This window comes from Nicotiana tabacum, chromosome 3 (assembly GCF_000715075.1).
Source record: "Nicotiana tabacum cultivar K326 chromosome 3, ASM71507v2, whole genome shotgun sequence".
Taxonomy (NCBI): domain Eukaryota; kingdom Viridiplantae; phylum Streptophyta; class Magnoliopsida; order Solanales; family Solanaceae; genus Nicotiana; species Nicotiana tabacum.
This window is the reverse complement of record NC_134082.1, coordinates 43,477,605-43,549,693: the sequence shown is the minus strand read 5'-3', so window position 1 is coordinate 43,549,693 and position 72,089 is coordinate 43,477,605. Positions and strand designations below refer to the sequence as shown.

Sequence of the window (72,089 nt, the reverse complement as noted above, 5' to 3'; positions counted from 1 at the left end):
CCTTTTTTTCTTCTTTTTTTTTTCTTCTCTTTTTCTTCTCTTTTCTTTCTTTTGCTTTAATTTTTTTTTCATTTTTCTATTTCTCTTTTCTCTTTTTTATTTATTTATATCTTCTGTATCTATATTTCTAAACTCTGCTTCTGATCCCAAAAGAGGGGTATGAAAGAAAATAAATAAGGCTCAAAAGGGGTAACAAAGGATAAAGTGTTTAGATAGCAGAATAAAATGTTTTCGTCATTTCAATCTTCAAAACGTGCCAAGTACAAACGACACAATTAGACAAACCAAAGAAATCATACATAATATCTTTTGACTGTGTCAGAATTGATAGTCATATCTACACATTTGCCTTCTATATCTGTTAAATACAAAGCACCATTGGACAGCACTCTTGTTACAATGAACGACCCCTACCAATTTGGGGCGAACTTGCCTTTAGCTTCAGCTTGGTCTGGAAGGATGTGTTTCAACACTTGTTGACCCACTTCAAATTTTTGGGGCCGTACCTTCTTGTTGTATGCTCTTGCCATCCTATTTTGGTACAATTTAACATGACATACTGACGCCAATCTTTTCTCATCGATCAGACTTAACTGCTCCAAACAGATTTTGACCCACTTATCATCATCAATTTCTGCTTCAGCACCAATTCGAAGGGATGGAATTTCAACTTCCGGGTATAACTACTTCAGTACCATATACCAACAAATAAGGAGTTGCACATACTGAAGTGCGAACAGTAGTACGGTAACCCAGCAAAGCAAAAGGCAACTTTTCATGCCATTTCCTAGAACCTTGCACCATCTTTCGAAGTATCTTCTTTATGTTCTTGTTAGCCGCCTCAACAGCTCCATTTGCCTTGGGGCAATACAGAGCGGAATTTCGATGCATAATCTTGAACTGTTGGCATACTTCTTTCATCAAAAGGCTATTAAGATTAGCACCATTGTCCGTGATGATTACCTTGGGAATTCCAAACCGGCAAATGATGTTTGAATGAACAAAATAGACCACTGCCTTCTTGGTCATAGATTTGAAACTCATAGCTTCAACCCACTTAGTAAAATAGTCGATGGCAACCAGAATAAACTTGTGCCCATTTGATGTTGCTGGCTCAATCGGTCCAATGACATCCATGCCCCAAGCAACAAAAGGCCAAGGTGCGGACATTGTATGCAACTCAGACGACGGAGAATGAATCAAATCACCGTGTACCTGGCATTGATGACACTTGCACACAAAGTTGATGCAATATCGTTCCATGGTGAGCCAATAATACCCTACTTGAAGAATTTTCTTTGCCAAAACATACCCACTCATATGCATTCCACAAACTCTGGAATGCACTTCGGTCATGATAGTCGTGGCTTGTTTAGCATCTATGCACCTCAGCAGTTCAAGATCTGGAGTTCTTTTGTACAAAATTCTCCCGCTCAAAAAAATTCCACTAGCCAAACGTCGAATTGCTCTCTTTTGATCACCTGTGGCCACTATCGGATACACCCCTATCTTGATGTATTACCGGATATCATGGAACCACAGTTCACCATCAAGTTCCTCCTCAACCACATTACAGTAGGCATGCTGATCACGAACTTAAATATGCAAAGGGTCAACATAAGCCTTATCCGGATGGTGTAACATTAATGCCAAGGTGGCCAAGGCATCACCAACCTCATTATGGATCCTAGGAATATGCATGAACTCTACTGACTTGAACCGTTGACAAAGATCATGCAAACATTGTCGATACGATATGGGCTTTAAATCCTGAGTCTCTCATTCTCCCTGAATCTGGTGCACCGACAAATTTGAATCTCCCAAGACCAAGACTTCCTAGACTCCCATATCTATAGCTAACCTTAAACCCAGAATGCATGCCTCGTATTCAGCCATGTTGTTAGTACAATAGAAATGAAGCTGGGCCGTAACATGGTAGTGATGCCCTGTTTCAGAAATGTGCACAGCCCCTATTCCGACACCTTTCATGTAAGCGGCTCCATCAAAGAAAATTTTCCAACCTGACTTTTCATCCTGCTCCACCTCGTCAATATGTATCACCTCTTCATCAGGAAAATAAGTCCTCAATGGCTCAGACTCTTTATTCACCGGGTTCTCGGCCAAATGGTTGGCCAATGCTTGGGCTTTTATCGCAGTTCGGGTCACATAGACGATGTCAAACTTTGTGAGCAAAATCTGCCACTTTGCAAGTCTTCCTATGGGCATAGGCTTCTGAAATATATTCTTTAGAGGATCCAGGCGAGAAATGAGGTAAGTAATGTAGGACGACAGATAATGCTTCAACTTTTGTGCCACCCAAGTCATGACGCAACATGTCCTTTCAAGGGGAGTATACTTAACCTCATAGGATGTGAACTTCTTGCTGAGATAATAGATGGCTTGCTCCTTCCTGCCAGTGATGTCATGTTGACCCAACACACAACCGAATGAATTATCAAGTACTGTCAAATAGAGAATTAAAGGTCTCCCGGGTTTCGGCAGGACCAACACAAGTGGGTTTGACAAGTACCCCTTGATCTTATCAAATGCCTCATGGCACTCATCAGTCCATTTGACCACAACATCCCTTTTTAGCAACTTTAAGATGGGCTCACAGATTGTCGTGAGTTGAGCGATAAACCTGCTGATGTAGTTTAAATGCTCGAGCAAACTCATCACCTCAGTTTTATTCCTTGGTAGTGGTAATTCTTGGATAGCTTTGATCTTTGACGGATCCAACTCAATGCCTCACCGACTGACTATGAACCCCAACAGTTTCCCAGACAGAACACCAAATGCACATTTTGTAGGATTGAGCTTAAGATTGTACCTATTGAGCCTCTAGAAAAATTTCCTCAAGTCTCCGACATGGTCGGACTGATGCTTTGAGTTTATGATCATATCATCTACATAAACCTTAATTTCCTTGTGTATCTGTCATGAAATACTGTAGTCATTTCCCTCATGTAAGTTGCCCCACTGTTTTTCAAACCAAATGGCATTACCCGGTAGCAATATGTTCCCCATGGCGTGATGAACACTATCTTTTCTGCATCTTCATCATCCATCAAGATCTGGTGGTACCCCGCATAGCAATCCACAAAAGACCCGATCTCATGCTTGGCACAATTGTCAATCAAAATGTGGCAATGAAAAATTATCCTTTGGACTTACTTTGTTGAGATCGCAGTAATCAACGCACACCCTGGTCTTACCATCCTTCTTTGGCACTGGCACAACATTCGCTAACCAAGTAGGGTATCACGTGACTTGAATGACCTTTGCATCTAACTGTTTTGTGATTTCTTCCTTGATCTTCGCACTCATGTCAGTCTTGAACTTGCTTAACTTCTGCTTGACGGGAGGGAATGCCGGATCAGTTGGCAATTTGTGAACAACTACCAAGTCAGTACTCAAACCTGGCATGTCGTCATATGACCATACAAAAATATCTTTATATTCAAACAGCGCTTTGATTATTTCTTCCTTGATTTGCGGTTCCAAGTGTACACTTATCTTAGTTTCCCTGATATTATCTGGATCCCCTAAATTGATTGGTTCAGTTTCATTCAAGTTAGGCTTGGATTTCTCTTTGAAATGATTTATCCCCAGTTTGGCCATACATTTTCCCAAAATAAATTTGAAATTTATTTTCAAAACCCATGTTTGGCCATAAATTTTGCCCACATTTTGGCCAAAATCCAAATCCCATATTTCAAATCCCAAAATCAGCTAATAAGCTGATTTTGGGCCAAAATATGATCGTTATATTTTTTTAAATTCTCAATATTACCCCAAACTTTTGTATTTTATAAAAGATCCCACATTTATTAAGCCCAACTAAACCATATCTGCTCACTATTGGGTATTTTTTATAGTTTTTAGAACTTGTGGATATAAGTTAATGTTTCATGTTTTTTCAAATAAAAAGTGAAATATGTTCTGAAAAAACATGTCGAAACACGTTTTCATCTTCAAACCAAACTTCACCCAAATCAGATTTTTCAAAATAAATTTGGGATATATGGCCAAACGCTAGCTAAATATTATCTTTTTGGACTCAAAATACCTCTTTTTCATCATATTCTGTTTCATCATCACACTCTATTTCTTGGATTATTATTTCAGAGTTAGATTGGCTTTTAAGACTTGGCCGAAGATTCCTCATGCATGTCATGTCATTGAAACCAGCATAAAAAGAACTATACAAAGAAAGATAAAAATGACACTATCAAGAGTAATGGAAAAAGGGAAATTGTATTTCATTGAAAATAAAGGATATGAGGGTTTGTACATCAAAACAAGCGAAAATAAAAATTTGTATTACAATCCTGGAATAATCCAGATAACATAAAGGAAAACAAAGAAAACTACCAAGACTCCTTCCAAGTAAGGAGATGAGTAGCATTCCAATTGTTAAGCTTTATTTTCGGCCCATAAACTGCACATCCGCTTTGCTGGAACCTTCCCCAATCTCTACCATGTTCCCCTCATCAAATAGACTTTGGAACCTTTCAATCAACTCCTCATCAAAGTCGACCACAGGCTTTGGAACTGCTGACACCGGACTCACGACCCCTGACTTGACGAAAGACCTAGAGAGGCGTGGGATAGGCTTAGGGAGCGACCATGCCTTCTTTTTCAAATTTTTATCCTTCTTCACATCATCCCCTATGGGCTTGAACCCTAGACCAAATGTACCTAGATTTTCACGTAGAGACACAAGCTGCATGATACCTTGCAAAGATGCGCCCAGACCCTTGCCCGGCACAAAACCATTCTTCAACATTTCATTTGCTACCATGACAGTTGCAGAAGCTAGCTTTGGAGCTGGAATATATTCCCCTTCCAGAATTTTCTCAACTGATACTGTTTCGGAAACTTGGTACACCCAAGGCCCTTTATCATCTTTAACCTTAATAAACAGGATAGATGTATCATTGTAAGCACATAAGTTCTCATCACCATGCACAACGATTTCATGTTTGTCCCACTCGAACTTTACCATTTGGTGCAAAGAAGGCAGGACTACTTTGGTAATATGTATCCAGGGCCTACCGAGCAGCAAATTGTAGGAGACGGCCACATCCAGTACCTGGAACTCCATGATAAATTCAACTGGTCCTATTGTCAGTTCGAGCATGATATTGCCATCAGAATCTTTTCCCCTCCGTCAAAACCTCGGACACATATATTGTTCTTGTGGATCCTCTCAACATCAATTTTTAGCTTGTACAGAGTGGAGAGAGGGCAAATATTTGCACTGGAACCATTGTCAACTAACACCCTTGTGACCACAAAATCTTCGCATTTCACTGTGAGATAAAGAGTTCGATTGTGTTCCGTACCCTCCAAAGGCAACTCATCATCCGAGAAGGTGATCCTATTTAACTCAAATATCTTATTAGCAATCTTCTCCAAATGGTTCACTGTGATCTTTTTAGGGATATGAGCTTCATTGAGAATCTTCATGAGGGCTCGGCGGTGCTCGTCCCAATGTATCAACAATGATAGAAGAGAAATCTGAGTGGGGGTCTTTCTCAATTGTTCCACTATGGAGTAATCCTGCACCTTCATTTTTCTTAAAAATTCTTCCGTTTCCTCTTCGATGACTGGTTTCTTCACTAGAATTGGACTATCTTTCAGCGGCTTAGCTTTCCTTAATTCTTCTAGGGCAAAGCATCTCCCCGAACGAGTCAAAACCTGGGTTTCATTAACTTCCTCTTCCACTTCTTTGCCTTTATAAGTTACTATCACTCACTTGTAATTCCATGGAACAACCTTGGTGTTATCTATCGGCAACTGGATCATAGTTTTAATAATAACATGGGCAATGCGAGCCCCTTCCACAACAATTACAGGCTTACTTGCTACCCCTGGCACGACCACTTTCGGCTTTCCTTGCTTTGTTTCAATATCATCTGGGAACCCCTTCGTGACTACTACATGCGGCTTATCATTGGGCATGCTCAGCTTGTTTGTCAGCCCTTCAGCTATCGAAGATTTTGCCTTTGTAACATTTAGAGTTTTGACTGGCTTACTTTCACTGGCATGGATCTTCATAATAGACTTTGAAGGCTTCTTGGTCTCCCCATCCTTATGCACTATCTCAATCACGTGCGTTTCGGCATGGGCTGGCAATGGATTTTGATTGATGTTCGGAGTTTTCGGACTCTAGACCACAATTTGGTTTGTATCGATGAGCTCCTGGATGGCGTTCTTCAAATGCCAACATTTTTCTGTGTCATGCCCCGGAGCATCAGAACAATATGCACATCCGAGGGAATAGTCCAGGTTATTTGGAAGGGGGTTTGGTAATTTTGACTCAATTGGCCTCCGAACATCTAACTGCCTCAACCTCTGAAATAAGCTAGTATAAGACTCTCCAAGCGGGGTGAAGTTTTCTTTCGCTGCAGCCTTTCAATTCTATACTCTGGCCTGGATCGAAAGCTTGGACCATTAGGGTTTCGGTATGTTTGTGGAGGTGGGTAAGGGTTTTGTGGAGCTGGGGCATGCCATTGCGGGTAAGGAGTGGGTTGCATATATGACTGTGCGTGATGGACATAGTATTGGGGTGGCTTGATTGAATACTGATGTTCTGGTGGTGGGAAAGAGTGTTGGGGTGGATTATATGAAGTTTGGGTGTAGGTTTGAGGCTGGGGTCAAGGCTGGGTGTAATGGTAAGGGGCTCCCCTTGGGCCATCCCACGATCCTGAGACGACCATAGCAACATCTTCTTTTTTCTTTTTCCCTGACACACCCCCGGTGCCATTTTGGATCGCTTGTGTAGTTTCTTTGATGGCAGAGTAACTCATGATCTTGCACGACTTGAGTCATTCCTCTACCATTCCTCCCATCTTCACCACTTCATTGAAAGACTTACCTATGACCGAGATCATATGACCAAAGTAAGTAGGCTCCAAGGCTTGAAGAAAATACTCCACCATTTCATCCTCCTCCATGGGAGGGTTGACTCATGCTGCCTGTTATCTCCAACAGAAACCATACTCCATGAAACTCTCACTGGGCTTTTTCTCTATCTTAGTCAAAGACAAACAGTCTGGGACAATCTCTACATTGTACTGGAAATGCCGAGCGAAAGCCTGGGCCAGATCATCCCAAGTGTACCACCTATTGTTGTCCTGGTGCGTGTACCATTCCAATGCTGTACCACTCAGACTTTGGCTAAAATATGCCATCAACAGTTCATCTTTCCCACAGGCTCCCCTCATTTTGCTTCAAAATCCTCTCAAGTGGGCCATGGGGTCTCTATGCCCGTCATACAAGTCAAACTTGGGCATTTTGAATCTGATAGGTAGCTGGACATCAGGAAACAAGCATAGATCTTTATAAGCCACGCTCACTTGGCCCCTAACCCTTGCATATTTCTCTGTGACTGCTCTAAGCTCTTTACCTTCCTAAATATCTCCTCATGCTCTGTGTTTTTAGGTGGTTTATCAGTTTCGACGGGAAGTTCGAAGGGGGGAGTGTAGGAGTAGTGATCTGGGACTTTGAAGGTGGGCTCTGGGGCATAGTACTGGTTATCTTGGGCTTGAAGTACTGGCTCACTAGAAGATCGGTGGAGTGTAGCTGGTGGAGGTGCTACGAAGACAGGGGTAGCTGGTGGAGGGGGGTATGCAGTTGCTTTGGCTGGTGGAGCTTGGATGGTTTGGGAAGTAGTGCTATGATAGTGGTGGTAAGGGGTGAATCTTGGTACATGTTGTAGAGATAAATCAACAGTGGGAGGCTCTTGAGATTGAGCCAGTGGTGGGATGAAAGCAAGGTTGGCACGGTATGATGGTGGAGGATTCCCTTTCATCCATGCCTAGTACATTTCGGTCATTTGGTGCTTCATCTTATGTAACTCACCTTTCAGGCCAGGCTCAGATTCCTCCTCCTCTCTCGGCGGGTCAATAACACTCGTGTCCAATTCTTTGCCAGCCATGATCACCTTGTGTTTAGACCTGGTATTGTATGGGTGGGTTGCTAGAATGCCAAACAAACTAACCACCTTCCTGTGCTCAATGACGCAACACACTTGTTAGTGTTTAAGATTTTAACAGATAGACAACCGCATGTCTGGGATGCAATGCACCTAAATAGTTAAAAGTTTCTACTATGTATTTGAACGGTTACATGTTTCATCCCGGCCATAACCAACTCTTTTCACTTTGCACTTTCTCTTCTCTATTTTTTTATTTTTCACTATTGCCCTTTTCAGTCACTATTGATTTTCCACTCGGTTCGTGTCGCTTCTCGCTTCTTTTGCTCTCGCTTTTTGTTCTCTTGTTTTGCCATTCTTTCTTTCTGCTCAATTTCTTTTCTTTTTATTTTCTCTCTTTTTTTCCTTTTCCTTTTATGTTTATGATCGAATCCTATGGGGATTGCCTACGTATCATGGCACCACATGAATCAGATCATTACGTAGTTCAGGGGATAAGTGCGAAATAAAAGAAAGAAATATTTTTGGGTTTTCAAATTTGTATAAAATAAAACAATGATTTTCCTCTATTACAATGACTCAGCCCTACAGACTTAAACATAAAAAGCTAACAGATTCTAAAAGAAATTGCAATACAGACTCGAAAGTGGACTAACAGACTCCAAAAGAAACTGAAAATACAGACTTGAAAGTGGACTAACAGACTCCAAAAGAAACTAAAAGTACAGACTCAAAAAATAAAATTAGAAATACATAAGTGTCTCAACTACTGCTCTAGGGGCCCGTGGGACATCAGTCGGTCTCGCCGCGGGCCTACATGCCATATCTTCTTGGAGGTGATATATGTCATCCATTATCTGACGGACAAAAAAACATAATTGTAGGGAAGAACATGGACCTGGTCATGTCCTCGCATTCATTGAACTTCATCACAATATAGTCAGCAATCCTTATAATCCTCTCCCTGATGACTCCCTTCTCCTGTAGCAGACATCCAATCTGTTGAGATCTGGCCTCCAAAACCTGTGTGGCCGTATAATTTTGCTCTTGCAATTGTTGCAGGCCCTCTTCTAATTGCGACATCAGGGCGTAGCAGTGTTCCCTTTCTGCTTTGAAGCTCCTTGCCTTCTTGGTCATTTCGCTCTCAAGGGTATTGATCTTTTTCTTCAGACCCATGATTCCTTTATCGTTCTTTTCCTTCAACTGTTGAACAAAATTTGCCCGTTCCTTCGCATTTTTGGCTAAATTTTCTTGCGCCTTTGCTAGTTCACCTTCAGTCTTTTCCAAATTAGATCCATAGTCACATACTTTCTTCCTAAGGATGTTTATATGTTTCTCATATTTTCCACTTCTGGCAGGGTTCTCAGCTGCTATTTTTATCTTTTGGATTTGGGCTTGGAGGGCTTCATTTTCTTGGGCTAACCTTGTCTTTTCACCCTCGTCCGCAGCGACTTGCAAACCACTCTCAAATTGAAGATCTCTGACTTGCTTTTCCAACTTGCTTATGGTGTCCCTATACTCATTTTCTTTGGTCAACCATGCCCATTGTTCTTGCGATGCTTCAACAAATTCCTGGATGTGAGGCCATTTGGTCGGCCTTTCGGGTCCGACCCTTGTAGTGACCTTCTTTCTATACCAAGAAAGATAACCAGGCGAGACTTCGCCTTTGGACAAGTCACGCACTTGGGTGTTTTCTATCAAATACTGGGACTCATTCCAAATATGATGAACTACTTCTTCATGAAATTGGACATCATAGCGGATTTCAACTTCATGAACACTAAGATCCTCATCCGGGGGCACTACCTGGAACTTCCCAACTGTCTCAACACCCGGTATAGGGCATAATGCCGGATGCCTCGAAGGCCCATTATGAGGAAGTAAGGACCAGTGGCAGGCATATACACAATCTCTTCAACAGGAAGCCAACCCAGTGTACACTCTATCCGCCCTGCTATTATAGAACGAAGGCGGATATCCACTCTCCAACCCCTTCTGGCATTTTGAACCCTGAGACCCTTGTACCGAACTCTTCAATACAGCTTTTCCCTGTAGATCCGTAATTCATATATCGAGGATGATGACACAAATTCTCAATCATCCACATTTGTAGTAGCAAATTGTACCTTTCAAAAAAATCTGCTCCGGCTTTGCAGGCTGTGAGAGCTCGAAATATCTCAGATACTATCATAGGGGCGAGGGTTCTCTTGGCATTGGTAATCAAAATATTGACCACTCCAGCTACCTGTAGATCAATATTCCCATCCTTCCGGGGAAACACTAGAAGACCTAAGAAGGCCACCATGAAAGCGAAGCACCTATGCTCTTCCCAATCGGGTCACTTTGCTACAGATCCCACTTTCCGGGTTGTCAAATCCTCTTACATGCCCGTACTGCTGGTATATGAAGTGTAGAGTGGAAAAACCAATCGCCAAATCTGCATACTGGACCTGCCTGCTTATTTCTAGCAAATCAAGAAACTTGTGAGGGGTGACGGCCCTTGGAGAGACCATGTATTTATGTATTAAACCTTCGGTGCTCCCAGCATAACCCGTTATCTCCTCCAAAGTGGGTGTGAGTTCAAAGTTCGAGAAATGCATAACGTTGTGAGTCGGGTCCCAAAATGTCACCAGTGCCTTTATTATGTCTCCCCTAGGCCTTATCTTTAGTAATCCGGTAAGCGCCCTAAGTAAAGGTTGACCATGTCTCGCCCTGGCTTACCCAAATCTTCCCATCACATGTGTAGTTCCAACGGAATCTTGGACATGATCTTCATTGGTAAATTTTAACTCGTGCTCATTCTGCACATTTAGGTTGAGGTGATTGGTTTAAAACAAAGTGAGTTTTTATTCAAAAGCTAATAAAAAAAGGTTCACTTTGCAAAAATTCAAATAAATCATGTGTACTTTTGCAAATACGGCCCTTCAGTACTTCGAAAGGAAAGATTTTAGGGTTGTATTTGCTAAGTGGCTAAAAACTATCAAAGAAGCCGTCGATGGCTGTTCTTGCAAAAGTGGCCATCCGGCGTCCCGATGGGACACTTGGCTATTTAGACAAGAACGACATCATCCGCTTTTATTTATGACAAAAATGACGACACTTCATATTTTTTCAAAATTTTTCAAAAGCGGGGCTGGACCCGATGAGGGTTGCCTACGTATCTCACATCCGGTGAGAATCAAACCCGCGTAGTTCGGCCAGTTTTGACGCGATGAGAAAAACATAAACCATTTTGGACTAACCCCTTTTTTTCTTTTTTTTTTCAAAAAAACTCTTTTTCTCTCTTTTTTTTCAAAATTTTGGCAGAGTTTCGGGATATTTTGAACACTAGATTTTTTCAAAGGCGGATAATTTCCTCTCTCCTACCTCGATCTTGTTTTTTTTTTAATTTTTCTTACCTAATCTAGAATCCGAGCAACATGCAAGCCGAAACAAATAAATGCACAAGTAGCACGTAAAAAATGCATCAGGTTGGTCTTTTTATTTTTGGCTACACCTGTCCTAGACGGACCCAACCCCTGTGTTGAGTCCCCAAAGTCAAATGCACATGATGCAAACAAACGTTCCTCCTTGGAATCCAGCATGAGGCTGTGTTATTCTAAGTTTAAAACCTGGGTGTATTGTTCTAGACCTAACTTGCCCGAGCGGAAAACTCGAGCCGGGGGAGGGGGGCAGCGTACCGGTAACCAAAAGATCATCCGGCTTTGCAACTTGTCTAAACCTCGTTCTAAATTAGGGTATGACACTAACAGAAAAGAATTCACGCCAACATGTACTTCACAAAAGATTAGAAGAGTGGGGTTTCGTAGCAGTTTATATACAGTTCAGATAATATCGAAGCAGTAAAAAGAGGCATATAACACATTAGGCCCAAACATGTCATAAAAATCAGATAATAAATAAAAACCAAATATAACAATAATTCTAAGCTCGAATTCTTGAACCCTGAACCAGAGATTCTAGGTTCTTGTCCCCAATAGAGTCGCCAGAGCTGTCACACCTACTTTTTCTACTCCGGAAAGGGTATTGGGGAGTTTTTTCAATTAAAGTGACAAAACCGAAACGAGATTATTTATTCAAATTCAGAATCGCCACTTGAGATAATTTATGGTATCCCAAGTCACCGATTTAAAATCCCGAATTGAGGAAGTTTGAACTGATTTACAGTTCGCGAAACACAGAAATTCGGGTAGGGAATTCTGTTAACCCGGGAAAAGGTGTTAGGCATTCTCGGTTTCCGTGGTTTTAGCACGGTCGCTCAACAATTGTTATCGGCCTAATTATCTGATTAATTACATATTTTAAACCTATTGTAAATTTTTAACTTTTGACTGCTTTTAATTATTTATGGAATTATTCTGGAACAAGTTACGATTGTCGTACACTTGTTTGTTTGGTACACATGGCGAATCGCGTCACGGGAACCGTACCCACGATCTACCACATGTTTAATTATTAACATTATTAGTTATTTTGGCCGGGTCACATAAATTTACCCCCGGATTTGGGAAATTATGTATCATGACTACGTTACGAGCACCGTACCCGCAACCATGATAATTTATTATGGATGCGCCTAAAGCAAACTACGAATGTTCAAAGTATTTTCTACACTAATTATGAATGTTCCAAGTCTTTTCCACACTTGCTTTGGCATTAATATAAGGGCCATATATTATGGGATTCGTTTGTGAATGGCACGCCTCAACTATTTCAAAAAGATTTGTACTTGACTAAAGCGAACTACAGACGTTTATACTTAAAACTAATTTGAAATTAGGTATCACAACCACGCCACGGGAACCGTACCCGTAGTTGTGATGATTTAATTACGTGCCTAAAGCGAACTACGAGGCTCATTATTCCCTTCTTTGATACTAGTTTATGACCTTTGCCAGAAAACTAAGAATTGAACTCGAGGCACAACGAATTTGCTTGACTGTTATGGATCATTAAATCTATGTTGCTAAATCTCATTGATTCTAAAGTCCATAAGTTCGAACCTGCTGCCCCTAACAAATCGAGAGATGCCATTTGTTTTTAATTAACTTGCTGAACAGTTGTAATAAAATAAAGGCTGGCAAACGTTGGTTCATGTGGATTCACATTGGGTTATACTCCATGGCCCATGTTCTGAAGTGTCCAGACTCATATGCACAACCCTATTTGGGTTTTTTCCAAGTATGTCCCAATTTACCTTCTTAGGCACAACTTAATACAAATTCCACAATATACAACATATAAAGATTTAAAATACAGCATTGGACATAAAGTCAAATTAACAGATGACCACATGATAACATAAAGAAAACATTAGCATCCAAATCATGTTTCTCATTTATGAGATCTAAATGATATGAACGATATTAGTACATGATTTCATGCAGATACAGGGTGAACTACCAAACTGGACCCTAGGCCAAACAGGTGGGGGGTCATTGGGCCTAAATACGGCCCCTCAGTATTTGATCTAATTCCTATTAAGGTGGACTTTTCATGTTTCCAGACCCACAACATGGAATACAATACAGTGGATACGTTGTTACACATTCAATCGCTACTAAAAGGTAATTAAACTAAAATCACACTTTACAAGCATACTTTATACATCAAAATCTGTTTACATTGAAATTCCATGCCCACTTAGCAGTAACAATAGACTATGGATCATCGAATACCAAAACTTGATTGAACAAAAATGAACAAAAAAACTCAGCTGTGGAATGATAAACCAACAAGTTCTAAACTATCAAACGATTACCCTAATAGCTATAAGTGAAATTCCCAGCAATGATCTTTCAGGAGGCTGCCAACTCTTTTATGTACAATGAAAACCAAAACTCTGTTTTAGCTTTGAGATTCATGAATCTGGCCATGTTAAAGATTAGATTCACGAAGGTCAGGGCTACACACATATGACTAGTTGTATTACCATATCAATTCAACCAACAGGTACAAGAACATTGAATAAGACTGACCAAGCAGTGTACACTATTTAAACCAACAGATGACAGCTCATATGATTAACATACACGAGAAAAAAATAACTTTTCATAGCATAACAAGCACTAGATGAACAAAGAATTTCAAGGTCAAGGAAGGGTTAGACATTGTTGCATTTATAAGAATGAATCACATCACAACAACCAGTAATATTAACAGAGACAGAAAAAGACACTTTCATTTATCTTAGATCAGATTTACACATACTTAAGCACAAGATGAAGTGTGTACCTAGCTGCTCAGAAATGGATCCAAACTTTGTTAAATAGAGACAAAGTAATTCAACAGCAAACAAATAGCAGTATCAACCAACATACAGCTTAGGTATCAAGCCATATTTCAGCTTAGAAACCCAGAAATCCCAAGGAAAACCACTCCAAACCTTTAGGTGAAAAGCATAAAACAAAAAGCTGATAGAAAAAGTAAACTAGATTTTCAGAAAAGGTTTTTAGGGTACGAAAAAAATCTCTTCAATTAGTGAGGGGAGGGTTCTATTTATAGATGCTCAATGTGTCATGTGCTGAAAAGGATAATAATTATTCCTTTCAAACCCACCCCCTAAATTTCAGGGAAAAGGAATTTTTCCATAACCAAAATTGGGCAACTGTTAGACAGCTATCCATATTCAGATAATTTCACATATTTTTTTATCAATACTAGACAGCTGATATAATTCTAGAACCTTCCCCTTTAGTCTGGGCCCATTGTCTTGGCCAAATGGCCCAAGTCATGGTCAAATCATGGCCAAATGGCCTCAGACATGCCCAAGTCCAATACCAAACTCGGGCCTAGACTGAACAAACCTTTATTTGGCCAATCAGAATCAAACCCTCAAGAATCCCTATTTTACTTCCTAATTAATTCCCCATTTTTAAAGTTTTGTTTCTACCTCTTTTATCCCCTAAACTTCTAACCGATGCCAAACAGGGTAATTATCCCACTTCAATGCCCTCTTTTAACTCATAGAACCAGTAATTATTAACAAACAACTAATCAAATTGATCAATGCAAGTTAATCACAATCGACAAATAATTGAACTAGTTAATTGACCAAGCTCCAAATAGAACCTAAAATAGGGTGATTATCTAAAAGAAAAGAAAAGCTAAAAACATTTTCCATTACTCCATGCATGCTGTAAAACACACTGATTCTAGAAAAAATAGAAAAAGGGGTAGAAAATCGCCTAATGGATTCAAAACAACCTGGTCAGAACATAAAACTCTGGGGACCCTCAAAGCCTCATGAATTCAGCTGATAAGGCGGACTGATCAAAACTCGACGGCTTCGAAATGAACAACAACCAATGTCAATGTCACGCCCCAACTTCGGGAGTCGCGACCGGCGCTCAACCGAGTAAACCAGACTGAGCAAGCCTATTAGATTTCATTCTACCCAAACCAGTCCATGAATAAGGAGGAGATGGACTCCGTTAATCATACTTTTTACATATATCATTTACGACTTCCATTTCATTTCCATCAACAACTTCATTCACAATTATCAAAATATTACAAAGTTTTATAAATCTTTGCCACATATCAATATTTGTACTTTAATTCCCAATACCAACCACCACCCACAACCTGTCTACGGAGCCTTTAAATATAACTGAAGAATAATATGGAAATGTTGTCAACAAGGCTCCGGCTATACCTCTAAATACAAAGTACATGATAAAAACGGTACAAGACCCCGAAATGAAGTGGGGCTCACCAAATCAGCTGAAAGGAAGATGCGTCACTAGCTGCGATCAACACTGCCTGCTATGGAACCACCTACATCCATTTAAAGATATAGCACCCCCGGCAAAAGGGACGTTAGTGCCATCGAATAGCACTAGTATGTATAACTAAACACCATCTAGTTAGAAAGAACTTTCATACAATAATAAGAAAATCACAAGTGCAACTCAAACACTTTAAATGATCACAACATTATCAAATAAAAGAATCATGCCATTTTCACATAATTTTCCCATAACTTTTAGTTTGGGGGCATTTCATACTGTTCAACATTGTTGACAATACCACTGCTATCATGAGCGGAGTCCGATCTCGACCCGATCGGCTAGGTCGCCTCATTTGAAACATATACTTCAATCACAATCTCATTTTCCCTTTCTCCAGAATTCATTCACAATACCACCGCTATCTTGAGCGGAATCCGATCTCAGCCCGATCGGCTAGGCCGCCTTACCAAGGTATTGTTCCCTTCTCATTAATCATTTCATTTCACATATGTCATTTCATCGGCACTTGGGGCCACAACTCTTCACATCATTCTTAGCACTAGGCCACATTTCATAATTCAATCTCTTCTTTCCCACATTTCACATCATTTTCATATATTTCACATCAATATCAATTTCAACAACAAGCCATTCAGTTCAAGATGTCAAGTACACATGAGAGGAATCATGAATCTTGGGCATATACAATACTTGAGAAATCATACACCTCAAGTTTATTAACAATGGAACTTTAAACACAACGAATTCTCCCAAAAAGGAGGGGACACACCAAACCAGAATAAAAACACACATCAAAGGCATAAACAAGCAATTACACCAATTGTTCCTGAATTACTCTTTTCCAATCACGACAATATACAATTTCAACATCGAAGTATATAATAACTCAGATCACATTGGATGTACTCATAAGGCAAAACATTATCTCGAACAGCCACTTATGGCATAAATTGTGTACAAGCCTTTTGGGCACTTTTTTATTAAAGTCATTTATGGGTAGCAAAGTTGAGGCTCATTTCATAATCTATTTCATATTTTCTCATGTCATAGGCATCACCAGGTACAATTATAATTCAAGTTCTTGGCACATTGGTCACACTCTATTTCCCAAATTCATTTGATTACTTCAGCATATCTATACATAGAGGATTTCACATAGTTTGGCATAATATATGCAGCTCTAATCTCAATTTAAGGTCTTATCATTTCAATACATGATTCATATCCCTTGCACCCTTTTTAAGTTATCAAGAATAGCACATTCATCATATTGGAATGCATCTTTCACAAATATAGGGTCACATCACCAATTCATGTAAAGTATCAATCAAAGCAAGAATCTAAAGTTCAGTCTTACCACATTTACACAACCATCAATAGAGCTCAATTTCTAAAAGACGGGGTTTTAACCATACATACCTGAAATTTGCCCCTTAATGATACTACAATGATCCAATACACTTAAACAACTTCAATCTACAATACAACATTCAATAGAGCTAATATTAGTAATAATTTCCATAACTTATGCCATTTAGGCATATTATCAAACACCTTGTAGGTATAGATCTTTACACCTCATAACTATAGTATTGGTTCATCCAACTATCGCCATTAACCAACAATTCATCCCACCATTATTCTTTAACAATTTATACTCCTAACATAACAAGTGTGATCAACCATTCACACCCAACCAACAAAATTCCATCAAATAATCACCTTTAAATCCCTACCATGGTCATGTATTTAAATTGGGAATTTATGGCTTCCAATCACCATACCATAAGTTGTAATACTTGATTCATACTCATAATTCCATAATAACTCTATATATGTAAGTCTAAGGGTAAAAGTTTACCTCTTGTAGACCAAATCTTGAAAGACTACCTTGGGGTGTTCTTGAGATTTTGAAGAAATCCTATGAAATCCAATCAAAATCATGTTGTAACTAGTGATTGAGAAGTGAAATCACCATGAAAACACACTTAAAAACTCACCTTAGGTATGCAATTGGATGCCTTGGTCAGATTGGGGATGGAGAGGATGCCCTAGTCTTGAAAAATGACTTAAATCCTCTAATTTCTTGTCCTTAGGTGTATTTAGAGGTCTGCTACTAGCGCGGCCGCGCTAAGGAGGCAAAATACTTCGCAATATGTGCGGCCGCGCTAAGGCCGCGCATATGACATATTCCAAGTAAAATGGTCATAACTTTCTGTATACACCTCCAAATGATGTACGATTTGATGAGTTGGAAACTAGACTCAAAGAGCCTTAATTTGATAGGTTTTTCATCACACAAATATAACTGGAGATATGATCGTCCAAAGTGAGGTCTTGTGCGCACTCATTTACAGCTTTAGTCTATTATGAAATTTTCCAACATGGCTTAGACTTAGGCCTTTCCTTAGACCCCAAATCACTTATAAAATGACTTATACGCTTATTAACATATCCAATTGATATCCATTATATCATGAATCCTCATTTGCACACAAAATAAAATAATTAGCCTACCTTGGCACCACGAAATCTTAAATTTCTTGGAAAAATTTTCCGAGGCCTTACAGTTAATTGACTGTTCTTGTCTAGAACACTCAATTGACGTAGGTTCTAGGTCACAACGAATGGCCCTGAGCCAAGAAATCAGAAAAGGTGAAAAGAAACAAATTAGTTTTTTTTCTCTGGATTTTAGATTCGAAATTAAAAGGATTTGGTAGGGATTTAGGGGAAACTAGTGATGGATTTGGAAAGAGGGGGGAATGTTGATTATATGGTGACAGTTTATACCGATTTGGAGTGTCGCCGCCGGCCAGTGGGGTGTGGGAATTTGGGGGCGGCTAGGGTTGAGGGGTGGAGAAGACGATGGATATGAACGGTGGTCTCTAGGGTTAGAATGAAATTCGGACATATATAAGGAGGAAGCTTGTTAGTTCCCAGCCGTTGGATCGTCCAAGATCAACGGTTGGGATTAAACGCCTTAAAACTGCATCGTTTTGGGTAAAGGGGGGAGTTGGTCGGGTCTGGGGAGCTGGGTTGGGTCGGATCAGAGGCAAAAATGGGAGTTGAATTTGAGCTGGATAACAAATAGGCCCAATATATCAAGACCAAGTTTTTTTCAATTCTTCTTTTCTTTGTTCTTTTTTTTCTTTAATTAATTAATAACCTAAATTGAGTCCTAAATTAATCTAATCTATAAAATTAAGCTAATTATCTAATTATAATATTTACAAAATTAGTTAATCCTAAATTTAAGAAAAGAAAATTACTAATCTAAGATTAAAAGCTAAAATATAAAAATGAGCAATATTTTTTGTAATTTTATTTTAATAATGTAATTAATTAACTAATTAATCTGTAAATATGAAAACAAAATCTAAATGTAATGCATGGTAATTTTTGACATTTTTTCATAATTTTAACAAAATTAAACGTGCACAAAAATGGAAACAATTAACAAACAAACAACAACAACAACAACAACAACCCAGTGTAATCCCACAAGTGGGGTCTGGGGAGGGTAATATGTATGCAGACCTTACCTCTACCCCGAGGGGCAGAGAGGCTTTTTCCAGGAGACCCTCGGCTCAAAGAGGAAACAAGAGACAATTAACAAAACTCCTATAAAATTGCAAACAATTTGGGAAAAATCTATTTCTTTAATTTGTAGGAGTATTTCACATAGGGCAAAAATCACGTGCTCCCAAGCAGTACAACAACAACAATAACCATGGGGCTATGCGACCACAGGGTCAAATGGTGCCTTACCAAATGTAACAAGGTTACAACCAGCAAAATCAGCAGCAGGCTTATCGACAACCTCCACAACAATAGAATGTAAGACATGAAGATGAGTTTGGTAAACTTGAAGGAATGATGCAACAAGTGATTGGGTCCACTGGAAAACTAACTGATAGAGTAGACTCACATAAGTCAGCGATAAAGAATATTGAGAACCATTTAGGACAGATTTCCATGGCCCTAAATAATCGTCCTCATAGGACATGACCTGCAGACACCCAAATTAATCCAAAAGAGCAGGGCCTGAAGCAGGTGATGGCAGTGAGTCTCCGAAATGGAAGAGACTTAGATCGGGAGCAAGAAATTGCTTGTGAAAGCAGACTGATTGAGACATTGGTGCTAGCGCCCATTGAGATAGATAATTCAGTAGGGTTAACTGAGGTGACGGTACATCATGCGCAAGAGAACACCAACAAAGAAGAAGAGGTTGTGAAAGAGATTGAGGTTGCACCGGAACCGACAGTAGAAGCAGTTCCTAAACAAGAGAAAAATAAAATCACAGGGAAGAAGTGACCTCCAGCACCATTCCCACACAGATTCAAGTATTAGAAAGATGAGCAGTACAAGAAATTCTTGGAGATGTTGAAGCAAATTTAGGTAAACATTCCATTGATTGATGCTTTAAAGGAGATGCCTGGTTATGCGAAGATGATAAAGGACTTGATATCCTGCAAGTTCGACTTTTAAGACTTGGCCACGGTTATACTGACTCAGACCTGCAGTGCTATTATGATGAGACCCACAGCTAAGAAGCTGTCAAACCTAGGGAGTTTCACAATCCCTTGCACAATAGACAACTTTGCATTTGCTAAGGCACTGTGTGATCTGGGAGCAAACATAAATCTTATGCCCCTGGCTATCTACAAAAGGCTACGCATTGGAAGAGCTAGACCCACATCTATGTTACTATAGCTAGCTGACCAAATAGTGAAGAGGCCTTCTGGGATTCTAGATGATGTATTGGTACAGGTTAGGAAGTTTGTGTTCCCAGCAGATTTTGTCATCCTTGACTGTCGGGTTGATGAGGAAATGCCCATAATTTTGGGAAGACCATTCTTGGCCACTGGGAGAGCTTTAATTGATTGTAAAACTGGAGAGCTCAAGATGAGATTCAATGATGAAGAGATAACATTCAACGTGTAGAAATCTATGCAGAGACCCAGTGAATTTGCTAATTGCTCTCTAATAGATGCGGTGGATGTAGTTTTGGAGGAGGAAGATGAGGCATTGAACATTAAAGACCCTCTAGCAGTCTGTCTCATGAACTTAGATGAAGCTAATGGTGAAGACTTAACAGAGTGGGTACTTGCTCTTGAAGGGCAAGGTTTTTGGAGAACGGAGCTCGAATTTGAGCCCTTGCACTTAGAGGAAAGAAGAACTCCTCTAGCTAAGCTATCAATATAAGAGCCACCAAAGTTGGAACTAAAACCACTGCCATTGAGTCTCAGGTATGCATTCTTAGGACCTAACTCAACTCTACCTGTTATTATCTCATCAAGTTTGTTAGATGTGCAGGTAGAACAGCTTTTTCACGTACTGACTGAGTGCAAGACTGTAATTGGGTGGACCATTGTAGACATAAAGGGGATCAGCCTGGCCTTCTGTATGCATAAGATTTTACTGGAGCATGGGCACAAACCCTCCAGAGAACATCAAAGAAGGTTGAACCCTAACATGAAAGAAGTGGTGAAGAAAGAAGTGATCAAGTGGTTAGATGCGAGAATCATATTCCCCATCTTTTATAGCAACTGGGTTAGCCCAGTTCAGTGTGTACCAAAAAAGGGAGGTATGACGGTAGTGAAAAATGAGAAGAACGAATTGATCTCTACACGAACAGTCACAGGTTGGCGAATCTGTATGGATTATAGGAAGTTGAACTTGGCTACCAAAAAGGACCTATTTTCCCTTGCCATTCATTGATCATATGCTAGATAGATTGGTAGGGAGGTCTCACTTTTCTTTCTGGATGGGTACTCGAGGTATAATCAGATTTCTATTGCCCCGGAGGATAGAGAGAAAACGTCGTGCACTTGCCCTTATGGTATCTATGCCTTTTGGAGAATGTCGTTTGGCCTATGCCGTACCCACCACATTCCAAAGGTGCATGATTGCCATCTTCATAGATATGGTAGAGGATATAATGGAGGTGTTCATGGATGACTTCTCAGTGGTGGGGAATTCATTCGATGATTGCCATGTGAACTTGAGAAGAGTTTTGAAAAGGTGTATCAAGACTAATCTGGTACTCAACTGGGAAAAATGCCATTTCATGGTACAGGAAGGTAGTTTTGGACACCTAGTGTCAAGTAAAGGTATTGAGGTGGATCGTGCAAAGGTTGATGTGATAGAAAAGCTTCCACCACCCACCTTTGTCAAAGCAATCGGAAATTTTCTTGGGCACGCCGGTTTCTATATGAGATTTATAAAAGATTTTTTCAAAATTGCTAACCCCTTGTGTAAATTGTTTGAAAAAGATCACCCTTTTGTGTTTTCTGATGACTGCGGGGTAGCTTTTAAGGAACTAAAAAAGAGACTAGTAATAGCACCTATCATAGTTGCCCCCGACTGGGAGCAACCATTTGAGCTGATGGTGATGCGGGTGACTATGATGCGGGAGCAGTTCTTGGGCAGTGAAAAGATAAAATTATGCATCCAATATACTATGCAGGTAGGACGTTGAGTGAAGCCCAGATAAATTACACTATGACCGAGAAGGAGATGTTAGTAGTGGTGTTCGCATTTGACAAGTTCAGGTCATACCTGATAAGCTTGAAGGTAATTTTTTATAATGACCATGCTACTCTCAGGTAATTAATCAAGAAGAAGGAGTCAAAATTGCGCCTGATTTGATGGGTGCTACTACTGCAAAAAATTGATTTGGAGATCAGTGACTGGAAGGGAACAAAGAACCAAGTAGCTGATCATTTATCTGGGCTGGAAGGAGCTGAAAAGAAGGTTAAGGTAGAAGAGATTCTAGAAACTTTTTCAGATGAACAACTACTAGCCACGAGTCTCAAGGAAGCGCCATGGTATGCAGACATCGCAAACTACCTGGCGAGCGGTATTGTTCCTTATGACATTTCCTCTATTCAAAAGAAAAAGTTCTTTCGTGATTGTCGCATATATTATTAAGATGAGCCTTATCTGTTCAGGATTTGTGTTGATAACACGATTCGTAGATGTATCCCCGAGATAGACCAGTTTTCTATTTTGCAGGCATGTCATGCGTCACTCTATGGTAGGCACTTTGGGGGGTAAGGACATCTGCGAAAGTTTTGGAGTCAGGCTTCTACTGGCTAATACTGTTCAAAGATGCACATCTATGGATAAAGGGGTGTGATGAGTGCCAACGAACTGGGAATATTTTTCGCCGATATGAGATGTCGATGAACCCAATTCAGGAGGTAGAAGTGTTTGATGTATGGAGGATCGACTTCATAGGGCCTTTCGTTAGCTCATATGGCAACAAGTATATACTCGTCGCTGTGGACTACGTGTCCAAATGGGTGGAAGTTGTTGCACTCTCTACAAATGATGCAAAGGGGGTAATTGGCTTTTTGAAAAAGAACATATTCACCAGATTTGGCACCCCAATGGCAATAATCAGTGATGAAGACACTCACTTTTGTAATCGAGCCTCCGCAAAGTTGTTGGAGAAGTATGATGTACACCACAAGGTGGCCACCCCATATCATCCACAAACAAGCGGGCAAGTGGAGGTCTCAAACAAAGAAATAAAGAGCATGTTGACTAAGACTGTGAATGCCACTAGAATAGATTGGGCGAGGAAGTTAGATGATACACTTTGGGCTTATCAAACCGCTTTCAAAACTTTAATCGGCATGTCGCCATACAAGTTGGTATTTGGGAAGGTGTGTCATTTACTAGTAGAGTTGGAGCATAGAGCTTGGTAGGCATTGAGATAGTTGAATCTTGATGTTGAAGCTGTGGGAACAAGTAGAGTAATGGAGCTGCACGAGCTTGATGAGTTCAGATATCACGCTTTTGAGAACACGAGATTATACAAGGAGAGAATGAAGATGATACATTATAGAAATATTATTGAGCGGAATTTTAAACCCGGAGATACGGTATTTCTATACAACTCAAGACTAAGTTTATTTCCGGGCAAATTGAAATCACGATGTTCAAGACCTTTTTGTGTGGTTGAAATTCACCCCACGGGTGTCGTAGAGATTGCTGCGAGTAATGAATCTCTCACGTTCAGAGTCAATGGGCACATATTAAAACATTATGCGAGCATGGATGAAGCAAAGGTAGTGTCATTAACCTATTTGATCGAGCCTCCGAGGTTGAGCGCACTTTAAATGCGCTTATTTGCGTCGTCCCATGACGTTAAATTAGGCGCTTCATGGGAGGCGACCCATTAACCTGTTGTATTCGTCGCGCCACGAAGTTAACTAAGGCTCTTGTTGGGAGGCAACCCAATTCGTAGTTGATTTTTAGTGTAGTTAGAATTTTTCTTTGTATTTTTAGATACTAATAAGTTTGCAGGTGAGTTTGGGCGAGTCGAGCAAGGTTTAAACGTCGTGCGAAGTCAGGAAAACGCCAGAGACAGTCCGGCCTTAAGCTAGCGTCGCCTGGCTAAAGCCAGGGTCAGCCAAGCCTTAGGTTGGCATCGCCTGGATAAAGCCAGGGTCAGACAGGCCTTAGGCTGGCGTCGCTTGGATAAAGCCAGGGTCAGCTAGGCCTTAGGTTGGCGATGCCTGGCTAACACCAGGTAAGTAATTTTTTCCCTCTTTAAGTTATTTCGTCCCATTTTGGTCAACACACATATCAAAAATACGCCCTCACTCACTAAGACACTCTTCAAGCAAACCCTAACCTCACTTCTATCAACACACACCAATCTCCACAGGAAATTTCACAAGCACACTAACACATTGCACAAATTGATTGTTCACCCATACACTATCACCATACACATAGAGGTCAAGCTTCATCTTGCTAGCCCTTCACACTCATCCGAAATTCTAAGTCAATATACTCCTCACAAATCTTCAAAGGTATGATTCTATCTCTTTTCTTGGTAATTTGGAGTTGGGTACATGTGTTGAGTGGTGGGTGTTCTTTATTATTGGTTATGCTTCATTGTTGCTTGTGCTTCATTAAGGGTGGTTGTTCTTTATGGTTTTATGGTGTTTGTGTGCCCCAATCCCATGAACCCCTTTAGGAATGGTATTGAGTTTTTGAAAAATGTGTAGTACGGAAATCCCAAGACGATTTGGGAGGATGAGGCAATCCCTCAAGTCCATAAGAACTCCTATAGCACTAGTGCTCGTCAACTGTTCGGTAAAATGCCTCAATGGCGTTCCTAGTCCCCTTTGGAGCCCGAGCCTCCGGGGTTGGTAATCTAGTGCTTTGTAAATGTGCACCACATTAACATCTTAAGTGTAGGGTGGATCAAGGGTAGCCAAAGTGTTGTTGTTTGATTCTAATATTAAGAAAATGTGAGGTGAAGCCTGAGTAACCTTGGCAAGTTGGGGGAGCTGATGTGTGTATTGTGTAATGTAGCATTATCTGACTATTGCTCGTTTGTGTAGGAACGAAGATGCCGGCCACAAAAGATACAGGCAAAGGGAAGTCTACTTCATCGGCCTAAGCTAAAGCAAATGCGACCTCTGCACCTCCTCCAAAGAAAAGAAAGAAGGGAGAAGTTGCCTCTAGTATGACTGGTGCCCAAGCGGGTACACAACCCCCAGGCCACTGAGAATTTGGCATAAATAGCATACCTTCGCAGACGAGGGATTGGTACAAGTGTTGTAGGCCTAAATATATCCATCCGGAGGGGGCTATACAGGAACGAAGTGTGAAAGCAAAGTACCCGGCTATTTGGAAAGGCATCTAGGATCTGGGGTTGAGCTATATTTTTAAGAACCCTAAGGACATCAACCTCAACTTAGTAAGGGAATTCTATGCGGGGTTTGTCACACCTCCTTTTTCCGCCCCCCGCAAGGGGTGAAGGAGTTTTTCCAATTAAAGGACAATCAAAACGGGATTTGTTTATTTATTTCAGAGTCGCCACTTGGGAGATTTAGGGTGTCCCAAGTCACCGGTTTAATCCCGAATCGAGGAAAAGAATGACTCTGTTTAACAGTCCGCGAACCAGAAATCCGGATAAGGAATTCTGTTAACCCGGGAGAAGGTGTTAGGCATTCCCGAGTTCCGTGGTTCTAGCACGGTCGCTCAACTGTCATATTCGGCTTGATTATCTGATTTAATACATGTTGAACCTATGTGCGAATTTTAACTTTTAACCGCTTTTATCATTATTGTTATTTTTATCAAGAATTGCAACATCGTGGAAATACATCTCGAACCACGTCACATCAATGCACCCGTGGTTGTTGGCACATTTCAACTCTGTTGAGATTTGGATTTGGGTCACATAAATGTGCACCCGAGTTTAAGAAGATAACATTATTAAATACGTGCCTAAAGACTAACGCGTTGTTATTTTAAGAAAAGCCGTAAAGTTCGTTATGCGGCCTGTCTCGAAATCTAAGCATTCGAAATAACTATCCATTGAGGGCCCCGCAATTTTGTATTTTTATTCGGCGAGGCTCATCTCATTCTTATTTTTTTTAAAAAAGGAATTTGCAACGCCATGGACATGCATCTCGAACCACGTCACAATCAATATACCCGTGATTAGAGATACATTTCGACTCCATTGAGATTTGGATTTGGGTCACATAAATGTGCACCCGAGTTCAAGAAATGTAATTTAATTAAATCGCGTCTGAAGAGTCTAACGCGTTATTATCTTTGGAGAAGACAGTGAAATTCACTAAACAGTCCATCCCAAATTCTAAGTATTTATTATGACCAATTATTGAGGGCCCCGCAATTTGCATTTTTATTTGGCGAGGCTCGTCTCATTATTTTTTTAAAAAAAGGATAATCTTAGAACGACTACATTTTTTATTTTTCGTTTTTCTCTAAAATAAATGAAGAAAAGATCCTACTTTATTTACATACTTCGCGTTATTATAGTTAAGTTTCGAAAGTGGGTCGTTTAAAGAGTTTACATGGGCAGCGCATAGAATATTCTACATACAGACAGTAAAAGAAAGAAAAGACTACATTAAACTACAACTTCAAATCTTTCTCATTTTTTGCATTCTTGCTTCGAGTAGATTACAAGATGAATCAGTGTATCAGTTTGTGTACCGTTTATTTGGAAAGCAAGGAAAGAAGATGAAGATTAGTAGAAACAGCAGTAGTGTAAATACACAGCAACAATAGGTTCAGCAACACGACAAAATCAGTAACGACCAGTAGAATAACCCAACAACAGATTGAAAAACCAGCAGTACCGGAATGCAATCGCAGTCAAAGCAGAAGAGATACGGATACAAGAAGCAGCAGTTTACTGATTTTAAATAACACTCAAGGAAAGGCAAACGGAAATTATTCAAGTAAAGTTCAACTTGTTTTTCTCTTTTGCTCTCAAATTCTAATTTCTCAAAATTCAGTCACACTCTCAACTTTCTTTTTTTTTGTTTCTTCTTCTAAAGTCTCTTCTTTTTTTTCTCTCTAAGTCCATGTCCTTCAAGTCCTCCCCAAAATGTTCTCTCCTAAAAAATGTCCTCCTTAAAATGTGTCAAATGACTCTATTTATAACAAGACTTTTGTCTTGAACCCCCAACCCGAAATATTCCCCTAATTGCATGCTTTGTTCCCCATTACCCTATGTCTTCTTTATTTTAAACCCTTGTCTCCCATGCCCACATGTTTTGTCCCCCACTACATTAAATAAATATATCAACCCCACCCCATTATATCTTGTCCCCCATGCTTAACTTAAATAATTACATTATTCCCTCCACTACATTATGTCTTGTCTCCCACTATATTAAACAATTATATCATCTCCCCACTAATTTATGTCTTGTGCCCCACAATGTATTATTTTAATATTGTTAATGCCTAGTGGACAGAGCACTCAGATTAAATAATTGTTCAAATGTTCAATTCCAAAAATACCCCTCCAACCTTACTGAAATTACCATTTTACCCCTGAACGTACTGCAATTTACCAATCTACCCCCGTCAGCTATAACCAATTCACTTAATCAATCCCTACCAAAATACAGCAAATATAACCAATTTCTAAACAAATTTAAATAACAAATCCCATGAACACAGATTGAACAACATCAAATTAATGGGAATAAGTTAACCATATTGGAAACCAATCCTGGTTAACTTAGACACAAATGAACGAGCAAGGAGACAACAATATTAACAATAAAAGTAAACTGAAACAACATGAATCACAATTAACGGAAACGAAAATGCAAACTGAAATCATATGATGAACAACAAAAAACAGGAAACCAAACAATACACAAAACAAAACCATTTGAACCAATACAAGAATAAACACTCATGGGAATAGCCACAGTTTAAACCAAACATTTGAACTTCCTAACTTGAAATATGCAACAATACAAAGAAGAAGAAAAATCAGAATAAACCAAACATTTAATTTTACCCGAACGAGAATTGGACAGAAAATGAACAAAAGCTAACAACAACACAAAAATAGGTCGGAATCCTACCATATTAAAGGGATTGGGTTTGAATTGCAACCTTGACGCGCTGCAACTCGACAACCTCGACTGTGTATGAACTGTTTCGACAACCCCGACCAAAGCTCGAACAAACAAGATGGTTGAGTCTCATTTTTGGACTGGAGGTGACGGAAAAAGGGTGAAGCAGTAGCGATGGGGTTTGTTTAGAATCAAATGCTCGACGAAGCAGCAACAACGCAGCAGAAGCGATGCTGGACGGGGCTAAGGCAGCAGCAACGCAGCAGAAGGTTTGTTGGCGGAGCTGGACGTCGATGAAGGTGGAGCTGGAGCAGCAGTATTGGAGATGTTACTGCTCGTTGGTTTTCGACGAGAATGGGGTCAGCTGGTCTGTTGAAGACGAAGCAAAAGAAGCAGTAGGTGACGGGGTGGAGAAGAAGACGCAGTAGCAGCCATGGGTGTCGAGCTCAAGCTCGACGACGAAGAAGACGAAGCAGTGGCAGCGAGGTCTGTTTGGACGTAGCAAAAGCAACAGTGGTAAAGCAGGGGTGCTGGTTCATATCTGCCATGGATGTCGAGACGGAGCTCGAAGGTGGTCGTTTGGTCGTTCATAGCTTGAGGACGATGATGGAGATGGTGTTGGTTGTTTGTCCGAACTGGGGTCGTGAGGGCGATGAAGAACGACGTGTGTGTGTGTGTGTGTGTTGAGGGTGAGGCATGAGGGGGAAAGCAGCCATGGCTGCTCGTGTTGGAGGGGTGTGGTCTTGGAGAAGAAGAAGAGAGGGTGGCGGATGGGATTAGCTTTAGGTTTAGGGTTTTTATTTTTTTGTTTTTAGGAAATGAAATGAAGATTAGGAGGGGTTAGGTCATTTGGGGTTATGGGGCGGACCGGGTCGACCCGGGTTGAAATGGACCGGGTCATGGGGAAGGTTGGGTATCTTTGGGCCTGTGGTTTGAAATTGAAGAAGAGGCCCAATTCCGATTTTCTTTATATTTTTTTTGCTCTATTTTCTTTTACTTTCTAATTAATAAAACTAAATTCTAAATTAAGTTATAAACTAAATTAACTTATAAAAAATACTAACTAATTCCTAGCAACATTTATCATACATAATTAAGCACCCATTAAAACAAAATTGCACAATTTGACATTGAATGCTAAAAATGCAAATGATGCATATTTTGTAATTTTCATTCTTGTAAAACAAACTTAATTACTCCTAATTGTAGAATTAAATCCTAAATGCAAATGTGATATATTTTTGTATTTTTTATTAATTTAACAAATAAACATGCACATACAAATGCAAACAATACACAAAATTCACAATAATTGCAAACAAAAAAATTGTTTTATATTTTTTTTTTTGGAATTTTTTTGGGAGTAATTCTCATATAGGGCAAAAATCACGTGCTTATAGCTGCCCTTCTTTGCCCGAAGACACGAAGGATTTCCGTGCAAAGATAAAGCGAGCGATTTTTGCCCATCCGAGTACTCCGTGTGAAGCATTTTTTTTTTGATAAAGATTTAACCGAACCTTTGCTTCAAAGGTTTCCTACATATCCCTGGCTAGAAGGGAATCAGGTTAATGTAGTTTGGGAAATTTTGGTAGCTGGGACTACCATGGGACTGCAATGTTACTGCTGTTGCATGTTGTTATTACTGCTTACCGATCTCCTTATTACACCGTGCTTAAAAGAAAAATCAAGAAGCTAGGCTAGACTACGGATTACAAGATCCTATCTATCTTCCATTTGTTCTTGATGCCTTGCTGTCTTGTCGGCATGCGTCTATTCCGGTGCTTCTTTCTTCCGAGAACTGACGAGGATGACACCGACCTTTTGCTACTCTGAATACCAATTCTCACTGTCTAGTTCGGTCCGCTGGGGATATGGCTTCCTTCATTAAGCTTTTCGGTTATTCCTCTGGGGATACGGCTTTCTTCATCAGATTTGTTATGCTGGGCATACTTCAATGCTCACCGGCCGCTTCTTTCAAGATACGTCTTTTCTTCCTTTTGACTCATGCGCTTGAATTTGCGCTGGGATCTCTTGTTGCAACCTTCTGCTTTCCTGTGCTGGGGATTTTTATTGTTTCCTGCTGGGGATTCCTGTTAGATTCTTTTGCTTTACTGACTTGCAATGTATTCCTCTACTATATGGGTGGGCTCCCAACTTCAACCAACAACTTTGAAAATAAATTTGCCATTCCTCTCTTCAGGCAGGCTCCTGACCTCAAACACAACTTTGAAAGTAAATCGCCATTCCTCTCTTCAGGCGGACTCCTGACCTCAACAACTTTTTTGAAAATAAGTTCGCCATTCTTCTCTTCAGACGGGCTCCTGACCTCTACAAAATAGACAAAACAAAGGAAATTTTCTGCCCCAGTTTGCACTAGGAAGATTTGTGAATTGTTAGCAATATTGTAAACCACTTATACTATATGCAATGTGAGAGTAAACCAACGACTAGGCCAGGATGTGCGTCTCCTATGAGTAAAACCTGAAACTTTGACAAGCAAATGCGTTTGCTACAAATAAAACCTGAATGAACCAAACTAGGAAGTGTGTCTCCTACGAGTAAAGCTTGTGTGAACCAAAATCAGGGAGTGTGTCTCCTAGTGGTAAACTCTCATTTTTAGGAAGTGCGTCTCCTAAAGCAAAAATATAACCTGAAAGACCCAGACTATGAAATGCGTTTCCTAGGGGTGAAACTTCAATGATTCAAACTAGGAAGTGCGTCTCCTACAAATGAACTTAAATGAACCAGACTAGGAAGTGCGTCTCCTAGGAGAAAATCTCATTTTAGGAAGTGCATCTCCTAAAGCAGAAATATAACCTGAACGACCAAGACTACGAAGTGCGTCTCCTAGGGGTGAAAATAAACTTAGGAAGTGCGTCTCCTATGGGTAAAACTTTGATGATTTTAAACTACAAAGTGCGTCTCCTATTAATGAAATCTCAATTTAGGAAGTGTGTCTCCTATGCATGAAATTAAACTTAGGAAGTGCGTCTCCTAGGGGTAAAAATAAACTTAGGATGTGCGTCTCCTAGGGGTAAAAATAAACTTAGGAAGTGCGTCTCCTAGGGGTAAAACTTTAATGATTTTAAACTAGGAAGTGTGTCTCCTATTAATGAAAACTTAATTTAGGAAGTGCGTCTCCTATGCATGAAATTAAACTTAGGAAGTGCGTCTCCTAGGGGTAAAAATAAACTTAGGAAGTGCGTCTCCTGGGGTAAAAATAAACTTTAGGAAGTGCGTCTCCTATGGGTAAAACTTTAATGATTTTAAACTAGGAAGTGCGTCTCCTATTAATGAAAACTTAATTTAGGAAGTGCGTCTCCTATGCATGAAATCTTAATTTAGGAAGTGCGTCTCCTATGCATGAAATCTTAATTTAGGAAGTGCGTCTCCTATGCATGAAATTAAACTTAGGAAGTGCGTCTCCTAGGGGTAAAAATAAACTTAGGAAGTGCGTCTCCTATGGGTAAAACTTTAATGATTTTAAACTAGGAAGTGCGTCTCCTATTAATGAAAACTTAATTTAGGAAGTGCGTCTCCTATGCACGAAATCTTATTTAGGAAGTGTGTCTCCTATGCATGAAATTAAACTTAGGAAGTGCGTCTCCTATGCATGAAATCTTAATTTAGGAAGTGCGTCTCCTATGCATGAAATTAAACTTAGGAAGTGCGTCTCCTAGGGGTAAAAATAAACTTAGGAAGTGCGTCTCCTAGGGGTAAAACTTTAATGATTTTAAACTAGGAAGTGCGTCTCCTATTAATGAAAACTTAATTTAGGAAGTGCGTCTCCTATGCATGAAATTAAACTTAGGAAGTGCGTCTCCTAGGGGTAAAAATAAACTTAGGAAGTGCGTCTCCTGGGGTAAAAATAAACTTTAGGAAGTGCGTCTCCTATGGGTAAAACTTTAATGATTTTAAACTAGGAAGTGCGTCTCCTATTAATGAAAACTTAATTTAGGAAGTGCGTCTCCTATGCATGAAATCTTAATTTAGGAAGTGCGTCTCCTATGCATGAAATCTTAATTTAGAAAGTGCCTCTCCTATGCATGAAATTAAACTTATGAAGTGCGTCTCCTAGGGGTAAAAATAAACTTAGGAAGTGCGTCTCCTATGGGTAAAACTTTAATTATTTTAAACTAGGAAGTGCGTCTCCTATTAATGAAAACTTAATTTAGGAAGTGCGTCTCCTATGCACGAAATCTTAATTTAGGAAGTGCGTCTCCTATGCATGAAATTAAACTTAGGAAGTGCGTCTCCTATGCATGAAATCTTAATTTAGGAAGTGCGTCTCCTATGGGTAAAATAAACTTAGGAAGTGCGTCTCCTGGGGTAAAAATAAACTTAGAAAGTGCGTCTCCTATGGGTGAAACTTTAATGATTTTAAACTAGGAAGTGCGTCTCCTATTAATGAAAACTTAATTTAGGAAGTGCGTCTCCTATGCATGAAATCTTAATTTAGGAAGTGCGTCTCCTATGCATGAAATCTTAATTTAGGAAGTGCGTCTCCTATGCATGAAATTAAACTTAGGAAGTGCGTCTCCTAGGGGTAAAAATAAACTTAGGAAGTGCGTCTCCTATGGGTAAAACTTTAATGATTTTAAACTAGGAAGTGCGTCTCCTATTAATGAAAACTTAATTTAGGAAGTGCGTCTCCTATGCACGAAATCTTATTTAGGAAGTGTGTCTCCTATGCATGAAATTAAACTTAGGAAGTGCGTCTCCTATGCATGAAATCTTAATTTAGGAAGTGCGTCTCCTATGCATGAAATTAAACTTAGGAAGTGCATCTCCTAGGGGTAAAAATAAACTTAGGAAGCGCGTCTCCTAGGGGTAAAACTTTAATGATTTTAAACTAGGAAGTGCATCTCCTATTAATGAAAACTTAATTTAGGAAGTGCGTCTCCTATGCATGAAATTAAACTTAGGAAGTGCGTCTCCTAGGGGTAAAAATAAACTTAGGAAGTGCGTCTCCTGGGGTAAAAATAAACTTTAGGAAGTGCGTCTCCTATGGGTAAAACTTTAATGATTTTAAACTAGGAAGTGCGTCTCCTATTAATGAAAACTTAATTTAGGAAGTGCGTCTCCTATGCATGAAATCTTAATTTAGGAAGTGCGTCTCCTATGCATGAAATCTTAATTTAGAAAGTGCCTCTCCTATGCATGAAATTAAACTTATGAAGTGCGTCTCCTAGGGGTAAAAATAAACTTAGGAAGTGCGTCTCCTATGGGTAAAACTTTAATTATTTTAAACTAGGAAGTGCGTCTCCTATTAATGAAAACTTAATTTAGGAAGTGCGTCTCCTATGCACGAAATCTTAATTTAGGAAGTGCGTCTCCTATGCATGAAATTAAACTTAGGAAGTGCATCTCCTATGCATGAAATCTTAATTTAGGAAGTGCGTCTCCTATGGGTAAAATAAACTTAGGAAGTGCGTCTCCTGGGGTAAAAATAAACTTAGGAAGTGCGTCTCCTATGGGTGAAACTTTAATGATTTAAAACTAGGAAGTGCGTCTTCTATGAATGAAATCTTAATTTAGGAAATGCGTCTCCTATGCATGAAAATAAACTTAGGAAGTGCATCTCCTATGGGTGAAACTTTAATGATTTTAAACTAGGAAGTGCGTCTCCTATGAATGAAATCTTAATTTAGGAAGTGCGTCTCCTATGCGTGAACCATTTCCTTCTTCCTGAATTACCTCCTTACAGAACTGCTTTCCTTAAAAACTTGTGTTGTCTTCTCTCGAAACTGCTGGGGATAACACTGCTGGGGAATTATTTACTTACCTGTTGGGGGATAAAATGTTATCAGCTGGGGATAACGCTGTCGAGGATAACACTGCTGGGGGATTTTGATTCCTCCAAAACTAGTGCTTCACTCTTCGGAAGGCTGTTGGGAATGACACCGGCCTTTTGCTTTTTCCGAGCACAAGTTTCATCTTTTTGTTCTGTCTGCTGGGGAACAACTTCCTTCATTAAAACTTATTATGCTGGGGGTAACACTGGTTCAAATATCACTTCCCTTGAGACTGGTGCTATCTTTATTCTTCCCCAAATGGGTACCTGACTTCCAGAAAATTTTCTAAATGAAAGGAAAATTTTCTGCCCCAGTTTGATAATCTCCCTTGTGGCATGCATTTCCGTCATCAATGCCATTTCTTTTACCTGTTTCAAATCAAACAAAATTTGTTAGTTTAAAACGCGGTGGTTGGTTGTGATACTCCTATTGGGATGACTTTTCCCTTTCTCCTTCCTTGCTTTGCGTTCCAAAACTTGTTGGGGATGATATTATTTGCTGGGGATAATCCCTTTTTACTGGGGATATCCCTCTTCTTTTATGGCATAGCTCGGAAACTGGCATTTCCCCGACCTTTTAGTCTCGTATGAATTTCCCAAATCATGCTCATTGCTCTCCTTGCTTTGTCCACGGGCCTTGGCCTTGAGTTTTAATAACCTTTGATTTCGGCGGGGATATCCTTCTTGACACTCGCCCATCCTTTTGTCAATTCCCTTTTGCTGGGGATATCTTTCTTGACACTGGCTCGCGCTTGTTCCTTGCTGACTATACCACTTGGATGTACTAGTCAGATCTCATCTTGCATAATTGGAAAGCTGATGGCATATTTTGAAGTCATTTTGCATTTGTTCTGACCAAACAGACTCTACTGGGGAATTTTTCTATGAAAGGAGAAAGATAAAAAGGAACAGAATAAAAGACAAAGGAAAAAGATGACTCTTTAACAAAAGAAACTATAAATAAAAACCTATCAAACGCAGATACCGACTCTAATGGTCATGACATGCACATATGGCCTATCCTCTGCCGTTAATCGCCTTTCACAATTTTTGTCTGGTGATTTCCATCTAATTCGCATTCTTTATTCGACTTGTAGTGCCCGAAGGGTTTTCACTATCAAGCCTCTCTCATTTTGGTTTTTCTCTCAGCTTTCATCGCCTTATGGTGCCCGTGAAGATTTTCATCGATAAGACTCTCTCATTTGTATTACTTTCCAGCTGGGGATTTGGAGTGTTGTTGATATGACTCTCTCTGCTGGGGATTGGGGTGTTACCCATAAGACTCTCTTTTTATTTCTTTTATGTTGGGGATCAGAGTCCTTTCTGCTGTGGATCAGAGTGTTATGTTCCCCGGTAAGACTCTCATTTGTCTGACTTGGCATCTTTTGAAGACTGATTAGAAGATCTCTCTTTGGACCGTAATGTGGGATTTTGGATAGGCTAGAAAGAAAGGGTTTTAAAGGCTCAAAAACAAATCAATTCGGGGTTCAAAATTATAACCTTCGGAACCGGCTTTCTTTACATCGAGCACAACTTCTGCCCCAGTTTCTTGCTGGGGGATTTTTATTTTTTGCTTTACACTATGTTACACTATGTACACTATGCACCCTATGACCGAGCCGTGAGGCGCCTACGTATCCTATTTGAGGAATCAGGTCAAACGTAGTTCCCAATTCCTCTGTTTTCTTCATTTACCTATTATTTTCTTCTTCTTTTTTCTTTTTCTCATTTCTCCTTTTTCTTTTGTCGTTTTGTTGTTTTCTTTTCTTTCTCTTTTTTTCTTTCTCTTTATCTTCCATGTTTGTGTTTCTATCCTGTTGTTACTGATTCCGAATGAGGGGTATGAAAAGAAAAATAAATAAGGCTCAAAAGGGATAATGAAGGATAAAGTGTTTAGGTAGCAGAACAAAATGTCTTCGTCATTCTAGTCTTCAAAACATGCCAAGTGCAAACAACATAATTTAAACAAAGATTTGTAGCCTCTTCTGATGGTGCTGGACTTGACAATTATATTCACACATTTGCCTTTTTGTTTGTCATCTCTAAAGCACTGCTGGGCAATACTCTCACTCTCATTATCATGAACGACCCTCATGCCAATTTGGCGAATCTTGCCTTTAATGGTTTTCTTTATGTTTTACTTGCCCCAATTCCACATGACTCGAGCTCCGAATAATCTCAAACCATCCTTATTTCCTTTAAATGTTCTGATCACATTTCCGGGGTTTTATGATTAACTTTTAAGATTAGGCCCAAACTATGTGCGCATGTCATGTCACTAGAATCGGCGCTGAACAAAATGATAGAAGAACTAAACAAAAATGATGACTGGAAATAATAAAAGACCGGATTTTGCATTAGGCTAATGGTGAAATGGTTTGAATAACAAAAGTAAGCAAAACAAACCAAAGTATACCATAAAACAAACCTGGACAAAACTAAATAAACCATTGTGGCAAAAATGGAAGGATAAGAGGGTTTGACACAAGACAATATCCGGATTACAACCCTAAGAATAATCTAGACAACAGAAATGACAACAAAATAAGCCATCAAAGATCCTCTCCGGCTGACCCAAAAATGGAGTGTCTTTCCAACTACCAAGCACGGCATTTTAGCCATTGAGCTCTATATCAACATTGCCAAGACCATCACCAACTTCAGTATCATCAACATCAGTCAACAAGTTCTCACGAGGATTCGCGTGCTCCCTGTCACTGTCATTGATCACAATTACCCCTTCCTGAATCATTCTTTCTATTTCCTTTTTCAAAGAACGACAGTCTTCAATGCTATGTCCTTGGATATTAGAGTGGTACATGCATCGTACAGCAGGATCAAATCCTTTTGCATATGGGTCTGGAGTATAGCCAAGGAGCGGCTCAATCAGGCCAGAAAGCTTTAACTTTTCAAACAAACTTGTGTAGGACTCCCCAATCGGCATGAAACTATTTCTTTGCCTTTGTTCCCCTCCCTGCCCCTGTTTTTTAGGGTCGTTGGGTGCTCGAAAACGTTGTGAAGGCAAGAATGCATTATGTGGTGCTGGCGCTCGCCATAGGGGGTGACCTGATGGTTGAACATGCGACCAGACATTGTTCGGAGGATAATATTGAGGCGGATTATATGGAGCTCGGGGGCAGGTTTGGGCATGATGGGCGGAAAAGAGTGGCTCTGATGGTGCGTAGTAGGGTTGTGGAAGGTTGTATGGAGTGTGTGGACAATTTGGGTGATGGGGTCTGGGCTGGTAGTGAGTGGAAGGACCTCTGGATTTGGACCCAGTACCTGCTTCAACCGTTGCAACCTCCTCTCTCTTCTTTCCGAGCGCACCTCCCACGCTGCTCTAGATGGCCTGAGTGGTTGCTTTAATTGCCGAATAGCTCAGTATTTTGTTGGATATGAGTCCCTCTTCGATCATACCGCCCATTTTTACTACTTCGTTGAAAGATTTACCAACTGACGTTACCAGGTGACCAAAGTAAGTTGGATCCAAAGTTTGTAAGAAGTAGTCCACCATTTCACCTTCCCTCATTGGTGGATCGACTCTTGCTGCTTGTTCCCTCCAACGGAATCTGAATTCCCTAAAGCTCTCTCCAGGATTTTTCTCAAGTTTTAACAGTGTGAGATGGTCCGGGACGATCTCAAGGTTATACTGGAAGTGACCCGTAAATGCTTGTGCTAGATCGTCCCAGGTATACCACCTACTAGGATCCTGCCTCGTGTACCATTCGAGTGCGGACCTGCTTAAACTCTGACCGAAATAAGCTATCAGAAGCTCATCCTTTCCACCTGCTCCTCTCATCTTACTACAGAAACCTCGCAGATGTGCCATGGGATCACCATGCCCCTCGTATAGATCAAATTTGGGCATCTTAAAACCTGCCGGCAATTGCACATCAGGGAAAGGGCACAGATCTTTGTAGGCCACACTAATTTGGCTGCCCAATCCATGTATATTCTGGAAAGATTGCTCCAGACTTTTCATTTTACGAAGCACTTCATCCTGCTCCGGATTCCTAGTCGGCCTCTCAGTTTCTGCGGGGAATTGGAGGTGAGGGGTGTAAGTGTATGGTTCGGGTGCTTTAAAGGTTGGTTCAGGAGGATAATACTAGTAATCATGAGCCTGAAACAACGGCTCGCTGGAGGATCTTTGCAGTGTGGCTGGTAGAGGTGCCCCAAAGACGGGGACGATTGGTGGAGGAGGGTTTTGTTTGGGTGGTGGAGCTTGGGATTATAGGAAGTTTCCCATTGGTAGTATTGGGCAATGGGGAAGCTTGTTGAAGGGCCGGGGGAAGGGTATTCTGGCGTGTGTCCCGGTGGGGGAGTAGGAGTGACGAGTGGTTCGGGCCCCTTTTGCACCTTAGCCATGGCTAGTTGCATTTCATGCATTTCCAATCTCATTTTTTCTACATTGGCCATCGCCTCCTTCAGCATCTGATGTGTCGTCCTTTCCGACTCAACACTATTTTCTGAGCTAGTCATGCTTTCTGGTATAGGCCCTTTTGATCTTGTTTGATAATGGTATGGTGCCAGTATGCTTTAACAACTAACTGTTTGGAATTGGACAAACAACAAACCTATTAGCGTTAGAGTTTTAACAGATATTGCAGTTGCACGTTGGGGGATGCAATGTTCTTAGGCAGTTAACCATTTCTAACATGTTTTTTCTCCTACCGCATGCATCCTCCCGGCTTGTTTTATTTGTGCCTTTTTCAAGTGTTTCGGAAACCCTCCATTCCATCTTTTTTCTTTTTCTTTTATTCACTTTTTTTTCTTTTTTAGCGGTGGTCGAACCTTATGTAGATTGCCTTCGTATCATGTCCCCGCATGAATCAGACCTTGCGTAGTTCGGACACATAAAATGTAAACAACAGTAAAACATTTTTTGGAATTATTTAAAGACGAACAACAGGCTCGAAAGTCAAACGGCCCACATTCTCTAATCCAAAGAAGTACAAATTCAAGCAAAATAAAATGACAGATTCCTTCCCTTATATGCCGATTTTGACAAAACGACTGTTTTTGCAAACATGGCCCCTTCCCAATTTCAAATGAATTTTGAGGCCGGGAAGATTATTTTATGACATTTTACAAACTTGTCTGTTCTTTTACGAAAATAGCCTTTCGACAACTAAAAGATACTCTAAGGCTATTTCGGCAAGAACGGTTTAAGACACAGCCGTAGCTGGCTCGGCTTATTTTGACTAAAAATCAAAACGGTATTCACCTGGCCGCTTATGCAAAGTGTGGGTCAACTGGACCAGATCTAAAACATGACCCAAAGGTGGCTGTTTATGCAAAGTCAGCCTTCCGGCGTCCCTTTCGGGAACATTCGGCTATGTTTTGACAAAACAGCGTCACTCGACTTCTTTATGATGAAATTAAAAGTTGACATATTTTTAGGCTATTTTAGCAAAAGGGGAGGTTGGACCCGATTAGGGCTGCCTACGTATCTCACATCCGGTGAGAATCAAACCAGCGTAGTTCGCCTAATTAACTGCACTATTTTCAAACATGACCCTTTTTTTTTCATTTTTGGCAGCAAATAACAAAACCACTTTCAAAGCATGACTCTTTTCATTTTTATTTTTGGCATTTTCATAAACAAAAAAAAAATATTTTAAAAATAAGACTCTTTTTCATTTTCATTTTTCATTGGAAGACAAACTATTTTCCCTTTCTATTTTTGAAGACAGACAACGACTTTTTTTTCTATTTTCCTTTGCTTTTACTAAAACAAACTAATAAAACATTTTCTCAAAATTTCGGCAGAGTTTCGACAGTATTTGGGCATTGGGTTTTTTCAAAAATGAACAATTAACTCTCTAACCGCTATTTCTTTTTTTTTTCTTTTCCTCAATTTCACAATATTCCTGATATTCAAAAAGTCGGTCAACACACAAGTCTGAATCAAATAAGCACAAGTAGCAGCAAGTAAGATGCATCAGGATGGTCATTTTCATTTTTTGGTACATCTGTCCTAGACAGACCCAACCCCTGTGTTGAGCCTCCAAAGTCAAATGCACGTGATGCAAACAAACGTTCCTACTAGGGATCCGGCATGAAGCTGAGTTATTCTAGGTTCATAACCTGGGTATTTGTTCTAGACTGTGTACCCGAGCGGACAACTCGAGTCGAGGAGGGGGCTACGTACCGGGAACCAAAAGGCCATACGGTTTTGCAACTCCTCCGAATCCTCGTTCTATTTTGATATATGACACTAACAGAAAGAAGTCACAACCAGCGTGCACTCCTCAAGAGAGAGAAGAGAGGGGTTTTGGCACAGTTTATATATACAGTCCAAGTAATATCAAAGCGGTAAGAGCAACATTTTGCACATTTAGGCTAAAACATTTAATAAAATCAGATAATAAATAAAGCCAAATAATAACAATTATTCTAAGCTCGAATTCTTAACCCTGAACTAGTGGTTCTGAATATCATCCCCAGCAGAGTCGCCAGAGCTGTCACACCTCCTTTTTCTGCCCCCCGCAAGGGGTGAAGGAGTTTTTCCAATTAAAGGACAATCGAAACGAGATTTGTTTGTTTATTTCAGAGTCACCACTTGGGAGATTTAGGGTGTTCCAAGTCACCAGTTTAATCCTGAATCAAAGAAAAGAATGACTCTGTTTAACAGTCCGCGAACCAGAAATTCGGATAAGGAATTCTGTTAGGGAGAAGGTGTTAGGCATTCCCGAGTTCCGTGGTTCTAGCACGGTCGCTCAACTGTCATATTAGGCTTGATTATCTGATTTAATACATGTTGAACCTATGTGCGAATTTTAACTTTTAACCGCTTTTATCATTATTGTTATTTTTATCAAGAATTGCAACATCGTGGAAATACATCTCGAACCACGTCACATCAATGCACCCGTGGTTGTTGGCACATTTCAACTCTGTTGAGATTTGAATTTGGGTCACATAAATGTGCACCCGAGTTTAAGAAAATTAAATTATTAAAGGCACGCCTAAAGCGACTAGCGTATCATTTACTTTGGGTAGGACCGTGAAATTTTGCTAAACGGTCCATCCCGAAGTCTAAGCAATTTTAAAGCAAATATTTACTGAGGGCCCCGCAATTTTGTATTTTTATTCGGCGAGGCTCATCTCATTCTTATTTTTTTTAAAAAGGAATTTGCAACGTCATGGACACGCATCTCGAACCACGTCACAATCAATATACCCGTGATTAGAGATACATTTCGACTCCATTGAGATTTGGATTTGGGTCACATAAATGTGCACCCGAGTTCAAGAAATGTAATTTAATTAAATCGCGTCTGAAGAGTCTAACGCGTTATTATCTTTGGAGAAGGCAGTGAAATTCACTAAACAGTCCATCCCAAATTCTAAGTATTTATTATGACCAATTATTGAGGGCCCCGCAATTTGCATTTTTATTTGGCGAGGCTCGTCTCATTTTTTTTTTTTAAAAAAAAGGATAATCTTAGAATGACTACATTTTCTATTTTTCGTTTTTCTCTAAAATAAATGAAGAAAAGATCCTACTTTATTTACATACTTTCGAGTTATTATAGTTAAGTTTCGAAAGTGAGACGTTTAAAGAGTTTACATGGGCAGTGCATAGAATGTTCTACATACAGACAGTAAAAGAAAGAAAAGACTACATTAAACTACAACTTCAAATTTTCTCATTTTTTGCATTCATGCTTCGAGTAGCTTACAAGATGAATCAGTGTATCAGTTTGTGTACCTGGTATTTGGAAAGCAAGGAAAGAAGATGAAGATCAGTAGAAACAGCAGTAGTGTAAATACACAGCAACAACAGGTTCAGTAACACGGCAAAACCAGTAACGACCAGTAGAATAATCCAGCAACAGATTGAAAAACTAGCAGTACCGGAATGCAATCGCAGTCAAAGCAGAAGAGAGACGGATACAAGATGCAGTAGTTTACTGATTTTAAATAACACTCAAGGAAAGGCAAACGGAAATTATTCAAGTAAAGTTCAACTTGTTTTTCTCTTTTGCTCTCAAATTCTGATTTCTCAAAATTCAGTCACACTCTCAACTTTCTTTCTTTTTTGTTTCTTCTTCTAAAGTCTCTTCTTTTTTTTCTCTCTAAGTCCCTGTCCTTCAAGTCCTCCCCAAAATGTTCTCCCCTAAAAAATGTCCTTCTTAAAATGTGTCAAATGACTCTATTTATAACAAGACTCTTGTCTTGAACCCCCAACCCGAAATATTCCCCTAATTGCATGCTTTGTTCCCCATTACCCTATGTCTTCTTTATTTTAAACCCTTGTCCCCCATGCCCACATGTTTTGTCCCCCACTACATTAAATAAATATATCAACCCCACCCCATTATATCTTGTCTCCCATGCTTAACTTAAATAATTACATTATTCCCCCACTACATTATGTCTTGTCTCCCACTATATTAAACAATTATATCATCTCCGCACTAATTTATGTCTTGTCTCCCACAATGTATTATTTTAATATTGTTAATGCCTAGTGGACAGAGCACTCAGATTAAATAATTGTTCAAATGTTCAATTCCAAAAATACCCCTCCGACCTTACTGAAATTACCATTTTACCCCTGAACGTACTGCAATTTACCAATCTATCCCCGTCAGCTATAACCAATTCACCTAATCAATCCCAACCAAAATACAGCAAATATAACCAATTTCTAAATAAATTCAACTAACAAATCCCATGCACACAGATTGAACAACATCAAATTAATGGGAATAAGTTAACCATATTGGAAACCAGTCCTAGTTAACTTAGACACAAATGAACGAGCAAGGAGAAAACAATATTAACAACAAAAGTAAACTAAAACAACATGAATCACAATTAACGGAAACGAAAATGCAAACTGAAATCATATGATGAACAACAAAAAGCAGGAAACCAAACAATACACAAAACGAAACCATTTGAACCAATACAAGAATAAACACTCATGGGAATAGCCACAGTTTAAATCAAACATTTGAACTTCCTAACTTGAAATATGCAACGATACAAAGAAGGAGAAAATCAGAATAAACCAAACATTTAATTTTACCCGAACGAGAATTGGACAGAAAATGAACAAAAGCTAACAACAACACAAAAATAGGTCGGAATCCTACCATATTAAAGGGATTGGGTTTGAATGGCAACCTCGACGCACTGCAACTCGACGACCTCGACTGTGTATGAACTGTTTCGACAACCCCGACCAAAGCTCGAACAAACGAGATGGTTGAGTCTCGTTTTTGGACTGGAGGCGACGGAAAAAGGGTGAAGCAGTAGCGATGGGGTTTGTTTGGAATCAAATGCTCGACGAAGCAGCAGCAACGCAGCAGAAGCGATGCTGGACGGGGCTAAGGCAGCAGCAACGCAGCAGAAGGTTTGTTGCCGGAGCTGGACATCGACGAAGGTGGAGCTGGAGCAGCAGTCTTGGAGATGTTGCTACTCGTTGGTTTTCGACGAGAATGGGGTCAGCTGGTCTGTTGAAGACGAAGAAAAAGAAGCAGTAGGTGACGGGGTGGAGAAGAAGAAACAGCAGCAGCCATGGGTGTCGAGCTCAAGCTCGACGACGAAGAAGACGAAGCAGTGGCAGCGGGGTCTGTTTGGACGTAGCAGAAGCAACAGTGGTGATGCAGGGGTGCTAGTTCATATCTGCCATGGATGTCGAGACGGAGCTCGAAGGTGGTCGTTTGGTCGTTCATAGCTTGAGGACGACGATGGAGATGGTGTTGGTTGTTTGTCCGAGCTGGGGTCGTGATGGCGATGAAGAATGATGTGTGTGTGTGTGTGTGTTGAGGGTGAGGCGTGAGGGGGAAAGCAGCCATGGCTGCTCGTGTTGAAGGGGTGTGGTCTTGGAGAAGAAGAAGAGAGGGTGGCGGATGGGATTAGCTTTAGGTTTAGGTTTTTTTTTTTGTTTTTGTTTTGTGAAATGTAAGATAGGGAGATAGGGGTGTTGGGTCTTTGGGTTATGGAATGGGTCGACCCGGGTTGAAATGGACCGGGTCATGGGGAAGGTTGGGTATCTTTGGGCCTGTGGTTTGAAATTGAAGAAGAGGTCCAATTCCGATTTTCTTTATATTTTTTTGCTCTATTTTCTTTTACTTTCTAATTAATAAAACTAAAATTCTAAATTAAGTTATAAACTAAATTAACTTATCAAAAATACTAACTAATACCTAGCAACATTTATCATACATAATTAAACACCCATTAAAACAAAATTGCACAATTTGACATTGAATGCTAAAAATGCAAACGATGCATATTTTGTAATTTTCATTCTTGTAAAACAAACTGAATTACTCCTAATTGTAGAATTAAATCCTAAATACAAATGTGATGTATTTTTATATTTTTTATTAATTTAACAAATAAACATGCACAGACAAATGCAAACAATACACAAAATTCACAACAATTGCAAACAAAAAAATTGTTTTATATATTTTTTTTTTGGAATTTTTTTTGGGAGTAATTTTCATATAGGGAAAAAATCACGTGCTTACAGGGTTTGATCCACGGGACAATGAGGAGTTGGTGCCAATCCGTGGACGCCTGATTGATTTTTCAGCCAAGGCCATATGTGATTTTTTAGGTGCTCCAAATGTGCTTGTGGAGCCACTGGAGCAATTCATTCGTAGGCCTATTTATCGAGAGATGAGGCACACACTCTATGGGGTTGACTCTATTGCTCCATGGGTTCAGGACAAGGACACGATATGTCATAAGAGGTTCCCCAAAAAGAAGATGAAGGCAGAGGCTCAGGTGTGGCTCAAGTTGATAAACGCACGGCTTCTTCCATGCAATCATGACACGCTTATAAGCCGCGTGAGGACTTGTGTGCTATATTTCCTTATGACAGGGTAGAGGATAAATGTGGGTCACCTGATTGCCACCAGATGGCACAAGTGAGAACGAGTAAAAGGATTGACCGAATGCCATTTCCTAATTTCCGGACTCGGTTCCTATTGCATGAGAGGGTTGAGGTAGAGCCTAAATTTGACTATACTATTGATCAGCTCATCAGGCAAAGCGACATCACTAATCTCCGACTGAGAGGCGAGTCTGGGACACTGACAGAGGCTGAGCGCAATACGCGTGATGATAGTTTCATGGCCCATCTTTTTTGGGATGATGGATTTACAGCTGCGGATAGGGGGTTGCCCGGCCACAGCTGAGGAGAAGACTGATTTAAAGCTACGATACTCGCTCAATGCTCATGCTCAACAGCTGGTTGGTATAGGAGAGGGATTCACACTCCCCGCTGATAAGGATGTCAACACCTCAGAGCAGTCTATGGCTGAGCCAATGCAGTCAGATGGTGATAATGCAGAGGACGAACATGATGAGGAGTGGAGAGCGTCTGAGGATGACGATGCTGCTTGACCAGGGAGTTTCTTTCACCCTACTATTTTTATTTTTGTCATGTCTAATTGTGCATGCACTGAGGGCACTACATAGTTTAAGTGCGGGGTGAGAACTTGTAGTTATTGTTAGTTATTAGCTTGTTTTTATTTGTGTTAGTTATTAGCATTTGTTTTGTTTTTATTGTTACTGTGTTTTCTTATTAGTGGTAGATATTAGTAGTTGTTAGATTGTTTTTATTTTTAAAATTTGATAGAATTAGTCTTGTTTTGTTTTTAGGCAGAAATTAGAAAAGAAAAGAAACAGAAATAGGTTGGACTCTTCCTGACGATGGATCTCCTAGACAGTGTTTTTAAGGAAGTAAGTCTAAAGAAAATATCAAAACGATTTTTTTTAGGTAGTGTAGTAATTCCCCCTTGGTTTTTCTTTGGGCTGCGGTTCTATTCCAAGGGATTTTAGTTGAACCGGGTATAGGTAGTTTTAATTTTTAGGAATAGTAATCACATGGCTAAGCACTTATCTCTGAGCTTGGTGATGCCTTGAGAATAGTCAGTACTCTGGTTGAGACGCTTAGGCTCAATTTCTGACTCTAGGATAAATACCTTAAATCGTAGATTCTTATATTTGCTTAACTGCTTTGACTGGAGTGTCGTGATAGAACCAATTCTGAATGAGTTATGTGCCATGTCTGTGTGAGGTTTGCATGTATTCTGTGTATTGCATTTGATGTTTAGAACTTGCCCCGTGTGTGTGCAAAGCAAAACATAATCTTGTTCAGTCTGAGAAGTGATATAGGCAGTTCTTTGTTAAGCCAGATTTATATAAAGTACCCACCTAAATGTTATGCATTGTAGTTAACCCTTTTGAGCCTATAATCTTGTTTCTTTGGTAACCACATAACAAGCCGTACCCCTTTGTTTGAATCAACCATATATTTGAACCTTGTTACCTCTCATGAGCACTTGAATTGTGATGAATTATGGAAAAGTTAAAGTGTGGGGTGGTGGGTTGGCTTTTGAATGGAACAATGAAATCAGGAGAAAGGTGTACTGGATGACAAAAAAATGTGTCAATAAAAGCCATTTGGATAGAAAAAAAAGAAGAAAAAAAGAGAGAAAAGAAAGATATATATATATATATATATAAGTCCTGATGGTGGTGGCTTTTGACATATTGGTGCTTAAAGAAGTAGGGGTGAAATATAGTGAAGTTAAGGTGGAATCTTGGTTTGACCTAAGTAGGGGATTGAAGGTTGAAGTATTTGTATTAAAGTGCTTAAGGGAGGTGTAGTCACTTATATCCAAATATATCCTACCCGACCCGCAACCTACATTACAACTAATGAAAGTCCTATTTGATCTTAGACTGAATGAACTTGATTAATGAAGTATTATACTAAGGGCAAGCTTATGGTACGCCATTTGAGGCATATGATTGTTATTTTTGGGAGCGAGTGAATTTTTCCTATCTTGAGTTCCTACGTTATTAAAATCATGGTGTGTGGAACTAAGCTCTTTGATTGGGTGAGGGCACATGATTCATAAAGGAAATGTAATATCATTGACCTCCATGTTGGAGTAAGTAAGTGAATTGTGAATAAAGCATGATATTTGTGAGTCGACTACTGAGGCGAGGACAGGGGCGACCCTTCCATAAAGCAAGTAAAGCAACCGCTTTAGGCCCCATATTTGTGGGGGGCCATTTTTTTAAACCTAATAAACTATGTATAAGTTTAAAAACAGCTCTGTAAAGTGAAAAAAATTTGATTTCTTTCTTTAACAAATATAGAGAAGAAGGATTTGCAACTGCTATGATTTCTACCAAGTAAATTGCACTTGAAATGAATATTGAACCTGAATTTCGTAAGAAACGCGTGATATATAAGAAGTAACAATTGATAATGAAATCTCAAAATCTCTTGAATAGTCCTTTAGAGTTGATTACTTTTATACATAATAGACAATGCTATTTTTTCACTTCAAAATACATTTGAACAATTGGAAGCATATGAAAATATTTTTGGTTTTCTATTTAGCAGTAAAAACTAAGACCACTAGATGTTGGAAATTTGAAAAAATATTACCTTAATCTTGAATGTTCCTTAAAACATAATAATGAATTCGATATTGATGGTTTATATTTATTTTCTGAATTAAAAGTATTAAGGAAAATAATACAATTAGAAGATAACAATTTAATTGAGACACTTAATCGAGTAAAAAGATTTAATTTTCTTCCAAATACCTAAATTGCTTATATAATAATGTTGATAACTCATGTTAACGTTGCTTCAGCTCAAAGAAGGTTTCAAAATTAAAATTGATAAAATCTTACCTAAGAACAATAATGTACAAGAAAGGTTAAATGGATTAGCTATATTGTCAATTGAGAAATACTTATTAGGAGTTATTGATTATAAGAAAATTATTAATAACTTTTTATATAAGAAAAGCTAAAAATAGACTTCAAATAAATAATTAAAAAAATTAAAAAGTTAAGGCCCCTCATTATGTTTGGCTTTAGGCCACAAAATTCGTTGGGCCGCCCCTGGGCGAGGATGTCACGCCTTTGTGCTTAAAACTATTTTAAAGATTCTTGGTATAATAAGTTAAAGGGAATTGCTTAATAGGTTGTGTTCATAAGTGTAGCTTGATTGTTCGAGGACGAGCAAATATTTAAGTGTGAGGTATTGATGTGTGGCTATAATTCATGGTTTTTGCACATTATATGCTTTGTGTTTTACATGCTTTAATGTTAAAATACACTTTGTTTGAGCGTAATGGGGGCTATTTTATGTGTAGGTGCATCGAAAATGAAAGTAGAGCTAAATGGATGCTTAAACGTCGAAAGTGCGATCGAGAATGGTGAAAAAGAGAAGCCGGGCAAAAGCCAGCTCAACCAGGCTTTATCCAGGTGAGGCTAGCTTAAAGCCAGGCCTAACCCGGCTTTATCCAGGCGAGGCCATCTTAAAGCCAGGCCTAGGCTGGCGTTATCTAGGCGACGCCAGGCCTAAGGCCAGGGCCAGTCCGAGTTTTGAAGGTTTTAATTATTTTCCGGCTTGACTAGGAGTTGACCTACACGTTTAGGGCTTGTCCCAAACATATAAATAAACCCAAAAATGCCACTTTGAAGGACTTTTGCAACCGGAGGCAAGAATAACTCGTGGAACACTACTTGGGAGTTGGATTCATTAATTTCTACATCTCTTTATCCTTACTCTGTAATTTAATTATGCAAATTACTTTGGATATTTGTACTATGAGTATGAGTAGCTAAACTCATAATCTAGGGTTTTGATAGAACCTGTTGAAGGATGATTTCTCGTTATGTTAATATAGATTTGCCATAGTATTCTCTCTATTTGTTCAACTATATGCTTATTGCTTTTGATTGAAGGGCCATCAATTAGCTGTTCCTATTTAGTGTGCATTACTCGGGAGAGAGTGCATATTTAGGTAGTTGTTGAACATATCACTCCTAACGTATATGAGGGATCAATATGAAGGGTTTAAATGTGGGATTAGGGATAACAAATTCTTGGGTGCGATCTAAGTGAGTTGTATTTAAGGCTAGCTAGCGTAATCTAGTATATTGTTGTAATTATTCGGGAGAGAGTTACGACAGTCACAGTGCTCATGATCGATAGAGAAGACTTAGGCAAATTTATAACAAACATAGCGGAAAGGATTCCGACAATAGAGGAAATCAGAACTTTAGATCATTCCCATGCTTGCTTACAAATCGTTTATAGTTAGTTCTTAATTACTACATGTTTATTACATAATATTTAGTTAATAAACATCCAATTTGTTACTCAAATATCTCTGAAGATTGAATACGTGAATTTCTGTAAGTCCAATAGCTGTGATTGATAGGTTAATTCCCTATGGGATTCGACTCCGGACTTGTTAACCGGAATATATTTGCAACGACCGCTTTATCCTTTTTATAAGGCATAATTGGGCGTGATCGATACGTGACAAGCATTTGAGATGTACGATAAAATAACTTCTCATGGATCTTTGGTTAATGAAGTGTTGTTCATTATGTGAAGCCTAATAAGACAGGCTAATCCTGATAAAGTTTGTACACACGTTTATCTAATGTTATTGATCATTTGTATTGGATTAATCCATATATCCTTAAAATTACGTATAAATTCAATTGTTATTTATTTTAAGCGTAAACATCTATTTTACAAGATAATAATGTGGAAACTTTGAATTCACAAAAAAAAGTTAGAACTTGGGAATAATTAATTTGTTAAATAAATTAAACAATTCAGACTGCAATAGTTAATGTAATTGTCTAATAGAGGCAGTTTGTTATCGTTACGTTGTAATATACTAGTAACATAATAACTGCCCTTTATGAGATGTAAAACTTCTCATTTCTCTCCCACTCTCCTGTTATTCTCTTTCTCTCTCTCTCTCCTTCGGCATATCAATCTCTCCCCATTGAAGAATAATCTCAGATTCCAAAGTAAGAATCATCAATCAATGTTATAATTACTTCAAATTAGGTTATGTTTTATTTTTTTCAGCTGAATATATCAGTTATTTTCCCTCTTCTTAATGTTTATTTCAATGCAATCATTATTTGATGATCTGGGTATTTTATAGTAACATTCTTTTATGAAGATTATATCTTTGTATTTGGGATTTGTTGATTCTTGGAAATTATCTGAGTTTTGTATATTCTTGATATTCTGGTTGGCCTAATTAGTATGATTACCATTTATGTCATATGGGTTTGTTGTTGAATTTGACTGCTTCTGCCCTTTTTGATTTATGGGCTTCTGATGCTACCAATCACTTGACAATACTTTTGAGTATTAAAGAAGCATTTTTTGCTTCTGCTTTGGATTGATGAAAACAATCTGTTTTCATAAATTTTTGAATATACACTACTGCACATGATGCATTTAGTGTGATAGAAAATGCTTCCCACGGTAAATGTTTAACTTTGAGAAGTCGCTTTTAGGACCATTTTTAAGTTTTGGTTGATATAGAAGTTTGTTGTACGCGGTAATCCTACAAGGTGTAGGATAAGGCATAAAGATGGTGCCTTGACAATACTTTTGAGTATTAAAGAAGCATTTTTTGCTTCTGCTTTGGATTGATGAAAACAATCTGTTTTCATAAATTTTTGAATATACACTACTGCACATGATGCATTTAGTGTGATAGAAAATGCTTCCCACGGTAAATGTTTAACTTTGAGAAGTCGCTTTTAGGACCATTTTTAAGTTTTGGTTGATATAGAAGTTTGTTGTACGCGGTAATCCTACAAGGTGTAGGATAAGGCATAAAGATGGTGCCTTGACAATACTTTTGAGTATTAAAGAAGCATTTTTTGCTTCTGCTTTGGATTGATGAAAACAATCTGTTTTCATAAATTTTTGAATATACACTACTGCACATGATGCATTTAGTGTGATAGAAAATGCTTCCCACGGTAAATGTTTAACTTTGAGAAGTCGCTTTTAGGACCATTTTTAAGTTTTGGTTGATATAGAAGTTTGTTGTACGCGGTAATCCTACAAGGTGTAGGATAAGGCATAAAGATGGTGCCTTGACAATACTTTTGAGTATTAAAATTGACAACAATGTCTAAGTGACTAAGTGTTGATCAAATTAAGTAATATGGCGTAAGAGTTGGCATATTTGAATAGGAAATGACTACAGGTAACCAAAAGTGAAAAGCATCCCAGGAAAATATATCCAACCATGTCAAAGACACCTAGAGAAAACAACAAAGGAGATTCGTATCGATTTGATTAATTTTCTCTTTCTATGCAATAGGATTTTAGGACTTTTCAAATGCTAATTGAATGCCCCTGTCACAAGGAGTGGAGCTAGAACATCAGTTACAGATTCGGATGAACCTAGTAACTTTTGCTTAGACCCTGTATAGTATTAGGAAATGCATTAAATATGCATAATTATTTAATTACGAACTCAGTAACTAAAAACGAGCTATGGGTTGAGTGGCAGTTCAGAACCCATAAACTTCAAATTTTAGCTCCTCCTCTGGCTGTAACATGCCTATCTTAAGTGATTCAGGTAACTGACTCATTATATGTGGGTTCTTTACAACAGGTGGTCAAGTTGAAGGAGAACAGTTTGTTAGAGAGCAATGAGCCAGCGCCCGTCTGCACTCACAAGACCAACTTCAAGTATGATCTCACTGCTCTATCGAAATTCTGTTTCTATGCTAATTTAGCACTGTATTAGAGTAGTTGTTTCCCTGCAACCATCTTATTGTGTCTTATGTGTTGTTCAAGATGTATCTGGAAACTACATTCAAGAGACTTATTGTGAATTGCATTATCTAAGCTTAATAAAACTGCAAGTTTATAGTGCTTCATATGAATGTATAAATAAATACTTCTCAATTTCTGGGACGATAAGTGTTTATGTGAAGTAGCTGCCTGTAATTACAGGTACATGCAGATATGGTGGCAGTTGAATATGATTCATGCTGTTTAACGAGTTAGCTGTAATAATGTAATCCAAATAATATATCAGTCCTTCTCTAGGGCATCATGCCATGTCGTTGTATTAGAGGAAGTACAAAACAGCCATTCGATTAGTAGCGGAACGAGAAATTTGATTTTTAATGGAAACTTTGTGCCTGCAGTTCTTGCACATTTATGGGCATACTCAGGCTCCTCATTGGTTATTAACAATTTAAAATGCTCCTAGGAGAATATCATGCACACATCAAACATATCCTGTTTGGTTCTGGTTCATGTTCAATTTCTTAAGGTTGTGGCGGTGAGCTACAAAGGCCTGGTCATTCAACTGAGTTGTGAAAGAGAATGTTGAAGAATAATGCGAGGTTTGTCCATAGAACACTTCCATTGAGACTGGAGAGACTCATTGTGTTCAACATGGGGTAAAGAGGTCCAGTTCTCTTGCTTTATAACAGAATTGGAAGCAGTAGGTGGATCTTCTACAATCATGTTTGGTCTAGAGAGGCTTATTGCTGCCTGATTCATATTTCTTTTATCTCTACTGTTGTTTAATAGATAGGTTATCTGTCTCATCTTAGAAGAAGTTCACATGAAAGTTGAAATGATTAAACCAAAGAGGAATAACGTATTAGCCATGTAGGTGGATCCCATGTCTGTAGTGAAGATTTGATTGTTAGACCATTTTGAGCGACTGGAAGGTATGCACTTGTTTTTTGATGCTGCTGTTTACTTCACAAAATTATTGACAAATACAGATCCATTTAATCGAGAGTAAAACTAAACCCTGCTTGTCAGAAAAATAAATGAGTAAACACCCTGTTTATCTTTTGATGGTTACTCGACTATAGTTTCTACAACTTTGCATGTTGCTAGATGGCAGGAGTCCTTTTGTGAGAAAAATGAGGATTTGGAGTTATAACTTTAACTTCGACATACAAATTTTCTTGTCCTCTTATCATAAAGGAGAGTTTGTGTGGTGCACTGACAGATTCTTGTGCAGTTTGAAATAGTTCTATGCTTCTATTTCTTCCAACTAACTGCTGTGTTTTGTTACAAACTGATAATTTGATCTTTATTGGTCTAAGTGTATCATGCTATAAGCTACTACCTTGTCGTTGTATAGATACCTCCAACCTGTCCACTCTTTGAACAATTAGAATCTATCTTTACTTCTTGTGTGATGGTAATTCTAAATTTTCAGGTAAAAGAAGATTGAAAGATCTTTTGCTTCAAAAAGACAATCGTGTATGTGCTGATTGTGGTTCTCCAGACCCTAAATGGGCGTAAGTGCACCTGATGCCTATCTTTCTATTTGTAGAAGTGTAGATGCTTTTTGGATAATAACAGGATAAGAAATGCATAATCCACATATCTAACGATTTTATAACTGTATTTTATGAGCCTCTCTCTCTATATATATTTGAACTTTTAATATTCTTTTGTTTTTTGTTTTCTGAGTTTTGTCACTTTTTTACATGTAGCTTTCTTTATTATTTCTCCCTATTCTTCTATAACTCCTGCCATGTACATCGTGGAGCTGTTCCTTTGAGGACTGTAATTTTAGCTAGCAAAGCTTCCCTCATATAGAGACCACCTGTATAAAGATATTTGTCAGATTAAGTGAATAAAAAAAGTTATTAGATGTAAAGGCATTTATTCCAGTTCAGTGACCAGCATTGAAGGTTAGCAAGTAAAGACCATATTGGCAAATCATAGTAATGATATGGTGAGAACAAATTCATCTGTTGTAATCTTGGTAAAGGACAGCTTGACTCCTTCCTGATATAAGCTTCTGGCCTTAACTACCCTGTTGGTGTAGCCTGTTACTACCATACCCCAGTCTATGGATCATAACTCAAGCCATCGATTTAGTAACAATTAAAAGGTAAACAAAATAGGATGGTGCAGATAAGGAAGAATAAACTTAGAGGTCCAGACATACAATGTCAGTTATTCTTGGAGAAAAAGTAGTGCCTTGGTCAGAGAGTATTTTAAGTTTTAAGTGTGTGTGTAAACAATGAAAAAAGACGGGGAATAGGATACAATGGCTGAAATAGCTGTTTCACTTTAGCAGTTGGGGACACGTTCCAATGATCCGTCCAGTTGAAGAAATGGAGGGACTGCATTTGGCCCCCTGGGCCAAGCCAGTCTTGACTCCCTAAAGAAGGCTAGGGCCAGTTCTAGGCCCCGCTTACCAGGTCTGGCCGGATCAACTTACCGTGATGACCAGACCATTTTGTTATGTTTAGTTGAGAAAGTACAGAACATGATGACATCGGTTCAACCTTAAAGGGTGTTTATTTAATTCCTGTGTGCAGTTTCCCTAGACTTCTTTCTCCCACTAAAGTATCTAATTTTTGAAAACTAATTTAAGAAAAAGAAATAGAAACTATAATTAGAATAGAAGGGAGCATAAGTGATACAAATATCCCTCTGGTTGTTTCTGTTCCAAGTATCTCAAAGTAATTTTTCTCCTTTCTTCCGTTTCTCTCCCTTATTTTTATAGTGCTTACATTGTATTCCTCAATCCCAGGTCGACCAATATTGGCGTTTTCATATGTTTAAAATGCTGTGGTGTGCACAGAAGCCTTGGAACTCACATTTCAAAAGTAAGTTTTCCAGGCCAGTTGCTGTCCATATTTCCTCTTCTCTTTAGAGCTGATGCTGTCCATGATTTACAGCTTGAACCAAGCTTTTTTTTAATTGAGATGCATATGCAATTTAGTTTTATGGATTTACTTTTTCTAGGCATAGAGCCTAACATCCTTTTTTCCATTTTCTTCCTAATTGACTGCAGACTGATGTTTTGATGTTCTAAATTCTGTAGGGATTGTTACTATAACCATTTCCATGGTAGCATAAAACCAAGTTCTTTAACCAAGTAGTTTAACTAAATTGGTGGCATGGAACCATGCCATTGCTTCCTAGCACTGTCAAATGCTAAAGTGTTCTTTTTTTTTTTTAACCTTTATTCTTTACTATACCACGCGGCACAAGCATGCCTGGAAGTTTGCGCTCATTTTCGTTAAAGAAGGAGAACAGGATGGCAAATAAGTTAATGACTGATCACTTTACCTTTCTGACCCATAATTTACTGCTGTTGGCAGGTTTCCAGCTATATTGTCCTGCTAAACCCTATTGGAAGTCATTGAAACATTCGAATTATACCACAGATGATACTTTTAATTTCTTATATCACTTTTCCAGCATTACATCAAAAGTTGAACAAGTATTTTTCGTTTCGTGCAACGTGTTCTATCTTATTGCATCCTGGCACATGCTGCTCTGCTAATTGTCTTCAGGCAACCTGACTACAAATAACTCTCCGATCCTGCAAGTCTCTATGTGTTTCAATATTTCTGGATGTGGGCAGTGAGTTATACTGACTAAAAAAGGTTTCTGTTACCCAGGTTGATTTTGTTTTTAAGTTAGACTAGGATTAGTGAAGCACTAAATTTCTCAGTTTCCTTTAGCTTACTGCATAGCAGGTAGCCAAGGATATAGACCTAGGAAAGGTCATTCCCTTGCCTTAACTCTCTACTTTTTCTTCTAAAAGGTCATGTAACTGTAATTCTGAAATTGTCGAGAGTGTAGATCATGTTTCCCTGGTGCATTTTTATTCCCTTCCTACATGGGAAACAGTAATATTATTCTTATAAATGCAAACTCTGAAGTCTGATCTTCTTGCAATTGTATCCCTCCATCTTATGACTATGATGTTGCAGGTTTTGTCTGTGACATTAGATGAATGGTCTGACGATGAAATTGATTCAATGATTGAGGTTGGAGGTAATGCTTCGGCAAATTCAATCTATGAAGCTTATCTTCCTGAAGGAATTTCAAAGCCAGGACCAGATGCCAGCCACGAGCAGCGTTCTAAATACATCAGGTTAGATCAGATGTCGAAGTGTTGTTCTTTCTATTCATCTTTATGACTTAAAAGCAATTTTTATCCCTGGATTTCAGCCTTCACGAGCTTTTCCTCATCAAATGTTGTGTCAATTATCTGGTAAAATATTGATACGTCATACGTGGGCTTGGAGATGAGACATGAGTATGTAGCTTCCTAAATGAGGACTTCTCGCTATTCAATTATTCTCCCCATCCTCTTGAATTTCCATCCTTATCTTTCCTGTCTTCATCTGCTCCTTGGCCATGTCAATTAATGGCATTCTTGTATCCTTTTGGCTACTATCATACTATAATCTTCATGTAAATTAAATGTTACTTTCTGGTTGTCTGTGCCAAATTCAGCAAAATTCAATGTCCATTGGTTCTTATAGAAAATAGAAATTTCTGAACTTAGAAATTATATAAAAATAAAAAATAAAAATAAAAATTCATTTTCTAACTATTAAAAAGGTGTCTAAAAAAATAGTCATAGATGGATCTGTTTGACTTGTAAAATAACGTTGGTAAAGGATGAAGGCGGTTGAAATACATGGAAGGAAGTAAATAAGTTCTGAGATATGTATGTGATATGGTACTTTTACGATAATACTTTTAAGTTACCACAACATTATTGGGAGCATAACTGATCTGATATATCTCTCTCACTCACCAAAGACAGAAAATGTTATTTGTTTACTTAACACCTTCACATAATTATGTCACGGGACGACTCCATGGCGGCAGCGGCACACAAATAGCCCCTGTGGCACCCATAGTCTACAAGCCAGCCTTCACTTATCTTAGGTTTCTTGGCATGACCTTGTGCCCATCGTGAAGCTTTCTTCAGAGGCTTGGCTTCAACTGTGTCTCCCATTTCATGTAGCATATTCCTGGCACACATCTCATATGCGAGGTCTCGTCTATAAGCACACCTGAAGATGGCTAAGGACATGCTCATCCCACGCCTGGCATTGGACGTTGCTCTCGGTGCGCACAGTCCAATCCTCAATCTTGACACTTGTCTTGTGCTTGTTGTGGTGCACATGGCTTTTGCCAGAATAAGGCAATCTTTAAGTCTTTGGCCTATGTTATGTGCGTCCGTCAAGAAACCAGACTTGATAAGCATATTCTTCAGCATCTTAGGAAAGGGTCTCTCACCAAAAACCCAATTCGATTTATAACTCGAGAACATGTGGCATGACACTCATGGCATGCATGCAGCCGTCGCCCATAGGCTAGGCCCTCGGGCTCACCCCAAGTCCTGGCTAACCTCCCTCGGCACTCTTCTGACATGCTATAACATCTCTTAAAGGTCGTTGCCTCCTGCATTGCCCCTTTGCTAGATGCTCCTCTAGCTCAATGTCAGCGAGCTGTACTGGTACTTGCGTAGATTGCCTGGCTGTGCAGCGTTATGGGCACCAAGTCATCAGTGAAGGCAGCCCATAACAGTTATCTTGTTATTCTGCACAACTACAATTGGAAACTGTCTTCTGTTACATGTCTGTTTCCTGCTACACAGTGACTTCATTTCTTATCTCTGCTCTGCATTCATTTAGTTCTTCTGTTAAGTTTTTTGGTTTGTCAAAAGTGAACTTTAGGTATAACTAGTACCATATGAAATTCATAAAACATTCATATCTAGCATTAATGCTTAGTCCTGATAGCATCCAGGAGACATGCTCATATTGCATTCCCTGTGCATGGCGTTGGGTGATTGTACTCTCTAGACATTTCTGATCTGTAAGATATATGAAGCAGTCATGACTCATATCCTTCATTTGCTCCTTTGATTCTTGGCTTTTCTGTGCTGCTTACTGATGAAGGAACAAATAAAAGCCTTGAGTAATTTTTATGTGAGTTGTAGGTCTTTTTCATTGATGTAAGCATGTTTTTTTTCTAAAGGTCTAAGTATGAGCGTCAAGAATTCTTGAAACCAAGCTTGCGTATATTGTCAAATCCGAAAAAAAGTTCTCTTAAAACAAGTTTATCCAGCAAGATCACGGACAGCTTTCGAAGTTCAAGTTCGAGTTCACAAAAATCTGTAAGTTCTAAATTTCTCCCATGTACCAATCTTCATCCTCTTTCCAGTTAACAGTCTTCTACTTCACAATGTTGGACTTTTGTGGAATAGTTAATAATTTCTATGACAGAGTGAATAAGTACCTCACTAGGGTATATTTGTGCATACTTGTTGATGTGTCAAAATATATCTTGTGGTGTCTGAGACATTCCTTTTCTAGTTGAGGCTAGTGGTGGTCAAGAAATTTATATTTGTTTGTAAATATGTACTTAATCCAACGAGCAGTATATTATTTTGCATAAATGTTGAAAATATCATTAAAAGGGTCACTGTGCTTTCGTGATCATTTCTGCTGTTAATGCTCAATTTGGTCACAGGAAGGCATGGTAGAATTCATTGGAATGCTGAAGATTAAAGTAATTAAAGGAACAAACTTAGCCATCAGAGATATGCTCTCAAGTGATCCTTATGTTGTCCTGGCTCTTGGCAAGCAGGTTAGTCGTCCTTTGTCATGGTATTTAATTATCGGGATGAAGAGAAGGAAGTGGTTTGAAGCCTTTGTTCTTGGTCATTGAATAAATGAATGAATTTTGGTAGAATTTCCCATTGTGTCCCTTATTTTGAAGATCCTGTTTTTTCCCCTTGTTTTCTACATGATGTGGGTAGAATGTAGTATACAGAACATCCTTGTGTTTTGCTTGGCAAGTTTTTAGACCTTCTGATGCTGCATATTCCTACTTATACGTACTCTTTTGAAGGACTGACAAGTATAAATTGGTTCCGTGTGTTTCTCTCTCTTACCTGGTTCTTTTATTCAGAAAGTGCAAACAACAGTCGTAAAGAGCAATTTGAATCCAGTTTGGAATGAGGAACTAATGCTTTCAGTTCCGCAAGATTATGGGGCTGTAAAACTGGTAATAATTCCATTCCACCTTTCTCGGACAATATTGAGTAACCATTCTCTCCTTTTTATTTTCCTTCTTCTCGGTCTGCGTAGTTTTATACATATAACTCTTCAATGATTTACTTCGATGATGCCGCATAAGCAGCTTGATAAGAAACAAGAAGTTCCATTTATTAATTATAGAAGATCAGATATATTGCTTGGTTAGCATACTTGGATCTTTATTGGCTTGAAGCTGACTAGTGAACACTGTACATCAATTGACAAGTATGTCATTCCTCATTCACTGTTCAGAATATGTAATTACTTCTGATTGCTGAATGGGTTAACTTTGATTCATGGAGCTTAATGGTGTTAGAAAGATGAAAATGGTGGTGTAAAGTAGAAAATTATTGCAGTTGATTGGTTGTCTTCTTCTGAGCAAGTTTATGGTAATTGATTTTCACGGTTGACCAATGAAGCAGCACCAATCAGGTTTTGGTAGAGAAATATACTTGCATAATTTTGTGAGGCCATTTACTGTAAGATACAGAGATAATTATTGACTGGAACTGCATTGCCTTGTTTTAATTATACTTTGTTTAGAACGATCTAATGGGACGATCCTAATTTTCGGAGACTTAAAAAGCATTGTCACAGATTTCAGCTTGAGCTAGAAAAATGGAAAAAAGAAAAAAAGCAAACACATATTGTACTATATTTTAAACATCAGTAAGCCTTATAGAGACTGTTGCAAGCATGAAATCTCATCAGAGCTCCTGCTCTGCACCGCAGTCTGCACCAGCGGTTTTTAATGCAGTAACTGAATTAACGACGCAGGGATTTTAGAGTTATATTACAATTTTGATGAGCTGCTGTTACCGTCATCAGAGTTACTCCAGCATAATGATTTATTTACTTCAGCAGGCAATAAGTATTACATGTTATAGGTACACACTTTGGTTCTGGCATTTCAAGAGTTACTCAGAAGTGGTAAATCAATCACACAGTGTCCATAGTAGAAAGAGAAGGCATTAAGTATCTTACTTTATGAGACTCAATGTATAATTTTGCATCACTTTCCACTTCTTTCTTCAACTTTTTTCCTTTGATATGCTTTTCCTATTATACGAATTCGTGTACTTCGTCCTTGAACTGAGAATCTGTTTCTATCTTATTCCTACTTTGAGCAAAACAGCAAATCTGTTCAACTTATTTGCTTTTTGCTCAGTCTAGCTAACCAGCAGACAAGCTTTTTTCCTGAAATAACCAGTAGCTTTTCTTGTCAATTCTTGTCTATAGAGGTAAATTAATGCTTCATTTATATGCATTGCCTATGGAACTTCATTTCAGAAGGGAAGTGTGATTTTTTTGGTTGTTTTTTTTGGTTATGTGTAAGAGCTATTTTCCTGGTAATACTGACAGTATTTATCCGGTCAAATGGATGCCTGAACTTTTTGTTCAGCCACTTGTTTGACTTTCACAAAAGCTATTCGACTAAATAAAGTCCATTGCCCTCTGCTTTGATCATTTGTTAGAACTCAATACTGACACACAAAACTTACAAATCACTAACTTGCCGCTTCTCCTTTTATTTCTGGAAATGTTAAGCTGGATCCTTACTCTTGTCTTGCATTCATTTGGTTATGCATCAATTAACCATTACTCTCTTCTCTCTTTTTACTTGGAACTGCAGCAAGTGTACGATCATGATACGTTTTCTGCTGATGATATAATGGGGGAGGCCGAAATAGACATCCAGCCTATGATAACCTCTGCAATGGCATTCGGAGATGCTGGAATGTTTGGTAACATGCAGATTGGAAAATGGCTAAAATCAAATGATAATGCCCTAATGGATGATAGCACTGTAAACATCGTGGACGGGAAGGTGAAACAAGAAGTAAATCTTAAGCTGCAGAATGTTGAATCTGGAGAACTTGAACTAGAATTAGAGTGGATCCCTCTTGACCAATAGGTGTATATAAGATTTTAGAAATTTTTGCTATTTCCCTACCATTTGCATTTTTGGAAGTAGTACATTTATGAACTTTTGAATCAGAAATATTGGGTTATCCATGCTGTTGTATTCTCCTGCACATTCTATTTGTTTCTTAGTGTGTGTTTTCTTGGCTAAATTATGCACATGAATCCAAGTCATTTTGGGCAAAACATGAAGAGAGCTAGTAGCAGAATTGATCAACCGGGGTTCGCATTGCTCAAATCATAATATATACTTAGCAATTACCAAGGAGTGTAATGGGATTCCTTCTTCCGAGCTCAGGGAAATGGAGAACCTTTGGCTATGTATGTCTTTTGTTGGTATGAATCCTCTATAAACGTAATGTAAAAAGTCAGGAGCGAGTCTACCCTGCAAAGCGGCTTGTCGCTTATCCCCATTTGAAAATGAGGAGATCCGACGTCAAGTGCAGGAATTGCTGTCAAAGGGGCGGGGAGGGAGAGTCGAATTTTCCATTTTTAAACAAATGGTTGAAGAAAGTAACAGCTCATTGACATGGCTATGCAGTCAACTAATAGTGTGTTCAAATCTATGAATGGAAATGCTAAAACCAATCTAATGAGAAATGTTTGCCAACAATTGTAATGGGATGGTACTAGGGATCCGTCTTTCCTAATGAGAAGGGATTTTCATTATGTGACATGAATTCCAATTAGTGAGGCATCCGGTTTTGAACACCGGATGTTTAAAACTTTGGCCATCCGAACTCAATCACGCTGGCTCGGACTTTGGATTTGGTTATTGGGGGGAGGGAACCGTGTTCATTAATAATTGGTTCTGAAGAAACCATGTCCATTATCAATGTTCATTTGGCTTTCTCGCTCTTATAATTTTTCGGGAGCTATGTTGTTTTGCTCTTTATCGATAGAAACGGAAATGGAACAAGGGGAAATAAAAGTAAAATAAATAAATAAATGATTGGGTGGGGAGCTTATATATATTATGGTGCCTCAGACTCAATTACCGTCTCTTCTTTGTTCGAAACGTTAATAGAAGAAGACCCCATTTTCAAGTTCTAACACCAGAAATTAATGACAAACTTGTTTATGGAGAAGGTGGAGATGCGGTGATCTTTGGTGCTGTGGGGTAATTTTGTTAGTCAATAAGGGTAAATGTGTACTAATTTTGTACTTTCGTGAGGGAATAATTAACCCCAATTATAAATGAGGGCCAAATTTAAACCTTTTCACATAATTTAAGGGTAAATTTGGACTTTTTCCCAATTCTATTATGATAATGATTTGAAGTTTCAGCAACCACCACAGGGTCAGGAATTGCATGCAAGATATTAATTTGCACGATCTTGTCGAAAATGCAAACTGTTCAAAGTATAATGAAGCCAGATAACTTCGAATTTTGTTTCACAAATTCAAAGACGTTGGATTTATCTATCTGTAAGGATAACCCGGCCCCCACCCCCACGCTCATTTATTAGATTATGAGAATTTATAAAAACACTGATATTGTTTTATACATTATGTTTTCTTCTACTTCATGTAGCTGTTTCTCGCTTCTTCTTGTACACTTACAAATAATCAAATATAATACAACTGAACAAACAGTACTGAGAGATCAGCTTAAGCTTTATGCTTAGCAAAATCAATCTGATTCTGCTGTACTTTTTTGTGCACTTTCAGACACAGATCTTATTATATACTGAAGTAAGCACAGATAAATTATCGACAACAGCAACCAATTTAAGCAAGGAAAAAAAGGGTAAAGTGAATCTCAATTGTTAATTTATGAATTATGTATACATACACATAACAATCAAAAAAGAAAGTGAAACTAAAGTCTTATCCTTTCGGATTCCAAGCACTAGTTCATTTGTTGACGACGTTATCTACTGACGTTGACAATGACGTTTCTCTTTGCTTTTTCTTTCGGAGCCTAACGACGAAAACAAACCCGGAAACGGCGAGTAAGACAACACCAGCAACTCCACAAACCAAGCTGGAAACCAATAACACTTCTCTCACGTGATCTTTCCGGTTACTGTCACGTGACATTTCATCTCCGTTATTGCCGGTATTATTCCACCACGTCAAGTTCCTCGCCTCCGGTAGCGACGATGACGGCGGCGATTTCCCGCCGGCGCCGGCGAAGAATGAATGCAATTGTGGATCGTCGGCTTTTGCGGTCGGAATATTTGACGAGTGTTGATATGGCAAGCCGTGCTCTGACGGACGGAGCTCTCTGCCGTGTGGTTTTGAGGAAAGTATGGAGATGGTGAATAAGAGTAATAATACGACGGCGTTTTGCATGTTTTGCTCCATGCTCTGCTGTCTTCTGGAGTATGATGCTAGCTTTGGTTTATATTCACTTCTCTCTCTAACTAATGAAAACGCAAGAGTTTGCTTCTCATGAAAGGAAGAGGGGAAAAAGTTATCAAATGTCTGTATCAAAGTAGTACTCGCTGCATTATATATTTTACATATATTTTTTATTTTCTAATAAGGTTCTTTTGATTTAATTATTCGGCATTTAAGATTTATTGGCTCATTAATTCATATTCATATCGCATAGGGATCTTTTAAAAGGATGTGCTTCCTAACTAGCATTCTCTATTTCAAAAGTTTTAAGTGGATACCTCTAATTAAGAGTTGATAATATCCCTCTCACTATAGCCTGAAAGTTAATTAGTACTTCATCCATATTATTTTATGTACTTCTAACTAAAACTCTTATAAATTTTAAAACCTCATAAAAGTGTAATAAGTCATATTTCATAATAGTTACTCATATTTAATAAACACTCCAAAAGTTGCCGTGCAAACTATTTTTTACCTTAGATAATAATAATATCACATAAAATAAAATAGAAAAAGCATATTTCTTTAATTTAATTTATAATTTTTAATATTACATTATTTAATTTAATATAATATATCTAGATGCAACTGTATTTGATTTATGAGATTTTGTCAGCATGAGTGAATGTACTTTAAATGAAGTGGGGAGCCTGGGGCGCTCATGCATTTTAAAAAAGTGTTTTTTCCTTCATTGTATCATTAAATACTCATTATTTAGTCACAGCTAAGACTAGTTCGTGAAAAAAAAAAAGGAATTTTTTTTATGCGACTTGAATATTATACAGTACCTAGTGAAATTTATAACTACAAAACTGTAACGCTAATCTTTTACAATCAAATATTGTAGGTCACTTTAATTTCCATAGCATTATATCAGTTATTCGGAATCAAAATCACATACTTTGCTTACCTTACAAGTAATTTATCACTACTATGTTTAAGTTTAGTCTATTACCTAAAAAATGGTTATGTTTAGTCTAATCCTTTTTAACAACTCCAACTTGATATAATCTTATTTACTTGCTACATTAGTAAAAGGAAGTGTATGATATATATATATTCTAAAACAATTCTAGCTTTTTCCTTGAGTAGCTAGATTGATTCTGATCAAAACATCTACAACATACATTATGAAACAATAATTTTGTCGTATTTTCCAAACTACGTTTTGATAGCTGTTATTATTCCGAGACAACTGTCATGACTACCTAAAATGTGAATGTGAAGGTTGCCCAAAAAAATGGAATCACGGCACCAAATCCAATGTAACTATTACTGATAGCAAAAATCGCGGCATGGATTCTTAGGTTATGTATAAGATATGAGCATTTTTCAATAATTAAAGCTTAACTAAACCGTAAAAACTTACGAGGTATTTTTATATCTAATCTATTTTATCAATGGTTAAGTAATTTAATGAGTTGAGAATATATTAATTAATGATCTTCAAACGAGAAATATATATGTGCAAATATATTGATTTAGTGTAAACGTCAAATAAGAATAAGTTTTTACGTATTTATAACAAATTTTTCATTCAAATAAGCAACAAGAAGGCAAGATCCGGAATGTAAGTTATTTTTTCTACGTGTATGTGGCCCAATAGGTTAAGAACCATAATTAATATTTAATTAATTATCAAATCTTATCCGTCCGATTTTGCCTAACAGCGATCGCATGATCGATGCTATAGGTGGCCATAAGATTCTCAATTTCTCGATGCTAATTCCGGCTCTTCCATCACTAAAGTCGGCGATAACGTAAAGTTAGGGCAAGGGGCGAGAAACCAATTTCAATTAACGCTTCCGCTTCACGATAATGGATTCCGCTTCAGGTATATTTTCTATGACGATTATATGTAAGATTATCATGTTTAAGATCTTGCTAATGCTTACATGTGGTATCACGAGCCCGGATAGTTTGAACAGATAATCTTCGTTTACTCGTACGTCGTGGTTTTTGTTGAGAAAAGTTTTTCAACGAGACTGTATAAGATTGATCTATTATATTTTCCTTTTCCTTAAACAAACTTGGCATAATGTAAAAAGCCTTGAAGGCGGCACCGAAAGGAAAGAACAAAACATTATTGTAGTTTCTCGCATATTTTATAAAGAAAAATTTTCATAAAGCATTATCTTTTAGTGGTAATAGCTATCTATAGATATCATTTGCTATATTACGGATTGTAGATATGTTTTCTGTTGTTATAAGATGTATTAGATGTAGTTAAGCTACTTTATTCATGAATAAAGTAGCAAAAATAGGCGTGAATCAGGGAAATCCAGCTAATCAGTTGTTGTATTCGAGTGTATTCGACTATATTCATGCAGTGAATCGGGGGATTACAGATGGACAAATTTTTGTATTCGAGTGTATTCGACTGTATTCATGGCATGAAACATGGGATTACAGCTGGACAGATTATTGTATTCGACTGTATTCACGGCGTGAAATAGCGGATTACACTATTTTTAAACCGGAAGTGAATCAATTAACACAATAGACTCCTAATATAACTTAACAAACTCAATTATAACACACAAATTTTGTATTTCCAGTTATAAAATAGATTTTCAACCGAAAAACACCCCAAAAACATATAGCAATCTTCAGAGAAATTATATAATACATCTTAATACATAAATTATATTAATTAAAAAATATATATGAAATACATTCATGGAATATAGCGAGACAGTGAGTACAATGAAATACATAGAATACATCGGGATATATTGAAATACAATGAAAAAAAAAGACAATGAATACAATAAATACATTGAGATACTTTGAAATACATTGAAATATATTAGCAGAAAATTCAAGTTGCTCAGCCGGGGAAGGAGGGAGTCGAGAAGTGAAATCACCCAAAGGGGTTTCTTCATCATCAAACTCATCTTCGAAATTCAGCGAATAACTCAATGGATCATAACGGAACTGATTAGTAGAGGAGGAGTGTTGTCTCTTGTGCCGATTAGATCCAAAGCTGAAAATAGTAAAAACCTTATCCTTTAAATTCGGGAGGTTATTAGGTTCCCAAATCAGCGCCGGATTATCATCGGAGGATGACAGCGAAGGCGGAGGAGAAGGATGGCGGTGAGGAAAGCAACAGGAGAAGCAAAAGGAGTTCTTCAACTTTTGCTTCAGAGATGGAGCTGAATTGGGTATTCCATTGGAGTTTGAGATTTGGGAGTAAAAAATGAAGGAGAAATTGAGGGGTTTTACACAGTGGAGAAATAGAAAACGACGAATATTTTAATACATGAGAGAGAAAAATAATACAGGCGTATTTTATGGCTTAAAAATAGGAAGTGATCATAAATAGATATTTGGTTATAAAAATCAAAAGGTAACTATGGAATATAATTTTTTAAAAGGGTATTTATTTAAAATAAATAAGGTATCAACCTTTGCTATAGGAGGTAAAAATTCTTTTTATAAACTTAGGTTATTGTCCAATATACTTGTGAGCATTTAGAATATCAATGCATTCCTTCTTAAACTTACCGGTCTAATGATATCTTAATCTAAGAAAAGAAGATTTAATAAGAAAATCCAATTTTCTTTTTTAAAAAAAGGGAATAAATTATTTATGTTGAAGTTTAGACTATGGCTTCAAGAATAATAATTCCTTAAGATTAACTAAAAGGATTCTGCTAGAAATTTTTGGTGTTTAAATTGGTTGACATAAGAATCTACCGTGAGGAATAACTTCTATACATTTACCATGGTTATGTTGTAGAATATGTTATTTAATTAATAGTTGTAGATTGTGGAATATTTTTTCATTTCACTAGTAACGGGTTCAATGTTGACAATATTGAACTCGTTAATCACATATTTTATGACGTGAGTTATGTGTGTGAATGTTATCCGTATCTTGTCCTATATATTTTGAAGCTATTATGCTGTAATTTATTTTATGTTTGTGATTAATGTTTGTATAGTTTGTTTATCATCAAAGTGATTAAACTAGACTGTTTAAAGTATTCACAAGCATAAAATCCTTAGATATTTATTTTATGTGTGCATTTATGTTTATATAGTTTGTTAGTCGCCAAAGTGGCCAAACTAGTACATTAATGAAAAAAATGCATACATAAAATTATAGTTAATCCATGAAATTAATAAAATGCCTATAATTAAAAATTAGTGGATAAATTAATTTTCACTATTGCTAGAACTTAAGGATTTACCCAAAGGTGAATCAATTATTCTATGAATATTGAATATGATGAGGTAAATTAATATTCTTAGTCAAATATATATTGTCTGTCCAAAGATGGCATATATATTTAGTTAAAAATATTTAATTACCTATTAAAGACTAAGTGACATTTAAATTATGATAGTATTACTCAAAGGAGAATTGCGATATGCTTTAACTGTTTTGTTGAATCCATATTGATTTGTGAGCATATATTATACTTTTGCAGCTATTCCTTTTCATTCGCTTGCTTCGTCTATTACTGTGTTCAACGGATTGAACTTCTCTGAATGGCGTGAACAAGTCCAATTTCACTTAGGTGGGATGGATCTTGACTTGGCTCTGCTGAATGATAAGCCCGCTGCCATTACTGATTCGAGCAGTGTGGATGAGAAGTCTTTCCATAAAGCATGAGAACGCTCTAACAGGCTAAGCCTTATGTTTATGCGAATGAATATTACCAACAACATTAAGAGTACTATTCCACAAACAGAAAGTGCCAGGGAATATCTGAAGTTTGTGGAAGAACATTTTCGTTCTGCAGATAAGTCTCTCGCTGGTACACTAATTGCTGAACTCACGACCATGAAGTTTGATGGGTTGCGTAGTATGCAAAACCATATCATCGAGATGACTAACATTGTAGCAAGACTTCAAACCTTGGGGATGAAAGTGGATGACTCCTTTTTGGTTCAGTTTATTTTGAACTCGTTACCTCCTGAGTGTGGACCTTTTTAAATTAATTATAACACTATTAAGGATAAGTGGAATGTTAGTGAATTGTCCAGTATGCTTACTCAGGAGGGGTCAAGACTTAAGAAACAAGGGAGTCATTCAATTAACCTCATGGGTCAAAGAGCTGGTAAAGGACTTAAAATGAAGGCCAACAAGTTCAAGAAGAAGAAAGCACCTGCTAAAGCTCAACAGGATGCTAACAAGGAACATAAGGCAGATACGTGTCGTTTCTAACAAGGAAGGACACTATCAGAAAGATTGCCTGAAACGTAAAGCTTGGTTCGAAAAGAAAGGTACAATTAGTGCTTTTGTATCTTTCGAATCAAATTTAGTAGAAGTTCCTAATAATACTTGGTGGCTTGATTCTGGTGCAACTGCTCAAGTATCTACTATGTTGCAGGGATTCCTTATGATCTAAACTACAAATCCAAATAAGGATTTCTTGTTCATGGGAAATCATATGAAGGCTCCAATTAAAGGCATAAGGACTTATCGTTTGATCATGGAGACTGGACGTCACCTTGATCTATTACAGACTCTTCATGTACCTTCAATTTCTAGGAATTTGATTTCTCTTTCAAGACTTGATGTTTCTTGATTTGATTTAAAGTTTGGAAATGGATATTTCAATTTATATAATAATGCTATTTTTTATGGTTCTGGCTTTCTCGGTGATGGTTTAAATAAGTTGAAACTCTATATTGGTTTTTCTAAATCCCTTCTTACTGTTCAACATAATGTTGGAATTAAACGTAGTTCACTAGATGAAAGTTCTGCTTACTTGTGTCATAGACGTTTGAGTCATATATCCAAAGAAAGGTTAGAAAGATTAGTAAAGAATGAGATTCTTTCGAATCTAAATTTTACCGATCTTACTATATGTTTGGATTGCATTAAGGGAAAGCAAACCAAGCATAGTAAGAAAGGTGCCACAAAAAGCATCCATCTTCTTGAAATTATACACACCGATATTTGTGGATTCTTTGATGTTCCATCTTTTGGCGAAGAGAAATATTTTATCACTTTTATCAATGATTTTTCACGTTATGGATACAACTATTTACTGAAAGAAAAATCTCAAGTAGCAGATGCTCTCAAGGTGTTTGTTAATGAGGTTGAAAGACAATTAGATAAAAAGGTGAAAATCATTAGGTCAGATAGATGTGGTGAATATTATGGAAAATATAATGAGTCGGGACAATGTCCAGGTCCATTTGCAAAGTTCCTCGAGGAACGTGGCATATGTGCACAGTATACTATGCCAGGAATACCTCAACAAAATGGTGTTGCAGAAAGGCGTAATCGAACACTTATGGATATGGTTAGGAGCATGATAAGTAATTCCTTATTACCCAAATCATTGTGGATGTATGCTCTTAAAACCGCTGTATATTTATTAAACATGGTTCCTAATAAGACAGTTCCAAAGACCCCTTTTGAAACGTGGACAAGAAGGGAACCTAGTTTAAGGCACCTGCATGTTTGGGGTTGCCCAGCGGAAGCTATAGTTTATAATCCACAAGGAAAGAAATTAGATTCTCGAACGGTAAGTGGTTACTTTATTAGTTACCTAGAGAAATCTAAATGGTATGTGTTTTACTGTCCAAACCATAGTTTGAGAATTGTTGAAACCGGTAGTGAAAGATTCATTAAGAATAGTGAAGTTAGTGAGAGTGTTGAAAAGCAAAGTATGGAAATTAAATAGGTGAGGGTCAATATTCTATTACCCAAAAATGTGCCCACTTCCACACAAATACCAAATATTATTTCAGTTGTTGAAGAATGCTTTGACAACACCGAGCAACATTTGGATGAAACACTTCATGAAGAAACTAACTCACAAATATCTGACACAAATGAACCACAAGAAATGCCATTAAGAAAATCCCAAAGAGTTAGAAAATCGGTTATTTCGGATGATTACGTGGTTTATTTGCAAGAGTCAGATTTTGACATTGGTCTTAATAAGGATCCGGTTTCATTTTTACAAGTCATAAAAAGTAATGAGTCTGACAATGGATTGATGTCATGAAGGAAGAGTTAAAATCCATGGAATACAATAAAGTCTAGGATCTTGTTGAATTGCCGGAAAATTCTAAAAGAATCGGGTGTAGATGGGTCTTTAAGACCAAACGCGATTCAAATGGCAATATTGAGAGATACAAAGCCAGACTTGTTGCCAAGGGTTATACTCAGAAAGGAGGCATTGATTATAAAGAGACGTTTTCGCCGGTCTCAAAGAAAGACTCATTAAGAATTATTATGGATGTGGTGGCTCATTATGATTTAGAGTTACACCAAATGGATGTGAAAACTATCTTTCATTATGGAGACCTCGAGGAGAAAGTTTATATGGACCAACCAGAGGGTTTCGAAACTAAAGGAAAAGGTCAAATGGTGTGTAAAATAAAAAAGTCAATATATGGACTTAACAAGCCTCACAACAATGGTATATAAAGTTTAATGATACCATAACATCTTTTGAATTTGTGAAAAATACCATTGATCGGTGTATATACCAAAAGATCAGTGGGAGCAAGTTTATATTTTTAGTCCTATATGTTGATGATATCCTACTTGCTGCTAATGATTTAGGCATATTGCATGAGACTAAAGATTTTCTCTCTACGAATTTTGAAATGAAAGATATGGTTGAGGCATCCTATGTGATAGGAATAGAAATACTCCGTGATAGATCACAAAGATTATTGGGTTTGTCTCAGAAAGGCTATATCGAAAGAATTCTAGAGATATTTAATATGAACAATTGTTCAGCAAAAATTGTTCCAATTCAAAAAGGGGACAAATTTAGTCTCATGCATTGCCCTAAGAATGATGTGGAACGAAAAGAAATGGAATCAATTCCTTACTCTTTTATTGTTGGTAGTCTGATGTATGCTCAGATTTGCACAGACCGGATATTAGTTTTGCGGTCCGAATGCTAGGAAGATATCAGAGTAACCCAAGAATTGATCACTGGAAAGCTGCAAAGAAAGTTTTGAGGTACCTGAAAGGAACGAAGGATTACATGCTCATGTATAGGAGGTCCAAGCATTTAGAAGTTGTTGGATACTCGGATTCAGATTTTGCTAGATATACTGACACTAGAAAATCCATGTTTGGTTATTTGTTCCAATTAGCTGAAGGAGTAATATTGTGGAAGAGTGCCAAATAGTCTGTTATTGCTACATCCACGATGGAAGCAGAATTTGTGGCATATTTTGAAGCCACAATTCATGCATTATAGCTGCGAAACTTTATTTCAGGTCTTGGAGCGGCACCATTACCAAGCCGCTGAAAATTTACTGTGATAATTCTGCAACAGTATTCTTCTCCAAGAACGATAAGTACTACAAAGGTGCCAAACATATGGAATTAAAGTACTTTACCGTCAAGGAGGAAGTTCAGAAACAAAGAGTGTCACTTGAGCATATTAGAACTGATCTCATGGTTGCAGATCCGTTAACGAAAAGTTTACAACCGAAGATATTTAAAGAACATGTACATAGAATGGGTTTTGGCTGTATTTATGACTGATGTATTTATGATGTTTTGACACTCTGAGCTCATTTATATGTTTTTGATATACATATTTCATGTTTCTCATAATGGTGTACACATTATTGTTTTGAGATATTACATGATAAGTCTCAATGAGACATTATTGTGGACCATAATATTTTATAGTTTATGGACCTGGTACAATGAGTTGCTAATGTTGTAGTATATGGAAGGGAGTATGTAGATAAATTATATATAACCGCCATAACTCACATTTAGTACTTTATCGTATTATGGTATTGATGATGGACATTATAGAAGAGATTTGCTTATGCGCAACTAATGTTCCTATATTAAATATTAATATTATGTGTTTATTGGGCCAAGTGGGAGAATGTAAGTTATTTTTCCTACGTGTATGTGGCCCAATAGGTTAAGGCTCATAATTAATATTTAATTAATTATCAAATCTCATCCGTCCGATTGATTACTTGATGGACGTACCAGATTAAGTGAGAACCTCTATAAATTGGTCCTCTCCCCGCCCATTAGGGTTACCGTATTTTCTATTCTCTCTTCCATCACTAAAGTCGGCGGTAACGTAAAGCTAGAGCAAGGGGCGAGAATCCAATTTCAATTAACGCTTCCGCTTCACGATAATGGATTCCGCTTCAGGTATGTTTTCTATGACGATTATATGTAAGATTATCATGTTCAAGATCATAGTACCAATTAAAGTTTATGCTTACAGAAAAAACGTATAAACACCAAACCAAGAGTAGTGACAGTCTTTATACACTTATCATTTAAAGGTAGGTAA

At 38.2% G+C, this 72,089-nt stretch overlaps 2 protein-coding genes across 2 annotated transcripts; one reads left to right on the top strand and one right to left on the bottom strand.

The window, feature by feature from the left end:
• Positions 1–49,568: 49,568 nt before the first annotated feature.
• Positions 49,569–60,639, top strand: LOC107793321 (ADP-ribosylation factor GTPase-activating protein AGD12-like). Its single transcript, XM_016615651.2, has 9 exons — positions 49,569–49,704; positions 51,324–51,400; positions 52,902–52,983; positions 54,234–54,309; positions 55,426–55,589; positions 57,494–57,632; positions 57,989–58,105; positions 58,430–58,525; positions 60,191–60,639. The coding sequence occupies exons 2-9, from the start codon at positions 51,361–51,363 to the stop codon at positions 60,470–60,472; spliced, it is 996 nt and encodes a 331-aa protein (XP_016471137.2). The 5' UTR covers positions 49,569–49,704; positions 51,324–51,360; the 3' UTR covers positions 60,473–60,639.
• Positions 60,640–62,337: 1,698 nt separating this feature from the next.
• LOC107793314 (uncharacterized) lies at positions 62,338–62,790 on the bottom strand. The gene has a single exon (XM_016615647.2). It carries the CDS (start codon positions 62,788–62,790, stop codon positions 62,338–62,340), a length of 453 nt encoding a protein of 150 aa, XP_016471133.1.
• Between the last annotated feature and the right edge of the window lie 9,299 nt (positions 62,791–72,089).

Excerpts from the sequence above, each read along its gene's own strand:
- LOC107793321 (XM_016615651.2), top strand. The coding sequence starts at position 51,361 with ATGAGCCAGCGCCCGTCTGCACTCACAAGACCAACTTCAA. Across the intron at positions 51,401-52,901 it reads ACTCACAAGACCAACTTCAA|GTAAAAGAAGATTGAAAGAT; the intron begins GTATGATCTCAC and ends CTAAATTTTCAG. Across the intron at positions 54,310-55,425 it reads TTGGAACTCACATTTCAAAA|GTTTTGTCTGTGACATTAGA; the intron begins GTAAGTTTTCCA and ends ATGATGTTGCAG.
- LOC107793314 (XM_016615647.2), bottom strand. The coding sequence starts at position 62,790 with ATGGAGCAAAACATGCAAAACGCCGTCGTATTATTACTCTTATTCACC.